Genomic DNA, 71168 nt, shown 5'->3' with positions numbered 1-71168 from the left:
AATATTTGTGATATTAGGGTTTTTTAAATCCGAAATTAGGTTTGTGAAATTAGTAAATTACATTGATATGGTTTTGTAATTTTTCTACTTGAATAATATCTGTGTAGTGTGGCCTGAAATTAATGTTTATCAATTGGGGTTGATAAACAAATGTTTATCAATTAAGTTAAAACAGATTTTTTTTAATAAAAGTATAAAATAGATTTTTTTAAATCAGTTTTTTTTTTTATAAACAAATTTTTAATAACAAAATATGAAACTTACATTTTAAAAAAATCAAAAAATCGGACCGGACCGGACTGGAAACAGGTAAAACCGGAAGTACCGATTTAGGAGGGTAGCCGGTGCGTAATCGGTTTTGGAAAATACAAAACCGGTACATACCGGTTTGGTCTTAGATTTTGTCCAAAACCGGACCGGACCGGACCGGTTACACCCCTAACCTTAAGGTTTGTTAATACTTCTTGAGAAATTTTATTTGAAGTCTCCATTTGGAGATTGCATGTGTAAACTCTTCATTAAATAATAAAAAAAAATACAATTTTGAGAAAGATATTATTATAATTTTAAAAAATTTTAAAAATAAAATCGACTACACTTATACATAATCTCCAAATAGAGACAGTACGTAGTATTACTCATATTTCTCAGTTGGAATACTCCATTATTCTTTCCAAAAAAGATGGCAGAAAAATACTAAACAATTCTTACCCAAAAAGTGAAAGAATGAGATGGTCATGAGCAATATCCCTTTTAGAATGGCTTTTACAAGTAACTTCCCTTCCATACTCAAGTGACGTAGTTTCTCTTGATTAGAATGGTGCCATCTTGGTTCTAATTAATATGGAATTCATGTTTTTCATTTTCATGCCAAATTTGGCTGCATGCAGCATATGTTCTCTGGGAGCAACCCATGCATGGAAATAACAGATCATGTAACAAGTGAGAATAATTATGAAAATAGAGCAGCAGGACAGAAATTGGCCCAAAGAAGTGTAGCAAAGGCCTAGATCATACACAATTTTTAACTTATGATTTTGATAATAACAAAGTTTGAGAAATTTTAATAAATGCTTCTACGTACTCTTTTTATAATTTTAATATTTTAATAAAGAACAAGTTCATTTATTATAGAAGATCTTTTAAACATGGTGTTTCATTAAGAAGAAAACTTTTATAGAGAAGGTTATTAGCACTACGGTTTCCTCCAATTGCATAAAAATGACATCGTTCTTAACTCTGGGGGAGCGGGATATTACAGTTGGTATTAAAGTCCAAGTTGAAAGATTTTGTAGATTTTTCAAAATGAAAAAATAGAAAATATTTTACAAAGAAATAAACTTTTTCCATGGAAAAAAACTTTTTGTTGGAAAACATAAAAGGAAGAAAAAAAAGAATTTTTAAGTGAAGGTCAATAGTAGCATTTTGTTTCCCTTGATTTCATAAAAATGACATTGTTCTTAACCGCCCTAAGAGAGCGGGGTGTTACGGATCAAGAAGATGACAAAGCAAGAGGTTTTTTTTTTTTTAAAGAACAAAAGGCTTTTATAGAAAACATGAGAATTAGCTCTAATTGTCATCAAACTCTATATTTATAAAGCCTAGAATATATATAAATTATGGAAACTACAGCAAATAATTAATTAGCTACAACGGCTACATAATTTATAAAAACTAAGACTCTATATATAGGAGAATAAACTAAGCTGTCCAACGGTTATAATTCTTCAAAGCATGCATGTGCTGTCATTTTGGTGAGGATTTCATGATTATTATATGCCTTGATGCATGTTTACTCGGCTCTTAATTTATACTTACAATTACAGTTTTACTTATAATTTTACGCATCTAAAAATAAGTGTTACATGCACTTACAGTTTTAATTACAAAACTCATTTTATCAATTTTCTTTTGAATTTCAAATTTCATGAATTTTCAGCATATCAATAACTGAAAGCCATCAAACATATGATAGTATGTCTAAATAAATATTGCATTATTTTGTTGGGTTTTCACAGCATAGTGCATGGTTTTTGAAGCAAATGGATAAATATAAAACCACGACAATGTTTATTTTTCTTGTTTGCAGTACTTTCTTCTAAAACATCTACCCTTTATTATATAAGAGCACTTCAGTTATCAAATTGTTCAAGTTCATGGATGAAGACCCATGTGGTTCACTAGCTGCCTTGGCCAACCTTTTCCACTCCATGACTTTCTTCTTCATTTTCTGACCCGTCTCCTTCCATTAACTCTCTCACATTTTCCACCAGTCCCTCTCTCTTGACATCATTATCGATCTTCATGCCAATACCCCATTCATCGCAAGTATACTTGCAGTTTGTATGATGACACCAGAGATTGGCCAACAAAGCATCGGCACTCCTGCACACATACTTTCAAGAATTGAATTCCATCCACAGTGTGTTAAGAACACTCCAATCGAGGGGTGGTTCAGCACTTCCTCTTGGGGGCACCAACTAGCTATTAAACCCCTTCCTTTTGTTTCTACCACGAACTCAGCTGGCAAAATAGCCGACTCACCAGTAACTAAGTCGGGCCTAATAATCCACAAGAACAGATACTTGCTATTTGCAAGTCCCCAAGCAAACTCAAGCATCTGTTGTGGTGTTAGGAAAGCTATGCTTCCAAAATTCACGTACACCACTGAGTTGGCTGCCTTAGAGTTAAGCCAATGGAGGCACTCAGTTTCTTCTTTCCATAAACTATACCCAATTGACTTCAGAGTCATTGGGTGATTGATCGAGTAAGACCAATGGCATATACTCGGGGAAACATGGGGTAGAGAGCATCCAAACTGCTTGCTCTAATGCATCAAATGTGTGAATCACTATTGCTTAAGCTTCAGGAGCTCTCTCTACTGCTTCAAAGGCAATTTTGAAGATAACATCATTTGGATCTGTGGCTTGAACAACGGTTGGGAGATCCCTCATTCGAATTTCTTTCATGCTTGGAATCCAGTCTATAACTGTGTCCAAATAGCCATTTGTTAGATACTCTCATCTGCAAAATCAAAGAATGCATGTTTTTAGTTTTAAAACTTAACAATAATCATAACAACGAAATGGAAGATTCGAGGAGGAACGCCCTTATAATTGGTACACCTTGAAGCGGTGTAAAGCCTTTGTCCCTGAGAGAAGGAAGCTGCATAAGGCCCATTGTGGCGTAAGCAGAAAGTGCGAAGAGCATTACAATAGGGATTCCGACTTCCTTAACAGCAGTGACAGTGAATGGCATGAAACTATTGGAGATAACACATGTTACCTGGGGATTATTATTTGAAGTATTTGCGGTGTTTAGTTTCATGAGCAAGTCGGAAAATGGAGCCAAGAAATTTTTCATAATTGAATCAATGAGAGAAAGGATGTCTTGGTTGGCGTTGAAATTCGATGGAGGGAGGCTGTCTGGAATGGTTTCGAATCGGAAGTCAGGCAAACCATCTAAGGAGTTTGGACCTCCAGATTGCAGAAAACGTTGGTGGTTAAACTCAGTGTTAACAAAGGTTATGTGAAAACCTTTAAGATGGATAAGCTTTGCAAATTTTAGCATCGTCTTTATGTGGCTTTGAACTGGGAATGGAATACAAACTGCATGAGGCTTATGTGCACATACAGTCTTGGAATCCATTTTCCTACTCCTCCTCTCCTTGCATTCATATCCAGTCTTATGGTTTCATATATATGGATCACATTACTAAGTTTTCCGCAAAGATTCTAGATATTTATATAGTAATTGTTAAAATCAAATCTCCCCCCCTCCAGATCGTGCATATAATGAGTGTCCAAGCAGTATCGTCATTACAAATATGGCAAGAGGATCTCATTGATTCAGTAAATAAATCGCATTTATGTTAATACTATCATTTGCTACCTTGTACAGAAGATAATGAGTATCTCTCAAGATTGTCTCTTTTGATTTTTTATTGACTTGAACCACCTATATAATAAAAACACAATATATTGGTTTGGTGTGAAGGTCAAAACCATTTTTCTGAAATTCTGTTCATGTTATCAAAGTAGTATTAAGCTCACACTATATATCATTTTTTTTTAAGAGGAGGACGGTATCTCAAATTTTATTGATATCCCATACTTGTGGTGGAAAAAAACCGTGGTTACAACCCGACGCCTGAGGGATACAGATAAACTAAAAGGCCAAAACCCAGGCATAAAAAAAAAAAACTAAAAGCATCCACCTAAAATACCAATTACCTATAAAGTACAAAGTAGATCACAAAAGCCAATACCAGACCAAAAAACAAACTTGGGCAAACACAAAACCTACAAGAAAAAGCACATTCAAAATGGATAAAAACAAATAAAAGCGAAGCACCATACCTGAGATAGCACTACGAGATCCGCAGATAAGGAATATCAACTCTATCCATACAAAGAAGACCTCTTAACTGGCTAGGTAAATCACTATCACTTGACCAATCCAAATTTGAGCCCCCAGCTCCCTGCTTGGCAAGAAAATCAGCCACAACATTTCCCTCACAAAAAATATGACTCACTTTATACTCCATGCAAGATAAATAGACATGTAATTCATCCAAGAAATCCTCTAAATACCAGATATTACAATTTCCTTTAGTAATCCAATTACCAAGAAGTTGAGAGTCAATCTCAATCTCTATCCAATAAAAACCAAGCTAATGACATCGACGAACCCTTTACCAACTTCTCATTCTAGCAAAATTATTAGAACCCTGCCTCAGAAACATAGAATAAGCTGCATAAGTATTAAGTTTCACCCAACCCTACTGAGGGCGAGACCATCTCACCACACGAACATGTTTAGGTTCTATTGGTAAAATCAGAATATCCAGATGATTTAAAATAGCCACATCTTGGGCAAAAATCCTAGAGACTTTCATAATCAGGTTTTACGAAGCCATAATTTAATAACGTGCCAAACCAAATCAACCGTGGAACCCTTGTCTTCATACCTAGCTTTGCAATGCCTATCCCAGATCTTCCAGGAAATAATAGACAGGAAGAGACCAAAATAATCTGCAACTGGGAAGACTTGCCAGCACAGCAAAACCAAAAATTAATTTGCTCCTTTCAAGTTTGAAACACACCCATATGCACGCCTAATTGAATTGCAGCCAGGCGCCAAATTTGTCCAGCAAAATCACCAGTACAAAGTACATGATTCAGATCCTCAATATGACCACTAAAACAACAATTACATTTAGAAACCATGGGATATCCACCATTTTAATCTTATCATCAACACTCAAATAATTATTAAAAGTCTTCCACATCATAATAGAAGTTTTCTTTGAAAACTTGGTTTGCCAAATCCATTGGGCCCAAGGTAAAGGAGGCGCCCTAACCTGAATACAATCCCAAGCACTTTTAGTAGTAAAATTCCCACCATCTTCCTTCAACCAAATTAAGACATCCTGGCCATCCTTTCTTCTAGTCCAGAACTTATACAATTCAATAGGTTTTTGTTGACCCACAAGCCTCTCCAAAAGAGGGATGTCCCACCCATGTTCAATATGACACTCTTTAATCTTCAATAAGGATTGTTCAATTGCAGGATAATTACCACAAGGAGGACCTCCCTCCTCCCAATTATCGTACCAGAAAGAAATATTTCCATCTCTCACTATCTATTTAGAATTGTTTAAAACCTCTGGGATACTATGGACAATAGATTTTCAAAAACGAGTCCCCTTAGTAGGCACCAAAAGGGATAAATAATTACCTCTAGCATACTTCCTTCTAAAAAAGTCAACTCATAAAGACTGGCCTTTAATGAGGTGCTAAGCCAATTTCAAATGAAGAGCCCTTTGAATGTCCCCAAAATTTCGAATACCCAAACCTCCTTCATCAGTCGGTCTACAAATTTTATTCCAAGAAATCCATTTCCTTTTACCTTTACCGTCAGAATCATCCAAAAAGAACGAATTCAATAGCCTATTTAAGGCCTTGAGTACCGCATTAGGAACATGTAAAACAACAAGAAGATGCACAGCCATACTCGACATGACGGAGAAGAATAGTTCTACCTCCCGCAGAGAGCCATTTCATTTTCTAACCCGCTATTTTCTTTTTAACTTTTTTGAGCAGCTCCCCAAAGTCAGAAGCCTTCAATTTACCAACCACAATAGGCACACCCATATATTTTAAAAGGAAATGATCCTTCAGAGAAACCAATAATGCTAAGGAGAGAAATCTTTTTGGAAGCCGGAATTTTTTTTAGAAAAATAAATGTCATTCTTATCTTTATTGAGGACTTGACCTGTCCAAGCTTCATAAAGGTTCAAAGCCTTCAACAAGCTTCTTATAGACCTCGTACCACCATTAGCAAAAATAACGATATCATTAGCATACATAACGTGGGAAATAAGCAGAATGCCTCTAGCTTGAGTAAACTGACAAATTTTACTATTTTCAAAGGATTGCTTGGGAAGACGAGAAAACACATCTTGCATAATGATAAACAAATAGGGCGAAAGAGGATCACCTTGTCTTAGGCCACTTTCACCTTTAAAGAATCCCAAAGAGGTGCCATTCATCATGATCAAATACTAAGGGGTAGATATACACTCCGTAATCAAATCACAAGCTTGAGGAGAAAAACCAAATGTAGCTAGGACATTTAATACAAAATTCCAATCTACTCTATCATAAGCCTTAGACATGTCAAGCTTAACCAAGATAATACCCCCATTAGAATTTTTGTGAATAGAATGAACCATCTCCAGAGTCAAACTCATATTCTCAAAAATACTATGACCAGGAATAAAAGCCCATTGCTCCTGAGAAATCATCTTAGAAAGTAAATTCTTAATGTGGCCCACAATAATATTGGCACAAATTTTGCAAATCACCAAACAGAGACTAATAGGCCTAAATTTATCAAAGCCAATAGGCTTGTCCATTTTAGAGATTAGAACAATAGAAGAAGCAGTATAAAATCTGGGTAGTGACTTATTATTAAAAAAATTAGAAACAACTTCCAATAAATCTTTTTTGACAATATCCCAACAAACTCTAAAGAAAGCAAAGCCAAAACCATTCGGACCAGGACTACTATCAATGAGAATACTAAAGAGAGCATCCTTAATTTTCTCAAGAGAATAGTCTCTACAAAGTGCCAGATTATCATTAACAGTGATTATAGGAGAAATCAAATCACTTAAATTTGGTAAAATACGACTACCACCCGGACCCAAAAAATTTTGACAATACTCAACAGTAGCCTAATGAATGTCAAAATGGGACTTTAAAATAGTACCATCAGCCAAACACATATTGCTAGCCCTTTTTTGACTCTTCGCATTCAAATAAGCATGAAAAAATTTGAAATTATTATCCCCATCTTTTCAACCAACTTTTCTTGGCCATATGAGAAAGGCAAATATTTTCTCTACCCATCCAAATATCTAATTCCAACTTAGACACCAAAAAATCATTCTCATCCTCATGGTTAAAACTAGCTTGAAGCCGGTTATCCAGATTTTCAATGTGATGCTTTAACTCGTTAATAATAAAATTAGTCTTGCGAAAAACGCACTTATGCTACTCCCTTAACACCACCTTAACCCTTTTCAATTTATGAACTAAGTTAATAAGCCCAAAACCAGTCCCCTCTTGGTTCCACATGCCCTACATAAGACTAATAAAATAATATGATCAGTCCACATATACTGAAACCGAAAGGGACTATGCTCGTACCTAAAAGGGTCTGCACCCATCTGAATCATCAAAGGAGAGTGATCCGAAGTAGTAAGAGCAAAAACCTGGTTAAAAAACATTAGGAAAACAATTAAGAAAATTAGAATCACTAAAGCAACGATCTAACCTTGCCTAGCTGCGAGCCAAATCGCTTTGGTCATTGCACCAAGTCATCCTCGGGCCTTTAGAGCACATGTCGAGCAACCCACAGTTTTGAATGCAAATATTAAAATCTTCCATCCCAGCAAATTGACATGGATGTCCACCTCTTATTTCTGAATCATCTTTGATAATATTAAAATCATCACAAATAATCCACAGGAGATTACCATTACCTGTAGCCTCCAGATTCTCCCAAAGAATTTTCCTTTCTAGCTGGTTACACTTGGCATACATAACTGTAAGCAGAAAAATATGCCAATTTTCCTCAACTTTTACCGTCACAAATTGATTCGAAGCTGCCAAACATCGAACTAAAATTTCCAAATTCCACAACAACCATATTTTTCCATCTTGCGCTTCATTAGTGACAAAAAACTCGTAACTAAACCGGCCTAAAAGAGAAGGAATTTTTTCCTTGAGCAAAAAAGGTTCAGCCAAAGCAACAATATTAGGCCTAAATTTTTTTATAATTTTTCTCAGCCTCAATTTGGAAGTTCCAATACCCCTAATATTTCAAAACATAAAAGGACTAATCATAGATTAAGTTTTGAAGGGTGAATCACCACGCTAGTAGAGCTCCTTTTTCTGAAACTTACCAACTGAATTTTTTGGGCCTTCTGAATTTGTGCAATATTCCTTTCTCATGTCTTCATTAATATCGTCTCTCTCAATTTCATGATCAGATTGAACTTTAATCAAACGAGTCACATCCTCAATTTTAGCAAGGAAAAAGCCAGTACCTGCAGGCCTCATCTCTTGTTGAACCATAGCTAGCCCAATATGCTCCTCACTCTTGCTCATATCAGTTGTAGGCCCGATATCTGGCTACCATTTCTCCCGCTGGCCCATTACATTTGCAGATTTCTTGTCAGGTTGAGCCAAAGTAAAAGGAACTACATGCATTATCTGCTCCTCACACTAATGCAAGAACTGCTCCTCGCTTTGATTAGCTTCACCTGCATTACCCAATCCTTCATTCCCATCATCTGCACCAAGATCCCTTGCATCTAGCAAAGATTGTCCCACCAACACCAACACCAACTGCATCTTCTCTTGAAGATGGCTGCTAAAAGCTTGGAAAGCAACATTGTTAGACGGTAAAGTCATCGGTCCATCCATCTCTACATCTGTCTTGTTACCCGAAACCACTGCTATATTGGACATCTGCACCCGATAGTCATCCTATTCTACTTCAAGTTGCTCGTGCAACCCATTAACCGCAGGGAGCTTCTCAGTTTTTTCAGTTTCCAGTAAAACAATCTCCATCGTTTAGTTCCCCTTCACCTTCTCCATATCGACCACATTCTTTTCTCCCTTTTTAACCCATACCTGACCTCCCTTAGATTTTGTTTTCGGATCAGAGGTGTTACAGCATGTGCCCAGATTGTGTCCCTGAAATTTACATAAAGAGCAATATGCAGGCAAAGTTTCAAAAATTACCTCTTGCCTCCTACTTTGTTGCAATCCTGGACTGCCGATCCAAAAATATGATATAGGTTCTTTTGAAGAGTCAATCTCAAGGCATACTCGTGCCCCATCAATTCTTGTTGCACAAGTTGTTAAATTATCCCGTCAAATGAATTTTCCTATCGGCGTCATTAACATCTTCAAAACCAAAGCATGATAAAAATGAGGTGGAAGTCCCGACAAGAACACCCAAACCGACACACAAGGAGGCTCACAGTCCTCATCAAATTATAGACCCCATGCAAAAGGTCTATAATAAACACCATTCACCTCACACGACTCCCTTGACAAAGCTTTGTTAAAATCATGTTCATTAGACATACGTATAAAAACGTGATGCAGACATTTCGTGGAGGAGACAACAGGCACTCTGGACAGACCCTACCTGCTACGGATGAAGGCTCTAATGGCTTCTAAGGATGGCTGCTGCCAGAGGAACTTTAGCAGAATGCCTTCTCCAAATACTACTTCTGCTACTCCTTTTGTTCTTCCATCCTTTACCCAATTAACTGGGGTCAAAATTGATGCAAACAACTACTTACAATGGCTATCTCAGTTGGTTCTTGTTATGAGAAGTCATGACATGATGAGCATTGTAGATGGTTCTGAACCATGCCCTACTACTTTAGTCCCTAAAGCTCAAAGAGGTTCCTAATTCAGCTTATGCTCTATGGATAAAGAATGATCAATTCCTTCTCGAATGGATCAATATGACCCTATATGAGTCGATGCTTTCCACAGTTTATGGATTGCAAACTTCTCACCAAGTGTGGACTGACCTTGCCAGTCGATTTGCATCACAGTCCAGATCTCTTGTCTCTCACCTAAGAGACAATTGCAGTGCCTTTCTCAAGGTACCAAATCATGTTTTGAATACCTACAAAGTGCTAAAGTCCTAACAAACTAACTTGCTGCAATTGGCAAACCCATTGAGGATAAGGCTTCCATAAGATGGATTACTCTTATCGAGGAAGACATCCTCCACCTTAGCTCGCTGCCATGGTGGCTCGCACCAACCAAGCATTAGAAGAACAACCTTGGTATGCTAATAGTGGTGCCAATGTGAATATCACCAATGACTTGGAGAATTTGACCATTCAACAACTTTTTCAAGGACATGACACAATTACAGTTGGCGATGCAACTGGAATTCACATCCAAAACATTGGTTCTTCCATCATTCACTCATCTAAATCTCACTTTCATATTAAAAATGTGTTGCATTGTCTGCATACCTCAGCCAACTTGCTCTTTATTAGCACATTCTGTTATGATAATAATTGTTATTTTGTCCTAACCTCGTCTCATTTTTTTGTGAATGACAATTATACTTGAGCCATATTTTTGGAAGAAAAAATCAAGAATGGGTTGTACACCTTACGGTTTCAAGGATATTCCTTAAAAAATAAACATGTTTTAACTGCTTTTATTGGATTGAAGACCACTCTTCCTATGTGGCATTTTAGATTAGGGCATTCCTCCTTTGTACTAGTCTCTCGATAATAAATGATTATCATTTACCACTCTCTCCTGCAAATGTTAATGAGCAACCCTTTTGTGATTCATGTAAACTTAGTTTAAAAAAAAAAAAAAAAAACTTACGTGTTTTACCTTTCATAGAATCTCTACTACCTGTTTAGAACTTATCAATACAGATTTATGAATATCTCATATCTCTTCTGTTAGTGGCTGAAAGTACTACATAATATTTGTGGATGACTTTTCAAGACACACTACTTTTATCCCCTTCGTACTAAAGCAAAAACTTGAGCATTTTGTCAAGTTCAAGACTCTTGTAGAAACTCAATTCTCCTGAAAAATAAAAAAGTTGCAAACTGATGAAGGAGAATAGTATTATTCACTTCAATTTCAATTATTCTTGACCCAAAATGTTATTGTCCATTGTAAATCTTGCCTACACACCTCATAACAAAATGGATTGGTTGAAAGAAAACTCTATTATATCCTTGAAACATGCCTCACACTTCTTACTCAGTCAGACCTTTCAAACACCTATTGGGTTGATGCCTTCCTAACCTTTGTTTACATCATCAACAAGCTACCTACTGTTGTCCTTACTCAAAAATCCCCATATGAAAAACTCTTCTAAATGGCGCCCAATTATTCTGTACTTAGGGTCTTCAGTTATAAATGTTTCCCTCTACTTGGACCTTACACAACTCACAAGTTAGAATATTGGTCCAAAATCTATATCTTTCTTAGCAGCAGTTATGCTGGCTATCGTTGTGTTGAGCCATTTTCAAGTAGAGTTCATCTATCTAGTAATGTAATTTTTTATGAAATATCATTTCCAGCAAAGGAACATGCTACATTGCAACTTCCATCCAAGTTTTCCTCTAATTGATATATTTAGAGTTGATTTTGAAAATTCTGGCATCACTACTATGATACCTATCTCTGTTGATACCCATAATTCTCGATCTTGGAGCCTCTCACTGTCTCTTAAACCTTCCCCTCCTAATTTAGCCCCTACAGATGCTAGTTTTGACCCAATGCCCCTTCCTGTCATCAATTATGCTCTCACTTATATGAACCAGTAGTTGAGGTCCCAAGTTCCTATCCAATGCAAATCTAATCACATATTGGTTCACTTCAACCCAAATCATTACTAGATTTCTAGCTTTATTACTCCACCAGATATCCTCTTCTTGCATTACAAGCTCAATCATCAACAATTAACCCACTTGTTTCTCCAACGCCATTGTTGATCCACGCTAGAAAGATGCCAAGTCTCAAGAGTTTGCAACTTTTCTATCCAATGAAACATGGGCTCTTTGTCCAAGACTACTCCAAAGTATTATTCGGAATAAGTGGGTTTACAAGATCAAACATCACTTAGATGGGTCCATAGACAGATTCAAAGCACACTTAGTTGCTAAGGGCTTTGAGCAATAAATTGGCATTGACAACACAGATACGTGTAGTCCAATTGTTAAAGCATCTACCATTTGCATTGTGTTGGCATTAGCAGTACATTTTCATTGGCCCATTAGACAACTTGATGTGTCTAATACTTTCTTATATGGAAGAGGTGTTTGTGGAACAATCAAGGGTTTATCAAGCCTTTTTTGGTTGCAGGTTGAAGTAGGAAACCCAAACTATGTTTGCAAACTTTATAAAGCAATCTATGGTCTAAAACAAGCCCCAAGAGCCTGGTTTCACTGCTTATCTTCCTCATTGCTTGATCTCGGGTTCATGACATCCTTGGTTGACTCATCTTTGTTTATCTTTAAGAGGATATGAAGGTCTTCATGCTCATATATGTGGATGACATAATAGAAACTGGTATTCATAACTTTGTTAGTTCTTTTCTAATTTTTCATTTGCAACAAAAGTTTACCTTCAAGGACTTGGGGTCACTTAGCTACTTCCTTGGAATTCAAGCCACACGATCAGCCACTGACTTCCACCTCTGTCAATCTAAGTACATTCTAGATCTATTGCACCGTGCTCACATGATTGGAGCCAAACCAACAATCTCTCCTTGCTCCTTTACTTCCAAGTTGTCCAAATATGATGAAGTGCTTCCCTTCTGAATATTGTCAAGTAGTTGGTTCTTTGCAATATTACGTTGACAAGACCCGACATTGCCTTTTCAGTCAACCAACTTTGTCAACATTGCACTCTCCCTCAACCACCCATTGGTCAGCTGTCAAGCGTGTTCTAAGGTATCTAAAAAGCTTTAGTGATCTTGGTCTCTTTTACTCTCCTAGTAGTCTTAATCTTTAAGCATTTTGTGACTTCAATTGTTCTGGAAATCTAGATGACCATCATTCTACCTTAGGATTTGGCATTTTTCTTGGCAACTCTTTAGTCTCTTGGAGTGCCAAGAACCAGGCAGTGGTGTCTCGGTCCAGCACAAAAGCTGAGTACCGAGCTATGGCCATCATCATTATTGAGTTTTTTTGGCCTCACATGCTTTTTAAGGATCTTCATATGTTAGATTCTTGGCCCTTGCCTCTAATCCCGTGTTTCATGCTCGTACTAAACACATAGAGGTTGACTATCACTTTATCTACAAAAAAGTATTGGATGTTGACATTCTTCTCAAGTTAATTTCAACTAATAATCAATTGACTAATATTTTCACTAAAGGTCTCTCCTATGCTAGATCCTTTCTTCTCAAGTGCAAGCTCTTGGTTCAATCTCTTCCCACTCGCTTGCAAGAGGATGTCAAAGTATCTAGTGCAGCCACATCAGACCCCTCAATCTCCAGCTCTACAGATCTTGCACATAATGAGTTTCCAAGTAGTATTATTACCAATATGGCAAGAGCATCTTTTCAAGATTATGACAGCAAGCCTCCAAACAGCCAACCTTATAAATATAGAAGCTCACACTTATGTCAAGCCTATGCAACAATCATGGATTTTGAAATATATGCAATATAACAACAATCATGGATTGTTTTCTCTAGGGTTAGGGATATCACATATTTTCATAATTAAGCTAGGCAAGAGATTTCATAATATAATAAATTAAATATTTAATACTTGAAAAATAATTATTAAATAAAAAATGTTTGAAAATATAATCGGAGTCTTCAATGAACTGAATTGGAAAATATTTGTCATAAAAACTAACTAAAAAGCCTGGAACTAAGTCTTATCAGTCTGCTCCAACTATGTTTGTACTCATCATCCTCTTCACTTGTGTAGTTAAAAACATGAAATAAAATTAAAATGATTGGAAGACTCAATAAGAAACTCATCAGAACATAAACATAATAAATGCAAGGCTTTTCATAAAATCTTTCAAGCAGATAATTTAAAATCATGACTATTCATGCATATGTTGTAACACCTCATTCCCTAGTGCTATTGATGTCAAGTATTTTCATAAATAAGCTAGGCAAAATATTTCAGAACTTAATAAATTAAATATTTAATTCTTAAAAATAATTATTAAAAAAACATGTCTTAAAAAATATAATCAAAATCTTCAATTAACTGAATTAGAAAATGTTTATCATAAAAACTAACTAAAAAGCCTAGAACTAAATCTTATGAATTTGCTCCATCTAAGCATGGTCTGTCTACTTGTACTCATCATCATCCTTACCTAGGTGGTTAAAAATATGAAATAAATCTAAAATGAGTCGATGATTCAATAAGAAATCTATCAAAACGTAAACATAATAAATGTAAGGTTTTTCATAAAATTCCTCATGCTGAGAATTTAAAATTATGATCATTCATGCAAATGCTTATGACATGCACGACTTGAAAATATTTCTTGTATCTTAAGTTATTTGATTTATTTAACTGATCTGAGTTATCTGACTGGTCAATACATTTAACCTTGTGTGTAAGGTTGTGCATGTCAAAGGAATTAGCTGGCCATTTAAAGTCAGTGGAGTCTATGCCTTGTACAGCTTTGACAACTATCTTCTATGTTTGTAAATCTTTTATTCTTTCCTTAATTAGAAGATACTAGCTGTAGGCTATCTTTAGACAGATCTGTATATGGTAGTTTAGTTGTTTTTAAGGGATCAGCTTGTGTTCTTCATATAATGGGAATTCTCTATTGAGAGAAAACATAGTTTTGCTCAAAACTCTCTAAGTTTATCATGGCATCAGAGCCACAATTCTAAATTCTCATGTGTCTCTTGTCCATCTCAGCCCTAGTTCAGTCCCTTGTTCTCGGTTATTCTTGATCAAGTTCTCTCAGCCTCATGTCTTCAGGTAAGTCTGATACCTTCTTTGTTCGTTTTAATGGCAAAAACTGCTCAACCTGGGCATTCCACATCAAGATATTTGTCAAAGGCAAGGATCTATAGGGCCATGTTGATGGCAGCAACCTTACTCTTGACAAAAACAAAGACAAGGATCAACACACCAAGTGGGAGGTCAAGGATGCTCAAATCATGGCGTGGATTCTAGGATCTGTCGAATCCAACATCATCTTGAACCTTCGACCCTTCAAGACTGCTGCCGAGATGTGGACTTACCTGAAGAAGCTCTACAGTTAGCACAACACTGCTTGTTGGTTCCAACTTGAACATGATTTGGCCAATCTCCAACAGGGCAATCTCTCTATCTCTGATTTTTACTCTACTTTCACGAATCTTTGGGTTGAATATACTAATATAGTCTATGCTACCTTACCACCCGAAGGTCTTAGTTATGTTCAATATGTCCATGAAACTACTAAGAGGGATTAATTTCTTATAAAATTGATATTTGAATTTTAAGGCACCAGGTCTAATCTTATGAACCGAGAACCTGTCCCATTGGATGCATGCCTCAATGTTTTGTTTCGTGAGGAGCAGTGTCTTCTCACTCAATCCACCATGGAACAACGTAGATCCACCTTTGTTTCTGTGGCTTATGCAACACAAGGCAAGCCAAGAGGCAAGGATATGAGCACTGTTCAGTGCTTTTGTTGCAAAGGATTTAGCCATTTCGCTTCAAACTGTCACAAAAAATTTTACAACTATTGTAAAAAGGATGATCATATTATCAAGGAATGCCCTACCTGACCTCCCAAGAGATCTGAAACAGCATATGCTGCCTCAATTGGCTCTTCTAGTACTGGTAGTTCTGTGGAAACAGCACCTCTGACACAAAGTGCTCCTACTCTTGGTCAACCAGTGACTTTTGAAATGATTCAACAAATGATCATTTTTGCATTCTCCGCTTTAGGACTCTCAGGTAAACCCTTCTCTACATCACCTCCTTGGTACTTTGATTCCGGGGCTTCCCATCATATGACAAACAATGCTCATTTCCTTACCAATATAAACAAATATTCTGGAAATCTCAAGATTCATTCTGCTGATGGCAACCATTTACCTATCACGGCCACCAATGATATTTCTCCTTCTCTAACCGATGTCTTTGTCTCTCTTGGTTTTACCACTAATCTCGTTTATGTCAGTCATTTGGTTGACAATGATTGTAAAGTGGAATTCTCTAAATCTGGTTGTGTTGTACAGGATCAACAATCGGGGAAGATGATAGCAAGGGGGCCTAAAGTAGGATGTCTTTTCCCTTTCCAATTTCCTTTGTATCCATGTTTCTCTTTGCCGTTTGTCACTTGTAATTCTGCTCATGTTGATTACCGAGCTTGGCATAAATGCCTCGGACATCCAAACTCGAATGTACTTCATGATTTGCTAAATTCTGATTTATTTGGGAATAAAGAGCCACCATCTCTTAGTGTTGTTCAATTTGATTGCAATTCTCGTCGACTTGGCAAAAGTAAAACTCTGTCATTTCTCACTCACACACCAAAATTAGTCCAGCCTTTTGATATGATACATAGTGAGGTGTGGGGTATGGCACCGATTACTTCTCATACTAATTACAAGTACTCTATCACTTTTATTGATGACTATAGTCGTTTCAGGTGGATTTATTTTCTGCATTCTAAAGATGAAGTATTTTAAGTTTTCAAGCTCTTTCATGCTCATATTCAAACTCAATTTTCTACCAATATCAAAATCATTCGCTCTAACAATAGGGGTGAGTACATGTCTCTTTTGTTTTAGGAATTTCTGCAAACTAATGGGATAATCTCTTAACGGTCTTGTCCTTCAACCCCCCCAACAAAATGGGGTGGCTGAAAGAAAGTACCATCACCTTCTCGATGTTGTCTACACCATTCTTTTAAAATCATATGAGCGCTCTCGGTTCTGGTGTGAAGCTCTCTCCACTGCTGCCCACCTTATCAATAGATTGTCTTCTCCCTCATTGAACCACGTCTCTCCTTACACTTGGTTATTTGATCACACTCCAAATTATTCTAACCTTCGTACCTTTGGTTGTGTGTACTATGTTCATCTTCCTGCACACGAACGCACAAAACTCACGGCTCGGTCAGTCCAATGTGCCTTTTTAGGATATTATGTACACTAGAAAGGTTTTCTTCGCTATGATCCAAATCTGCGTCGTATTCAGATTTCTAGAAATGTGATCTTTCTAGAGAACCAGTATTTTTTCTCCACTCACCACGATCCCCTTTCTCCTTCACTTGCTATTTTTCCCTTATTTACTAACTCTTCTGCAGATCCCGTACCTTCTTAGCCTCTCCTAGTTTATCAGCAACGCTCCTTCGCCACATCAAATCAAACTTCCGCACCTCCTGAGCCCCCTCAACTCATTCCCCGGTTGTTGATCTTGTTCCAGCAAGTGCACCTGCTCCTCTCAGACACAGTACTCAACTTCGTAGACCCCCAGATAGGTTTGGTTTCACCCCTCCTTTATCCTTAACACCTTGTCTTCTACTCTTATTCCTTCATCTTATAAACAGGCAATGGAGCATGAGTGTTGGCGGAAAGCTATTGAAACAAAACTTCTTGCACTTGAAGAAAACCAGACCTGAGATATTGTTCCATGTCCCCCATCCGTGAAACCCCTTGGCAGTAAGTTAATGTTTTCCATCAAGCTTCGTTCCGATGGATCCATAGAGTGTCACAAGACTCGGTTGGTGGTTCTTGGCAACAAGCATGCTAGATTTAAATGAATGAAACCTTCAAATCGGTAGCCAAGATGCCCACCATGCAAACCATACTAGCTTTTGCTGCATCTCAATCATGACCTTTACATCAAATGGATTGTGGTCTAGGTGATTGAGCTGGGGAGAGTTAGTAGCTTTTTTACGTTGATGGCAGATAATAAAGTTTTTGGGGGAGAGCTTGCAGAGAATAGAGGGTAATAAAGAGGGGAGAGAATGTTCAATGTGTTGAACTCAAAATCAATCACTAACTGTCGTAGGGTGATTTGAGAATTGCTGCAGATTTGGGATTTTTAAAAGATAGAAATTTAGGCTTCATTTGCATTCAAAACCTACTTCAACTCATCTCATCTCATCATTACAACTTTATCAAATTTTCACACAAAATATAATAAACAATTCAACTTTTTCAAATTCTAAAAGAACTTTTTTAAATTTCCACACAAAATATAATAAACAATTCAACTTTTATTCTACTATTCACAAACCATTTCAACCAATCTCAACTCATCTCTAAATTCAAACCACTCCTTAAAGATGGGTGGAGTGTTTGACGTCTTTGATTTGGAGTCAAACAATGGCTGTCGTAAGCCAAAAATTCAATCATGTTACCCTTTTAAGAGAGGGAGGGTGACAGACGTGATGCTGTGATGGAGTTTAAAACATCTTGTAGAAATCTAGAAGTAATTCACTAGCTTTTGTAGGAAGAAGACTCTACCAGTGATGATTTTAAAATGAGGAAACCCTAAACTAGAAATTTAACTATGTTTATCCTTTAATAATAATAATAATAATAATAATGATCTGAACTAAAAATATTTATGATAATATTAAAAATAAATAAATAGACTAAAATTATTTTTATGCCCTAATTTTAAGATCCGTATGTTACATATTAACATTGGTTCTTGATATTAGATTTAACTTTTCTGCACCTACTTTTGATCTAATATTTTTCAACAGGCAGTATGGACAAACTTGTTGAATTTGCAATGATGCTGGTGGTTGAATTGTTTCTGGTGATCATAATCATGTCCATGGCGATGCCAACTGCATGCGGCCATTGCATGCAGACCAAAATTGAAGCTCTATTTTGTCCATGCCCTAAATATCCTGATTGCTGCCTTGTAAAAGCTAAGTATTGATGGCGGCCAGTACAATGCTTTTGCTTTATTCTTCTGCAGTTCTTCATTTGCACATTTACATTTCTTGGTAGTAAACAATAAACATTTCAAGTGGATATATAAGAAAAAAGTGGTTAAACCGTTGTCTAACCAGAAACTAAAGCCTGCATTGCAAGATCGCAAATAAATTTGAGAGATTGGAGAGTCCTACCTCGCGTTGTGCATCACAAAATCTAATCACAATTAAGAAACCCTGTTGTTATATACATTCTGTTTATGACTGAAAGTTAAAGAAGCTACTTGAGTTGGGTGGGATAAAATCCGAGTTGTTTGTCGTAGTTATTGATACCCTTTGACAGAAAAGGAAAATCAAGCAGTTCTCATGCACCCAATAAGCTGGTCACTTCAATATAATATTGATATGGGAAAGCTTAACCCATCAAATAACTACATATAGAAGTAATCCAATTTTGTGAGTATGTGCCGGTTGTTACAAGTTGCAGACCATAGTGAAGACAAGAGTCTTAATTGCTGAGATAGCAATCTTGTTTGCAATCTTTCACCTTTGTTTTCCAAAAAATACGTTTTGGATCATTTTCAGACTATTCGGTATGTCTCCCAATGAATTACTCTTTGGCAAGTCGATTCAAGATCACAAGATTTAACACACGAAACACTCGAAGTTCGGCTTCAACCCAATGAGCATCTTTCTTTCTTTTTTAATTTATATTCCGTCCTTAGTAGCAATTAAACAGGGAAAAAAACTGGGTCTTATGGAGATAACTGCAGAAAATTATGAAGCAGAACTGGAGATGAATGGATTTTTGACATATAGCTATATGAAAATACAAAAATACAAGGTCATCAGCGCCACCGAGCTTACAGTACCTTATTCTGGGCTCGTATAACAAATGAAATCATTACTTGTACAAAGCACTATCACTATATACTTTTTCCATCTGGAGATGTGCAAATCAAACACCCGGAAGCATTTATCACTGGGAGCAAATTATGGAATCCCGTAACATGCTTATGAAATCAATAGGAAGAGTTCATTCCACCAAAGCAAGAAAACATAATGAAAGAATCATGTATCCGAACCTCTAATGTCTTGGCTCAAAGAAATCCCAACTGGATATGACCTGTGTATTCTATTTGTCAATGTCGGACCTTTTTCACCAGAGAAGTTGTCAAGATCAGTTTTCCTCATTGTTATCACTGAATTATCAATCACACCTGAGCCCTTAGCTTCAGCAATGAATTGGAGGCCCTGAATGATATGGTCACACCATGTCATTGGTGAATGAAAACAGGATGCAACTGAAGAAGGAGACTCGAGTTACCTTGGGGGACTTATCCTCAAATGTGATTGTTGAATGATTTGCTACCTTAGCACCAACATCCTGCCAAAGCACAAATACAGAATATAGTAATATTTGAGGAAAAAGATAGTGAGTAATAGAGGTATCCATCTCTCAGCAACAGTGAAGAAGGATCAGTCAATGATACAATTAGAGCCCCATTGAAACTATTATAAAGACTTTTTTTTTACAAATAAGATAACATTTTATTAATAGAAGTAAATAGGCATAGCCCAAGTACACAGAAGGTATACAAACAGCATACACCTAGTTACATAAAAATGAGCTAGAAAGAGATACAAGAAAGTCATTGAAGCAAGCTCCATTCAGAACACAAGAAGATGCCCAGAGAAATAAAGAAAGGAAGAAGAAACTTCTTAGCTCATCCAGAGAACGTTCCTTGTTTCCAAAAGCTGATCCTCACACCGTCACCGACCTCTAATTTAATAAACCGAGTAAAATCCTCCCATCCATTTCAAATATTCTTCCACAGACCAATACCATGCACACTTCTCACTTCATTTCAACACCAACCCCCTCACAAATTCCCATACTTCAACTCAATAATGGTCTTCTATAAAGATTCCCCTTCTTGATGATACCTCCATGACCACTTCCCAAAAAGTGCCTTATTTAAGATTTTCAGATTACGAATTCCCAAAGAGCAAGGACTTCTCCTTCCCAGACAAATGTGGGATCTCATACACCACCTACCCTTATCACTTACCAATTAGTATGGAGTATCACAACTATTACAAATACAAGCCAATAATTGGCTGTTACATGAATAAGCTGACCTCCTGAATTTTGGCATGAAGAGTTCATCTATAATAGGCATAAATCTTAACACACGGATCTGGTATCTGACCTGAAAAAGTTTAGAATTTAGCCCATCTTTGAAGCCTCCAGCCACTTGGCATAGATACCAGAGACCTGAGTTAGTCATGTCCTGGATGTTGAAAAGAAAACAAAGGAAAATATCAATTGCCAAAGAAACGTTAAGCATATACATTTTGCATTCATGTCAGCGTTTCGTATAGAAGTTATTGTATCAGCAATTAAAAAACCCAACATGATTACATTATCAGAGATATAACCTGTTTGTTTTCAAGAAGCTCAACCTTCCCTTCCTGTCAAGTTAATTGACAAACAAAAGATCAACAATCTACTAAGTTTACTGAAATTAGCATGCCAGAGAAAATAACAAATATATATTTTTCTATAGGTAATAAAAAATACATAAATTTTTTGGATAGGTAAAAATACACGGTTTTATAACAAATGCTTATTTTGAAAAAGGAAAAGCAGCTACTTACCAACCCAGATAGCATTTGATAGATTGATGCCACATCAAACCCAATTTGAGAAAGGCTTGATTTCACCTCATTCACCTGCATGCCAAAAAAGCTGCAAATAAATATAAGCATACTTCAAGGCATGCAGTTATCAGAAGTGGTGCCATTAGAACTTTGAGAATATTGATTGCAAACCCGAATCCAGATTGGACAAGAGATGCAGATATCAAAAGTAGCATCGCTTCTGATCTTAACAAGAGAAACACACAAGAAAGACCCACTGAAGAGGGAACGAGTGGAACTAAAATGAATGGTAATTTTGATCCTCTTATGACCACAATGCTTCAAACAAGGGGAACACATTTCTTATATCTTATCTAAACTGAATGCATATCCAACCAAGAAAAGAAAGGAATAGCTTTATACATCATTTGCAATAAGCTTGGTTGTTTCCTTCTGCTCCTCCACCTTCCAGTCCAAGTTCTCCAGCTTCTTGGTTAGATGTCTCTTAGTTGCCTGCACAAATTGAGATTTTATAACACGTGTGAACTTTAAAAGTGGTAAGGAAAGAATTACTATCTGGAAGAACATACTAAACAATGGCCAAGCAATGCTACTTACACCTAGTGCTTCATGGACATGCTCTAATTGTTTGGACACGGTTGAAACAGCATTTGCCATATTGTGCTTAGTTACAAACATTACATCAGAAAGCGACCAACCCTGCACAACAAAAGAAAGAAAATTAGATACCAATCCTAAATCAGCAAGAATAGCTATTGTTAACAGTGCACTACCAAATGCATTGCACTCGTGACAACAAAATTGGTGCGTTTGGATCACAATTAAAAACCTTACCTTCCACCACATGTAACAATATCCCATTGCTCCAAGTGCAGCAGCAGGCACTAAGTAAGAACCATAGTTCCCTGTGTGCCCATCAAAACATGTAGTTAAACTTCCCCATCCAAAAATCACATGTTCTTATTAACACAGCGCATAAAAATTCTTTGAAAATGATGATACACAGGAAACAAGAAAAAAAATGCACTGAGCTAATAGAGAATTATTAATAATTCCTGATGAGCAAAGATGGGAAAGAAGTATAAATCAGCGAGTTCGAAAGTTTTTCTTTTCATTCTCATCAGCAAATACGATCCAAACAAATTAACTACGTGTAAAATGAAATATACCAAAGGAGGGCCCCTTTGAGTAAAAAAAACTGCGGTCATAAGAGGATCAATCATTCCATCCTGCAATTCTTAAATACGCTTTATTTATTATGCCATTCCATCATATAGGCAATAGGGCTCAAGTCTCACAATTTTGGTTGGGTTTGGTTCTGATATCATTTGTAACAACTCAAGGAAGGCCCAGAGCACATCTGAGCCCATGCTCCAAAGGACCAATCAAGATACAGTTGGAGTCCCTTGGAATTATTATTAAGATTTTGAATTTCTCCCTGCTGAGCAACGTGAGATTCTATTCACCATCTTCCTAGACACAATCCTAGATATTATAGAAAGATGGGATACAAAACATAAACAGAATTGCATTCTCAATTCACAAGGATAAAAGATATGATAGGTCTGCGTACCATTCGATGATGAATCCCCATTGAAGATGGTTACAGGACGGGACACCGCTAACTCCCTGATCTCTTGAGCCAATTGTCGAATCTAAAGATAAAGAGAAGACAAGCACACACGCATAACTAACTAAGCACCACCCATTTTAACACTATGGATCACACAACTATTAAAGCATCCCTTAAATATGAAGTGATTCGGTTTAATTCAAATGCATTTCGGGAATTTCTTTTCTTCATTCGTATGTTTTGAGTCACAATTTAACACTTCGCCTCATTCTTTTGATCAAGGAAACATATCATTTCAGTTACACGCACGCAATGAGCATAACCATCAATGAATATATAAACCACCTGTGTTACGCACGCAGAGAGTCTTAAAGCTACAAACTTCAGCACTCCTCCGCAGCGTTCTAACGGACAGAAAGGAAGCGCGATTTGGATAAATGCTTATTAATTAACTGTGAGATACCTGAACTGCAAGGACTGTAGTCTCGTACTTGTTCGGCGAGATCTCAGCTTCATTTACACCCTTCAATAACTCCTGAAGCTGTGCAATCAGATCAGACAGTCGTCCGCCCCTCAAAACAACCGAACCCGTCAAACCTAAAATCGCCAAAATAAATTACAAAAACCAGAAAAACAAAAACATAGTACGAATCAGCTGAAGTTTTAGAAACCAAATTAAAACGAAACTAAAGCGGTGATCATAAATAAAACTTCGAAATATAAATTTAAAAAGAAAAAAGAAAAAAAAAAAAAAAAAAAAAAAAAAGAGAAAAATTGACCTGCTCCGACGAGGATCAGAACCTTTGAGGTTGAAACCCCAGCCTGCAACGCCATGTTCTCTCTTTCCGCAACCGGAGAAGAATCGGGTTTCCAAGTAGCCGAACCTTATTGACTCGGTTCGAGTCCTCGATTGTACGAAAGGGATCCGTCGTCGTTTTATATATACACACGTACGAATGTCAAGTTTGCCAACCAAAGGATATAAGGAAAGAGAAACACTACTCTGCCGCCCCACTCTTAACACTCCATTTGACCGCTTGACAAAAATTTTTTTTTTTACTTAGTGATTAAGGAAGTGATTTTAAGTGTATTGGTATATATTTTTTTATTTTTTAAAAATATTTAAATGTATTAAAAAAATATGAAAAAAAAAAATAGCATACCGTCCAGCGGTAAGAGTGGGATGGCATAGTAGCCCCACTCATAAGGAAAAGAATTAATCTTGGCATTAGCCGCATCAGCCATAACACACCTGATGTGTGGACCGATTTTTCTAATTTTTCGCTTCACGTCTCTCAACCCTCATATTAGAATTCCCCCTCTCAAACCTCCTCATCCCTTCGTCTTCTTCAATCTCGACCCTCGAAGCCAAGCAACCACCGACCTCAGTCCTCCCCACCACAATCTCAACCCTCTCAAGGAGATCAATCCCCAAGCCCTCGGTCCCTAAGTCCACCAACGTGAAGCTTTCAGTCTATGAAGTCGCCCTTAGTCCATCGACGCGAGCTTGCCCTTAGTCTACCGATGCGAAACCCTTAAATCTGCGGGAGGGTAAATAATCTGTAATTCTAGGGTTTGGGTATACATTTATTTTTCTCTATTTACTCCATTCTTTTTTTCTCCCTGTATTTGCTAGAAACTAATGGTGCGGGGTTGTAGATGTTGCTGATGTTGCCTCTCATGGCATACATTTCTCTTTTTTCTCTTTGTGACAACTAATGTTAAATTATTTATCTAGCATATCAATGATAACAGAGGTTCTTCTGTCAGCATTTTCTTTTTAGGAACTGCAAATGCTTCAAATAGAATAAATAGGAAGAATTTATTACCCGCCATCCAGGTTATAAGTTCAAGCTCCTGCATCACATACTAAAATTCTTAGGTAAGGCTTGATATTTGAAGTTTCTTATATTCATATGTAATTCATGATAAACTGTTACTTCATTAATAAAATACAAGCACATATGGCACTTGATATGTGTAATTCTCATATATCATAATGTTTCATTTTTTTTTTTTTTGTCTAATTTCTAACTGTTCTTTCAAAATATGTCTTAAGCCTCTGTTATGGTAGTTCTATGTTTTAATTTTTTTGAGGGTTATTAGTTTGCTCATTCTTGTGGACAAAAACAAAAAAAAAAAAAAATTAGCTCAATCTCATTGATTACTTCTTTGTAGTACTTGATTTGGTTTTAAAAGTAAAACAAATGCATATTTGGCTAATATGTAAACTCAATTTCGCGCGATACTTTGTTTTAGCTTAACCCAAGATTTGAACTCAAAATCCAATCATTTCCCTACACTTGTTGCTTGTCCTTTGGCAATATGTTAGGATCCCTTTAACTATAACTTTTCTGGACTTGAATTTTGATTAGCTATTGCAATTCTACCAACTTTTAGGTCTGACTAGTTTTGGTTTGCATATGTTTCTGAAATAAGTAGCACAGTTCTTGCTAAAATCAGATGCATTTTTTTTTTATTATGCACATACTGTCAACCCATTAATAAAAGTTAGTGATAATAATGTTTAGTTTCTGATTTTGGTAAGATCAAATTTTAAAATAAGCTCTTACATTTTTTTTTTTTTTTTTGTGACACTTTTGTCAAGGTAAAGTCCTTTGGGGGGTTTTGAGAAAGATTTGAAGTTTTGAGTCTCCCTATTTTTTTTTTCCTTGAAAAGAGAACCGAGCTTTCAACCCAATGGTGTTTAAACAATATTTACGAATATCAAAATATAGAAATGATGTTTGATTTTATCTTTGAATTGCTTCTTAGATTATCTTTTTAATCATTAATTGCCTTTGTGATTTTTAATTGTGTATGTTTACATATCTTCACTTGGTTGTCTTGTTCTATGCATCTTGTTCCAGTAGAAGTATAGAAAGTTGACCTTGCTTTTACTTCTTATAGCTGAAAAATGTCGGCAGTTGCTTAGGGAAGAAGCTGCTCTTTGTAGCTTTGCCAGTTAATGACGAGAAGTCATATTTTCTCTATAAATTTGTAACAATCTATTGGAAAAGGGATTAAATTTCAAGATGAATTAGAAATAATATATATATATATATATATATGACTTATAGTCTATACACTAATTACTTTGTTCATCTATCTTATCTATCACAATATAGGTAGTTAAATTTCCAGGCTTATTTCTTGATAGAATATGGTCTTCTAAGAAGAAATGAAAATACATTTGATGATGTGTGAATGGAATATGACAGTAGAATAATAGCCTGCATTGAATTATATATATATATGTGTGTGTGTTACGAAATAGATGTTGATTTTGTTGTTTTTTATTTTGTTTCTATACACACATTCTATGGTTTTTCAGAATCAAGAATGGCGTCATCCCAATCATCATCTTTAGTTAATGATTTTATTATGGAATCACCAACTTATTAGTGTGGTTTGAAAACACCACTAAACACATCCCACACTAATAAAAATCTTAGAAGGAGTTTTTTGCTTGCCCAAAGTATAATACGGTAAAATGACTTTATATTTGTTATATTTGCATATCGATTTGCTGCTTGCGATGTGTACTTTATCATGTTAATTGGAAGTTCGTACTGTGTGCAGGGAAATGCGATATGTGAATTCTTCGTATGGGCGGATATACTTTAGTTGCTAGAGGATAACTTTTTCTTAAGAGACATTAAGGCTTGGAAGATATGGGACGATGTATTACAGCGCGAGTATGACGTTTGAAAAATGGAAGATAAAGTGAGAGAGAAAGTGAAGAATTTGGAAAAGGAAACATGAAAATTATAGTATTTGTATTGAGTTGGGACCTTTGTAATAGTATTTGCTTAGTTCGGATAAATTCCATGTAAAAAGTACTTTGTATGGATTAGATGAGTTTTGAATGGAAACGGGTTGTACACATGGTTTGATGAACAGACAGTATGTAAATTGTATTTTGTGGAAGCAACCTATATAAATTGTATTTTGAGGAAGCAATCTGTGTAATTAAAAGAGTTTGTGCACTTCAATTGACTTTGTAAACTTAGCCACGTCTTGTGTGGTTATGTAGTTTGGAAAACACGTCCAACTTGAGTCAATCATCAAGCAATTCAAGTTGCAGTTTCGAATGTCTAAACTAACAGCAGTTATATTAACAACAAACTAACACTGTAATTATTCTTGATGCTCAAATTATTTTCACTTCTATTAATTACTTTCTGTTTTCAAAGAATGAGAAATGAAAGAGAACATAAAAGCAATGTTCTAGAGGACTACTCTTTCAAGGAAAAATTGTTGTCAAAAAATTTTTTGAAGTAAAATATATACTGTAATAACACTTTAATAATACCAGAAAATAACACTGTAATAACTCTTTCAAGCATAAATATATACTTTAATAACACTGTAATGAAATATAACACTAGAAATATATACTTTAATGAAATATACACTGTAATAACACTTTAATAACACCATCTGATATACATTGTAATAACAATATACAAGAAAACTCTTCCACAAATATTGCTTGTAGAACCCATGATAGAACTTTTTCTAGAGGCCAGGAGGGAGGAATGTGGGCATGCAATTAAACTCCTCTAGCAATCTTTGGGAAACTTCTTCTCGTTCTCTGGCATTGATATCAACCTTCAGAGATCCCACATAATCTCTGCAAAATCAACTTTAAACTCCTACAGCAATGTTTGTTAAGTTGTTGAGCTTGCGTCCATAGCACCAAAATCAACTATAAAACTTCAACCCGTACCAGTCAACTTTAAGAGAGTATAAAAAATAACAAATAATTAGATATCTCGGGTGACTCAAATGGTATAATGATGAAGCACTTTAAAACAACACCTGTTCATGCATCCACTAACTGGTATCTGGATAATGTCACTGAAATATTGATATGGTCTATAACAGCACCTTATTCTCATAATTTAAAATTACTCCAGTTTAACTTAATGGTATAAAATAAAGATAGCATGAGATTTGAAACATACAAAAACTTTGAATGATGAAAATAAATTGAGAATGTCTATGAATGCCAATGATGTCTATAAATGGTGCAAATTAAGTAAAATTTTGAGCATACCAAGAAGATGATCCTCCAAGGAACCAATCCAGTCCCACTGTTTTGAAGGTGTTACACCCCACATGTCTGACTGAAGAATTCCATGTGCAATACAAAGACCACTTAAGCAAATAGTTGGACATTTTATGAAAACCAAGAGTTTTAAACAACATATTGGACATCACTGTTTTGAGGTAGGGTCTCCACCCAAGTTTTTTTTTTTTCATAAAACTAAATCTACATATTGTGGTCTTCATTATAATGACAGAGATTTGTTCATATAATGCAAAATCTTTTAAGACAATCAGTTAAATCATGTTCCTGATCAATGAATCACAATTCAAATGCAGCATTGCAGAACATAGAGCAAGAAACTGTCTAAATGGAAGAAACTCCCTATACAAATACGACTACTAACCAGTGATGAAGCTGCCAAGTGCAAAATACATCCTTTGCCCATTACCCTACACAAGCAAAACCAAAAAATGTAAACATGTGATTCATTGTTAACTTGAAACCCAAAATAAGAAGTGGTTCAACTAAGTAGCAACCCCGCAAGTCATTAAAAATATTTCTTACTAATACTGCCCCTAAACTCTGCAAAAATGAATATGATGTTCCAGCAAGGGCAACCTGTGGACAAAATCATGGGAGCCACACAAGTCAATGTACATCATTAAGTCAAATAATCTAGGCAACTTTCAAGTAATAGCATTAATCTATAGGGAGGAAAAAACTGTAACCTGGAATGCATTACCTAATAAAAGGGGGTAAAAAGATAAACGAGTATAAAATCTACACATATGGCTATTACCTAAGAAAGGTAATGAGAGGAAGTACACATTCCAAATAAAAAGTGAGAATTTCTAAAAAGTCACATACTCTGAAGAATGAAATAAAATATAATTAAAAAATATATAGATATATCTATATATATATCTATAAACACAGTTTTTCTCGTTATTGCCACAACAAATGGGATCGATGCCCAATCTTTCCTTACCCTTTTTCACTCAAATATTCATACAATAAATTTTAAAATGAGAATGGAAAGAAACCAAACCTCTGCATGTTGCCTGTCATCAAAGACACAGTTAACCAACACACACAATCATGCTACCAAAAACCAACTGCAGGAAGACTAGTCGGCTTATGGTACCAAAACACCCCACCTTTCCAAGAGGTACAAAAAATAAGCCATTGCATCTCCACAAAAACCCTTATATTTGGCATATTCACAAAGTACACCAAAATTACACCAAGAGGAACAAAAATGCATTTTGATTACCAGCCCATACCCTCTCAAAAAGGTACAAAAATTACACCGAAAGCATATTGACAAACTACACCCTACCCTCTCCAATAGACACAAAATTTTATCACGTTTTGCATATTCACAAATTACACCCAACCCTCTTCGTGAGGAACAAAAAAGAAATATTTTGCATATTCACAAACTACACCCAACCCTCTCCAAGAGGAATAAAAAAGAAACACTTTGCATATTTTCAAACTACACACAACTCTCTCCGAGAGGAACAAAAATGAAACACATCAATAGACACAAACTACACCATGACCGTTACCAATAAACACAAAAACAACAACTCAATTATGGCGGCACATCTGAAAGAAAACAACTATAATGTAAACAACTTTTAAATTATGCATGCTATCTTTAATCGAAATAAGTATATTCAAAGACACATTTAACCAATAGCTGAAGACCTCCTAATTTCCTGATGGTATCGATTGTGTGACAATGTTGTTTTGTGTCCCAACACCAACCCCATCATCAAATTGGTGGTGTTGAGATCCCGGAGTGTCACTCAATTATGTTTCATCATCTAATATTTTCCTGCAAGCCTAAGTTTAAAAAACAAAAAATAGACATAAATTAGAAAAAGAATACTAATAGTAATTGAAATTTGGAAAGTGTACTACAATTTTCTTTCTTGCCATCTTCTCCACGGGCAGAACATTTCTCTTACTTGGGGGTCTCATTTTCCCTCGGACCATGTGGAAGCTTAATATCTTCTTACCCTTATCTACGACTACGTTCTGTCCAACCTTCGTTGATTCGAATCTCAATCCAAATGTTACATCATCACATTTTGAATCAAAGTCATCAACATAACGCAGGAATGCATTGACACGCTCATCACTTGGGGATATTTTAGTTGCTAATTTCATGCGTCTTTTAACCACCATCTCATACCTCCGTGTATCTCCACTAGCCCGCAAGTCATCATAACTACTTTTGATCAATGTGCATCTCCTATTCTCGTCCTTCCTCTAGCGATCCAAGACATATCTATCTGGTAACACATTAATCCGGGACAATTGAAAAACTTTAAGTGGATGCCAACATAAAATTTCCCTCAACTCAAACAATGTACACGTGCATTTTAACTCTTACTCCTCTTCGTTATAGTAAAGTGTATAGTGGACTATTTTATTGTAATCATCAATAGAGATTTCATTCAAGATATTGAAGGTTGAAATGCACCCTTGCCTGCTTACCAGTGTGCAATTACAACACATTAGGCCCATCAACTCTTTTTGGTACTGTTTAAACTTTGCATTTGTGTATACCTTCTGAAACTACTTCTCAAAGTTGAAAGAGGAAACACAGGGGTTCGTTTGGTTATTAGAGTTGAAATCAGTCGTTGTCTCTACCTCCACATTCTTTCTTAGAGCATTATCAAATTAATCCACGAATTCCTTCAAGGTCTTACTGGAATGGACATACCCTTTGAAAATAGCATTCATACTTTCTGATTGTTGTGTCGTGCTCATACCAGTCAAAAACACATCCTTTAAATAAACTGGAACCCAAAAAGTCCTTTCCTCATATAAGGACTCAAGCCAATTATTGCCTCTAAGATCATATTTATCAAGAAGTTGACCTCACCTCTCCTCAAATTCCGTGCAGATCTGTAAATCATATAATGCAGCTTGAATGGAGGTCTTCAACCATGTGCTGAAATGGGAGTGAGATCCTAACTTCTCTAGAAGTTTGCTCATTATATGTCATAGACAATATCTATGACGGGTTTTCAGAAATACAATTGAAATTGCGTTCTTCATTGCCTGGTCTTGATCGGTTATGATGGCTTTAGGAGTTTGACCATTCATGCAAGCCAACCACATGCAGAACAACTAAACAAAGGAATGCGTGTCCTCGCTTGACAGCAACCCCGCCCCTAGTAGTATGGACTGCCAATGATGGTTAACACCAACAAATGGAGCGAAATGCATCCCATACCGGTTTGTTAGGTACGTTGTATCGAAGGTTACAATGTCTCTGAAATACTCATAGGCCGCTCGACTCCGTGCATCAGCCCAAAACACATTTTGTAACCTTCCCTCATCATCGACGTCCATGGAAGAAACGAAGCCATCATTCTGATCTTTCATTCTTTGGAAATACTCATTAAGGGCTTCACCACCCCCTTTACCCAATCTTAAATGTCTAGCCTTGTCAATAAAATTCCGGCAATCTCTTTCTTGAAAATCTAGATTCTCAAAACCCCTGCGTCAACGACAAGAGAAAAATACCGACTCTATCATCGAGGTCGAGGATCCTTTGACTGTAGTCATCTAGACGCTTGTGAGATTGAAAGAATCTTTTCTACTTGGGGCTGATAGTAATGTGGTTGTGCGCATTTTCAACTGTAGTGATAACCCATTTGTAATTCTTGTTCAACGACGCATTTACCTTCGCTTTACAATCCGTTTTAGTTGTTGAACGTGGCTTCGAGATATTAATGTTCTTAAGTTGGTATTTTTCACCACAAGCACAACCAATAGTCACATACACATGCCTCTCATATCATCTCTCTTAGTCCTCTATGTCCTTACACCAAATCCTTCTTGCTTGACATATTGCTTATAGTAGGCCGTAAGCTCATTGTCACTCTCAAATTCCATACTAGATCTTGGTGCTTCAACTCGTACCTCATTATTCAGGAAAACAGTGGTACCCTCTAAATCTTCATCTATGTCGAATAACATTTCTAAACATAGAAACATAGGATGGATTAGCATCAATTCAATATTAGAGTCATTAAAGTGAAAGCAAAAAAAAGTGTAATACCATTAGCAGCATCAGAAAATGTACTTCCAACATTTTCTTCAAATTCTGAAAATTTAGAAAATTTTTGCCTAAAGTTCTCCGGATTACTCAACGGCGGAGGGTAGGGCATATTTACATCAAAATTATGCTGCAATTATGCAATTAATTAGATTAATGAGCATGTCAAACACACCTTTTTAAAAAATAAAAGACATCAACCTGCACACTCACATGGTAATCGTTTGGATCTCCAAATGTATTTTGAGGCGTCATTAATGACTGTGAAGCCGAAGTCGAAGGCCTTGGTGCCATTCCATCTTCCTCTTCCCCCATCACACTAATTCTATGAATGTCTTCCGAGACTTTAAAGGGAAAGCACATGATGACAAAAGAAGAAAAATGAACATTAAAGTCTCATAATTGATAACAGTAAAAAAAGAAAAAGAAAAAGAAAAAAGAATCTGAAAAGTAAAAAAAACTAAAAAAACATTTAAGCATAAGGGGACAATTTATCATTTCGGCATTCACCAACATTAACATTATTTTTCAGGAAAAGTATATCTGAACATTTGATATGATGTTCTTTAATTCTGATGATAGATCGGTCCACTTTCAGGCCTGATTTGGAAGATTTATTCAACCTAACTGGTGGTGCATTCTTTTAAGTCAATGCTTAATTTATGTTATTTATCTATTGTTGGAAGTAATTGACTATCTATCAATAGAGTTATAGTAGTCTTCTTGTCCCTATCACTATCGTTTTTAATATGTTTTAGGTTGAGGTTGCATATGATATGTTGCTCATGCAAGTCTAACTCAGAGGCGAGCGGGAAAAGTTGTGAATAGTAGCGTTCGTTATACTGATGTTAAACCTTTAAGTGCTCTTGGGATGAGATCAATGCCTCAGTGGTGGCAGGCTCCTGTGAAGAATCCACCCATTTCAGTTGAAACACCATCAAGCATGATTTGGGCATACAAACAGGTGTATATGGGGCTTTAATGGTCTTAACTTTTGTCAATGGAGCTTCAACATCCATTGCAGCCCTATATGCTGGGGCTGATGTTCCTGGACTGATCTTGGCCAGTAGTTTTGGAGTTTCTTTGTATTTCATGAGCAAAAAAAATGTGAAGTTAGGTAAGCAGCTTTCTTATATCTATATGGTTCTACTTGAATAGTTTTATTTGTATACAAAAGTATGTTGTTGTCGAGAAGTTTGAGATGCCTTACAAATTTAAACTCAAGATGTTTAGTAGAGAAAGTGATGGAAACCAGGAAAGAGAAGTTAAAGAAATTCAAACAATTTCACTTATACAAATTAGCTCCATTTTGGGTGGGAGAAAATCCAATACAAGATATAGTTTACTGATCACAAACAAAGCAAACTACACCAATAAACCTGGCTTTTATAGACTCAACCTACTTGGTTCTTAATCCACTCCACTTCCATAGGCAAAACACACACTCTCTTCTCACAATCAAACTCTATACAAGCACCCACATCACACACTCAGACTCACCCATGTTGCTCCCACACTACACGACTCAATTGACTGGCTATGTCTCTCTGCACTAGCCACATCCCTTTGACATGGCTGCATTTTTTTCTCCCTTTTGCTCCACAAACAAAGATCATGGAAGCCTCTCACATATCCATATCTCATCCCATATAGCTCATGTCCCGTATGGTGTATCACAAGAACAATACCTCTATTAATAGAGCATTATTTGTGCTCATAGAAATTATCTCGTAATTATTTGAGAGATGGATGCAGGAAGAGTACAAAAAGTCTATTGATAATGCTAATACCATGCTCAGCCCAAAAACTTAAACCTACACCAAGAATTGAATATCAAACATATCAAACAATCCGAGCAATAGCAAAGGCAAGCAAGAGAAAGGGAAACCCATCTTCTCCATGGCTGTGTCTTCATTTTCAGACACCCAAAATCACGACCCAACCCAAAATGAGAGAGTTAGCAACTATGCGACAGAAGACACCCAAAATCACAAATCATGGTATGCACGAACTACAAACCATAAACTAAAAATCAACAGTAGCACTCCAAACTAAAGCCCAAGCATTTTGGGTTGAAATATGTAAGATAGGGAGGGACTCTAGGGCAAGAAACCACTCACCTGGCTGCCGAGATGTAGATTTGGATCGTTGATGTCGATTTTGAAGCAGGGAAGATGAGAAAGTTAGCAACTGTGCGACATGTATTTTCCAAAATCAATCTCAAATGTCTAAAACATAAATGAAGCAAAGAAAATTAAGGAGAGAGAAACGCACACATGCACTTGGGACGATGACTAAAATATTGGAAAATGATGGACGGCGCAGGTGGTGGGGGTGGGGGAGAGGATGGGCGATGCAGGGGCCCGGGGGGAGGGGGGAGAGGAACAAAAAGAGATGGGCGGGAGACGAGGAGGGAGGAGAGCTGAGCGATGTGGGAAGTGGCATCGCTATGCAGACGGACTTGATGTTGCTTGAAAGAGAGACGGCGTCGCCAGTGACAATGGACAGACAAGGTTCGACATAGGCAGGAAGGAGACTCGATGTGGGGGGCCGCTCAAATTCGAATTGGGAATAATATAAAAATACTATCGAAAACGGTACATTTTACAGAAAGAAAAAAAAACAAAAATAAAAAACGATTGCCAGGTAGGTGTGCAAAATTGCACACCTACGGTTGCTGATGCTTAAAATGACGTGGGCATTATTGACATTTTACAGAAAAGAGTCTTGATTACTCTAGTCATTCAAGTCCACGTGTATTTGAGTAAAAAAAAAAAAAAAAAGAAAAGTCGGCTGTATTTGTCTGGATTTCTCCCGGATGAAAAAGAAGGGTTTAAATCCATCTGAGTACTGCGAATGCGATTATGCGAGCAACCCAATAGCAAAGCTGGATGGCACCCACTATTCTCTTCGTTCTAATGGCTTCTTTCTTCATTCCCACGAATTCCCATCTAGAACTAACGGACCAAGCCTTTACCTCCGTAGCCCTCTCCCAACAAGGTCTTGATTTTGTCAAAAACTTGCTTATCGACGAGGCAATTTCTTCAATAATCCCCCTCCAACTTCCCAAGATTGAGAAATCTGTGAAAATCCCATTTGTGGGTAACGTCCATATGGTCCTGTCGAATACTACAATATACAAAATCGATGTTTCCGAGTCGTATGTGAAGCCTGGAGATACAGGGATTGCGATTATTGTGGCAGGGGCTACTTGTAATTTGAGTATGAATTGGTATTATTCTTACAGTACCTGGCTTGTGCCGGTTGAGATTTCGGATAGAGGGAGTGCTTCTGTTCAGGTATAGCTTAGCTTGTTGGAGTTTGATGCAAACTTTTGCGTCTGGTTTGGGAATTTGGTAGCTTTATTGTGCTACTGTTTAGGAATAACATATTTAGAATTATCTCTTTAATTTGATTTAAAATCTGGGATTTGCAATTGGATTTTGTTTATTTTGGCGTGTTTGAATTGCTATATAATAGCTTTACAGTGTTTTGGACGTATAATTGTCCTGACTTACTGTGTTACCGAGATTGAATTCTTAGCTTTTTAACTTACCCCACAAAAAATTCTAGGCTTTTTGTGGTCTTTGAATTTATTTATTTGGAGGTTTTCTGGAGATATCTTATTTTCTTGTTTTTTTTGTTTCTAGCTGCTTGAATTTCTTTGTTGCAAATTTCTTGTATTTTGATAATACTAAGGCGGAATTTGTTACATAGACTATAGGCTATTAGAGTATGCAATAGGATGTTTCAATTTGGTTAAGATTAGCAATAACCCCGCTTAGAAGAACCAGCATGGGTGATTTCCTGTTATATCGTCTTGGCAACTCACTGGAATGTGAGGATGAGTTCTTGTTGCTCCGATAGTGATTGGCTTTTTCTCTTGTAGTTTTTGCATGAAGGGTATGCCTTCTTCTTTTCTCCTAAAAGCCTGGGTTGTAGGACTTGCCTATGAGCTTTATACTAATTTTTATTCTTGTTGTCCGAATCAAGTTATCCCAGGGAGTTTATCTCTGTTCTTTCTCAATTCAGTCATCTTAGGGAGTCTATTTCTGGGTTTAGGTTCGTAAGGTGCTAATTATTTTGAAAATGACATTTCAAATAATCCCCCTCCTTTGTTAACGTTTGCTTTGGGAAACTAAAAATTATAATTAAAAATGCATAGGCTTCATGTATCTGTTAAATCTTTTCTAGTTTCTCTTGTGTGTTTGTTTGCTCATTTCTCATGTGTACATTAAAAAAGGGAATTTGATGGGTGCTGCTCCTGGGTAAGGTTGAAGGCATGGAAGTGGGGCTTACTCTAGGCTTGGAGAACCAGGAAGGAACACTGAAGCTTTCCCTCATGGAGTGTGGTTGCTATGTGAAAGAGATATCAGTAATATTGGATGGAGGAGCATCATGGCTTTATCAAGGGTATGTAATATTTACACGTAACTTAATTTTATTAAGAGGAACAGGTGCATCACTTTTGTAACTGTTGTTTTGAATTTTTGTTTAGTTGGTGATTTTAGTCATTGTATGCTAGAAACTGGCAGTTATTTATTCCCTTTTTTTTCCTTTCCAATGATGCAGTTTTTATGTTTGCATTCCTCTTTTCTTTTTCCTTTTTAATTATTCTAGCAGTCCCTCTCTATATAAAGAGAAGTATCCAGCTTATGCTACCGTTCGCTCTGTTTGTTTTTTGTTAAAATCACAGACTACCATGCCTATTATAGCCTTGACCAACCTTTTTTTTCTTCCTTCGGTTCTGTCACTGCATTCTTCTTATCTGTGTAACCGTTAGTTCTCATTGATAATGATTGAGGGTCCATTTGGCAACACAATTGTTTTCAAGTATTCTCAGATATTTCCTTCTCAGACATCACTCAAACACAAAACACTTTTTAATTTCAAATCTTCAACTTTTTGTCTAATCATTACCTAATCATCACAACTTTCCCAAACTTCCAAACAAAACACAATTCTACTTTTTCAAATTTCAAAACAAAAATTATATTAAAAAATTATATTAAAAAATTATATTCAAACAATTTTTTAACTTTATAATATTTTTATTCAACTTTTTCTCTCTCGTTTTCCAAAACCCAATAAAATATCTTAAATCAAACCATTTCACTACTATTCATAGATATACATAGATATTCTAAGTATCCAAACAGGCCCTGAATCATCTAAACTACAGTATATCCCAGTCTTAGCTAGTGTTACTTTCAGCTAGTCATTTGTATTGTGTGTTTGCATTTGGTGTCTGCATATAATCTCTTCTTTTATTAACTTCAGTCAACAAGCATGATGGCCGTGAAAATGGTACTCTATAATTTGAAAAGCTGATGGATTGACTTGATAGTTCACATGTCAAAATGTTCAGTGTGATTTAAAGTTGAGAACTTCGCTTCCTTCATGCAAACATCTAGAATGAAGATTAACCTAATTTAACCAATTATGCTCCTTTCTCCCTTGATACTCTGAAAGGCAATAATCTGGTAGGAGCTTCCTTCTTACAACCTTTGTCAAATAGAGAACAGTATTATTCTTTGCTTTTCTGTCTTGTAAGAAAAGTACAGGGTGCAACCCTACCGCGTAAGAAGTGTTCAAGAGTACCCTTTTCCTTTCCCCTTTTTTTTTTTCTTTTCTTTTTTTTTTGGTGTATTTTGAAACGTTTCCTTCTCATATAGGTAGGTAAAACTTGAAGTTCAGGCCGAGTGCTTTGCTATATACAAGCAGTTTTAGAAGGATTAATATTTTTAATTAATTAATTATTTTCTTTCACTGTGATGCGCATCAGCACTGTTATGATGCATATAATGGATACTAGTAGTCTATTCCAATCATCCTTTGGCCACATGAAGCTGAGGTCATTAGTTCTACCCTTACCCTCCTACTTCCCCTGCCATTAGGGCCCCTCAATTCGCGGAGGAAAAAAATTGTACATCCTTTGCATATGCCTTTGCTTTGCATATCTTTTGGACGGAACCAGGATCTGCTCATTTCACTGTTATTTAAGACTTTATTCTTGTCATCTGGCAGTATGGTTGATGCTTTTGAAGGGCAAATAGGATCTGCAGTGGAAAAGGCTATTACTAAGAAACTTGATGAAGGGATTTTGAAGCTTGACTCCTTTCTCCAAACTCTTCCAAAAGAAATCCCAGTGGATGACAATGCTTCTCTGAATATAACTTTCGTAAATGACCCTTTGTTGAGTAATTCTTCCATTGTATTTGAGATCAATGGGTTATTCACAGGAAGAAAAAGAGCTCCAGTCCCCAAGCATCGCCTTGAGAATTCACAGTCTTCGGTTTTCTGCCCCAGTTCATCTCGAATGCTTGCAATTACATTAGATGAGGCTGTCTTTAACTCTGCGTCGACCTTTTACTATAATGTAAGACTTATTTTTCCAAAGATTATGTTTTGCCGGATTCATTATAAATATTCTTGTTTATAGGGCCAAAATGTATTGATGTCTCTAAATCTGAAGTTTATGTTGTTTGTATATTCTTTTGCTAAATTGCATGTTGTTGTTGATTTTGGTTCGATATATATTATCTCATGTTGTTAAATAAATTATTCTTTCCCTGTTCAGGCATCATTTATGCAATGGATTGTGGACAAAGTACCAGATCAGTCTCTTTTGAACACTGGTGGATGGAGATTCATTGTTCCCCAACTGTACAAGAAATACCCAAATGACGATATGAATTTGAATATGTCTTTATCCTCTCCTCCAGTCATAAGGATTGCAAAGAATAATATCGATGCAGTCATTAATCTAGACTTGGTGATTGACGTTTTGGAAGCAGGCAAAGTAATACCAGTTGCATGCATCACGCTGGTAAGCTTATTGATGGGCGAAATGACAATTTTGGTCATCTTTATTCTTCAATCTGTGTTAAGCTCTTATATTATTATTCTTTTTTCTAATCAAACAATATATATATTTTTTAATTCCCTTGCCTAATGCTGATTGACATTTTTAGTGTACAAATGGGTTTTCTTGTCTCTGTCATTCTGTATTTCGTGAATTTAACATAATCATTATTAATGTGAGAATGATCATAGTAAGGGGCTGATTTGGACATGGGTTTGCCATTCGCTTCTGACAAGAATTGCACAGCTTTGCATAACAGATGATACCAACAGTATAAGTAACTCAACATTCACAATACATCTTTTTATATATATATATATATATATATATATATATATATATATATATATATATAAGTAAGAGAACATTCTTAACCAATGTTTTAATACATTATCAGATCTAAGTAGCAATTTCTCCCAATATTCATTGTATCCATCTATCGGAAACAATGTAGAAGCAGTAATTTTATGCATTAAAATTATGGATATGTAGAAGCAGTAATTGCATATATTATGGATATTAGCAATTAAAACTTAGGGGAAAATATGAAAGAAGTTGTCCTATTACTTTTTTTTTTTTTTTTTTTTCCTTTTCTGTTTGGCATAAATTATAGAAACCCCCCCCCCCCCCCCCCCCTGCGCGGTACGGGAAGCTGAATCATGGTTTTGCAGTGTAACTTCCGAGGTCATAAAATTAAAACATAAGAAAGAGTTCCTGCTGATTTCTGTCAAACATTATGGATAGAAGCAATATGGATTTGCAAACATGTGGCTTGCACTCTTCCATGAGATGCTTAGTTTATGCACATTAGATCTAAATGTTACCTTTATGGTATGTGAGCTCTTTTTTTTCCGACTTCCTTTTCTTCATTCTAGTGCATCTTTGTGGTTCCTTTCCAAGTCTGTGCATCGTGAATAGAATTACCCCCCAACCTTTTTTGTCTTTTAAAGATGAATAAGAAGAATGTGACACTCCTTTTCTGTTCTTGTTAGGCCATATGAAAAATGTGATGCTCCTTCTCTCTCTTTTTTAGGCCATATGAAAAGTATGGCGCTTCTTTCTCTTTTAGGCCATAATTTTCATATTGCTTCCTCTTGGTGCAGATAATTCGGGGCTCGGGTTTAGTTAAAATCGCAGGAAATAACCTTGCTGGCAGTGTGAAATTAAATGACTTCACGATGTCATTGAAATGGAGTAATATTGGTAATCTGCGGTTATATCTAATTCAGGTACTCTTACACACAGCAATTTCTCAAAATAACATTTTTATTTTGCTTGTTTATATTAATGTTCACTTATTCAAACAAAATTTCTCAAAATAACATTTCAATATCCTCCTGTTGCAGCCTGTGATGTGGACACTTATTCAAACAGTTTTCTTGCCGTACGCGAACTCACACCTTGCAAAAGGTTTTCCTTTGCCCATCATTCACGGTTTTACCCTTTATGATGCTGACATCATTTGCTCAGATTCAAGAATTATGGTCTGCAGCGATGTATCATACAAAAATCAAACAATTTTATCAGTTTCTAATGCTTTGGGTTTATAAATATACGGTCCACCTGTCTGGAAGTGTTTGTAGGAAAAGGAAGCGGCAATCAATCTCCCTTTTGTAGTTTGTACATCTTGGTCGATCAGGTTGAACCACTCACCATTTGGATGTGTGCATTGTAATAAAACCATTTTTTTTTTTTTTTTTTTGCTGAATATATAATAGAACCATTTGAACAGAAACTTTCAGAGTTTAATGAGAGTGCACAGTTCAGATCCTTTATTTATTTATTTATTTATCCATATATTTTGGTGACTTGCAAATAATATACCGTATTTATCAATAATTTTGGTTAATTTTCATATTTTGAGCATGAATGCTAGAAGCATGTGCCAACTGGATTTAAAATCAGGGCCATACAGTTTTAAAAATCATATGCCGTATGAACTACTAACCTCGTGACATTATAAAAAGTCTCCTGGTTGCAATCCCCAGGAACCAGAAAAAATAAAGCAAAAAGTATATGGAGTCTGGACTACAAATTTCTTAAGATTTTTTTTTTTTTTAATAAAAAAATGGTTAGGATTAGTAGCTCAAAAAATGGGAAAGAAACAGTGTTACGACTACCACCATAGTCCAACTAAACCTGTTTAATGGATTTGTAAAAAAAAAAAAAAAAAAAAAAAAAAAAAAAAAAAAAACCTGTTTTATGGGCCGTGTGACACCTCGCTCCACGGAAAGTCCATTGGTCTCCTGACTCTCCTCTGATATCTCTTCAACGTTTATAGTGGTTGTGTTCCCAGTCGATATTGAAAAACCTCTGCAACCCCCCCTTTTTCCCTCTCTCTGATGCGCTCCTATCGAATTCCAACAACCCAGAAATGCAAACATCTCTGACCATTTCACCCTTTACTGCTCCATTAAATTTTCCACTCCATCAACCCGTTTTACCACCACCGCAACACTGCGGTTTCTCCCTGCCAGCCCATGTCAGTCCTGTGAATTCCGTCAAAGGGTCCGGCTATTTATCAACAATAGGCCAAGCTATAAGAGAGGAAGAGGAGTACCGGAAAGCCAGGGCACAAGTTCTCCGAAAAGGAGTGGACTTGGAAGGATACACAATTGAGGGAGTCTCCGTTGGTGGGAATGAGACTTGTGTTATAGTTCCTGAGTTGAAGTGTGCTTTCGATATCGGCCGTTGCCCCTCGCGCGCCATTCAGCAAAACTTCGTTTTTATCACTCATGCTCATCTTGATCACATTGTGTGCTTCTCTACTTTCGTTTTCTTTCTGTTTTTTGTATACCCAGCATTAGTTTTCATGCCTTGGATGAATACCTATGATTTGTTTTTGCATCATATGTTTGTATTTTGGTGTTAGTAGTAGGAAAAGTCCTTTTTTTTTTTTTTTTTTTTCTGTCTAAGTTTTTGGTGATAAGTGAATGAAATCATTAAGAATATTGGTTTTTAAGCATTAAAGACACTGGTGGAGGTTTTGGTTTATTGTTATAATTAGGTTGCTTTTGTTGGTCTTCCAATTTGAACATGTAATTGATTACTAATCGAAAAAAAAAGAATTTTTTTAAACGTGTACTTGGTGTAAATATAAAAAGCATGTGATGAAGCCATGATTCGTTGTTAGATGGTCAGCATTAGAGTTTTAGACATGGTTGACTTTTCGTGTTTTGGAGCCAAATTTAGGTTGTGGGAGCAGGATTCAGCATAAAGGTTATTAAATAAGAATATCTCTTTTTGTTTCTTGAAATAGAGGCGAGTACTGCTCCCTGTAGAGTCAATCAAAACAATCATGCAGCTTGCTCTAATGACTAATGTTTTAATCATATGCACTTTCTATGCGTTTGTTGGTCTTAATTTCCTTATGGATGGAGTTATTTGCTTTAATTTTGGTGTCGATGACTTTCTAAAAAGATGGTGTTGATGTTTTTATGACTGTATGTTACCAACTCAGGGTGGTCTGCCAATGTATGTAGCCAGTCGTGGTTTGTACAACTTGAAACCTCCAACGGTATTTGTGCCTCCTTGCATCAAAGATGATGTTGAGAAGCTTTTTGAAATTCACAGGAGCATGGGCCAAGTGGAGCTTAACCTTGATTTGGTTGCATTGGACATAGGTATGCAGCTCTAGCCTACTTGCCTGTCTGTGATATGAGTTTGTGTTTCTGTGGTGAAACTGATTTGTTGATTTTTCCTTTAGGTGAAACGTATGAAATGCGCGATAATCTGGTTGTCCGAGCTTTTAGAACTCAACATGTCATACCCAGCCAGGTGATCTTCAGCTAATGATTCCTCACATTATTCTATGTACAATTTCCCAAAAGAAAAACAAAATTATAAGTACTGAGACTTTTAGTTGTAGCTCAGTTTGGTATACACTCAGTTTGGTATACACTTGTTTCCCAAAGAAGACCCAACAATAAATGGTTTGTAAAATCTGTCTCAACTGCATGTTACACTATTAGGAGGCAGACATTGCATGCCCAGATGCTTTTGTCATCATTTGAGTCTGAAGTTATTTTGAGAGCTGCCAAGAAAGTCAAGGGTTGAAATCTGCCATTGTCACTTTAAAAGTAAATGTATCCTTAGAGATGCCTATCTTTGACTCATAAGCAGATTATGCAGCAATGAATGTGACCATTGGGTTCAATTTCTGTGCTAGAGAACCTTGGACTTGGGTCGAGGCCTTGATATAGACGGTTATGATGTAGAATTACTTCATCATATCGTGTTTGCAATATAGGACTGGTCGGAGTCTTTAACATGTTATTACTTGGTTTTGTTCAGGGTTATATCATCTACTCAGTTAGGAAAAAGCTGAAGATGCAGTACAGTAGTATGAAAGGAAGACAAATTGAGAAATTGAAAAAATCTGGTGTTGAGGTTTGTAATTTCTCCATTGTAGTTTTGCTCTTCTCCTGTTGTATGTTGTATGTCTGACTTGAATTCTCCTTTCTTTTTTTTTTCTATTTTTTCAGATTACGGACATTGTATTGTCTCCAGAGGTGGCGTTCACAGGTGATACAACATCAGATTATATGCTTGATCCACGAAATGCTGATGCCTTGAGGGCAAAAGTTCTTATAACTGAGGTATCATGTAGATAAACTCCTTGTGAATTTGCTTGCCACCTTTTTCATAATGGAAGTTTGTGTGATGTGGTGGTCTTCATGTGGAGAGAAAAGGGCCTTTTTATTTTTTCTGTTGGCAGCATGTTTTGAACCTGCGAAAAGTGCTAAAACTTCTAAAGCCAGGTTTATGATAAGCTTTTTGAGGAGATTCCATTGCATGTCAGAATGTGTGACAAGCCATGAGTTTCTCTTTTGACCTTTCTATTTTCAGTAGAATTAGATTTTGCTGACTAAAGTTAGACCACTGTACTTAACTATAATTTTTATTTTTATTTTTTTAAAAAAAAAAAAGAGTGAAGAAGTTAAACCATTTTACTGCTGAAAATTGGAACTCTTTCCATGCTACATGCACAAGTGCTATTTGATGGAGATTTATAACTTTCCTAAAGCCTTGACATGGCTGCCAATCTTGATGCTGACTCCCCCCACTGGTAAAGGCCCTATTCTATTAATCACATACACATGCATAGTCACAAATTACTAAACAGATATAGTGCTTTCTTGTTGTCATTGTTTCAGTAGTTCATATTCAAAGTTGTGGTAGTCTAAGTGACTATTTTCTCAAAGTTGTGGTAGTCTAAGTGACTAATTTCTAGATACTAGATTTTCTTTGTACCAGCCAAATGGATATATGAACATTTTCAAATTAGAGTAGAGTTCAACGTATGTCTCATTGATTTTGTGCCAGACTTGAGTTAATGTTATTGGAAGTAAAATATTCTTGATTTTTTTTTATTGGCACTGGGTGTCCAGGAACAGTGTCCCGACTAATCTCAGGGGTGCACAGGCCCTCGGCAAGGAATTTCCCGCAAGTGCACCTCTGGTAATTCAAGGGAAAAATTCCCCAGTCCGATGGCCCCTAGAGATTGTTTGCACCCAAGGGGATTTGAACGTTAGACCTGGGGGGAGCATGCTCTCAAGCCCAAGGCCTTTACCACTTGAGCCAACCCTTAGGGGTTATATTCTTGATTTTATATCATTCTCTGAGATTTTGGTTCAATATCATTTGATAGATGAAGTGCTTTTGACAGGCAACTTTCCTAGATGAAGGGTTCAGCACTGAGCATGCACGACAACATGGTCATACACATTTATTTGAGGTATGTCGAGCATTTTCATTAGGTGAATGATTGTTACCACGGTATTCCTCTGCCATAAGTGAGACTGATTTTGAATAAATAATGGGGCACCACCCTTTTCTTTTTAAAAGAGAAAAAAAAGGTGTGTCAAGCATAGAAAATTCAGTTTTGACTTCCCTTGGGAAATATAATAAGTTATATATTTGAGTCTGGGAAGGGAAGGAGGTGTTGATTGGTGAGCACAAAGACCAGAAGGGGGAATCTTATTTGTTTTCCAAATTTTACACTTTTGTGAGCATGCATAGTTTGTGTTATCCATTGTATCATATGATAGTTTTCAGCAGCCAGCTAAAACCTCTTGGAATGACCCAAGTGAAAATTGGATGGCTGATATGGCCCAGTGCACAGTTTGACCAGGATTAGCTTCATGGCATTATATCCAAGATATGGATCCAGTCCGCTGATACAAGCCATCCTATTCTTATCCAAATAACCCTCTTTGGATATCTAAATAGGACTAAAAATATTCTCACGTACTCATTTTGTTTACTGAAGTAGGATTCTGTTGAAACTGCAGATCATTGAACATGCTCAATGGATTCGAAATAAAGCAGTTTTATTGACTCATTTCTCTTCACGCTACAATATAGAGGTAATTGTTTATTTGGACCATACTGTCTGTGACTGTTTGATGGTAATGGCAGTGTGTAATGACTATTCGCTTGTAATTCTTGAAGATCCAATAAGATACTTGCAAGGGTTTCCTGCCTATAATAAGAAAGGCATGTTCACAGTATTATGCCAGAATCAATTCCCCATTTCAATCATTTTTAGCTATTTAAAGGGATGGGGTAAAATGGGATGGTCTGAATCATATGATGATCATGGTCTTTTATCAGGTAGTTTTGTGTGATGAATTTAGTATTTCAGTTAAGAGTTTGTTTGGAAAGTCTAAACACCTGGGTCAAGAACCAAAAGAGATTTATTTACCAAATCATCCTCCACTGCTCACAAGAATGTTGCAGACTGGATTTTAAGTTGGATAGATGACTACTTGGAATTCACTTGCATGAGCTGCACATGCTTGATTATTGGAAACACTTCATTATGTAGGCATGACCCCCTGGTCCTTCCCTTCATAAATCATGTAACTGAGGGATTGCAATTACTGTCAATTGCAGGACATTCGTCAAGCTGTGTCAAAGTTGCAGTCGAAGGTGTCAGCAAAAGTAGTTCCTCTTACAGAAGGTTTCAAATCTATGTACTCTTAGTCGGATTCTAGTGTTGAATATATCTATTAGCAAATGGAAACACCTAGAGAGAGAGAGAGAGAGAGAGAGAGATGTAATCAACGAGTAACTTTGATGTTCTTGTTGAGGTGTAATCAATTTGTAATTTATTCTTGTTTGAGTTGAAATTCTTGTTGCAGGCGAGAACCTACTCATAATGTGCCTTGTTAATGTGAACTTTATAATTTATTTGGAACTGAAAGAGTGGTATAGGATGTGATGAGACATAACAAGAATGTTTGCCGTTGGACTATGGACCGTGCCTTGGTAGTCCAGCAAACACTATTAGATCATTCCACTTTGCAGATTATGTATTTATGTTACTGAAGATATTGGTGTGATTTCGGACAGCGCGTTGTAGGGACATCTATTTTCAGTGAATTGCCCCGACCAGACCCATGTGGACGAAGGCATTAAGGCCGAACCACCATGTCCGAAAAATGGCTTCAGCATATTTTACTCTATTATGTCGAGAAGGTTTTTCATGGACAACTTGTAGAGCAGTTAATAAACAATCGTAAATTCCTAACCAAAAAAATAGAATAGGCCTACTCTAGTAACCCGAGAATGGCAATTACCAAATGTCCAGTACTCCGTTACGAATTTTTTGTTCTGACATGTTCTGATATTGTTTGATGTTATGCATTCTTCTTCACCTTTGACTTTATTCACGTCAACAAAAGAAAGAAAATTAGAGTGAGACGGTTGTTCCTGCATACTTTAACGTTGATTCATCCTACTTAATTGGACTTTGACATTATACAAACAATAGAAAGGAGAGGAACCTTCGACTTTATACTCTAATGAGAATGAGAATTTCCTTCTTACATGTTCTTATAGACAATAACCAATCGTTGATACAAATAGTTTAAGATAAATGGGAATAGAAATGGTTTACAGGAAAACCTTGAAGATGAAAAGTCATAATTTTTCTCTCCCATGATGTTTGGTGGTCTGTAATGGCGAGATTACAATTGAGTTTATATATGTTAGGTGCGATTACAATGGGTTTCTTGAAACATGTAGTGATAGAATCGAAAGTTTTTTATTATCGAAGGATGGAACCCATGTTTATTACTGAGAGAAGCTGAAAGGTGATGAAAGAGTTGAGACTAGGGTTGTCCACGGTGTAGTGGTTTGCTAAAGCAATGGAGGACTATATGAAGGGAGAAAAAAATGACTTCTACACCACAATAAGGGAAGGAAATCGTAGCTTCATAACGCAACGGTGCTAAAATGCTCGCGGTCTCTACATGGCACTAGTGGAATACAGTGGTGGTAGCAGTCGTAGTTTTATCTTCATACCTGAAGAGATGAAGGGTAAGGGATGTAGGAGGATGGCGGAAGCACTATGAGAGTTCGCAAATAAAGGGAGAGGCATAAGTCATTATAGAGGAGGGGCACATATAAAGCTGTTAGTGGCATTGCTTCAGCCCAAAAAACGCTCGTATTAGGAGCATCCTGGAGTTGACAATGAAGCCGGTGCAACCCCATGAGAATAGGGTTGGAGACAAAGGTGTCATGGAAGCTCGGAGAGAAGCCTCTGGAAGACAAGTTAAACCTACATGGGACCGGCAGAGCTCCTCTAACTGTAGGTACAGTTAGTGCTTAGTGGAAGGGTGGCAATGGCAGGCCTTCTATCGTGCTGGCAAAAGGGGGCATATGCAGTATGCTGCTGGACGTGAAGGCACAATTGAAGGAACTTCAAGAAAATGTGGATATTTTGATACGGTGTGAAGAGGAAAAAAAAAGGACACGAGCTTGGGCTTGGAGATCAATAGGCTCGGTACAAGCTTGGGCTCAGAGGAAAGTGGACTTAGCATAGTTATAGAAAAGCAGCTCAAAAGGGGACAAGTGGGTCTAGGCTTGAAGGTTGCTAGACCTAGCAGAGTTATAGCAACTAATGTGGAGAGTTATAGCAGCAGAGCAAGTGGGCCGATCCTTTGGGCCCTTTACAAACAGGAGTCTGGCATCCTCGCTAGGAAAGGTGCCAACACTTTCGCGAATGGTCGAGGAACCCTCAACGGTGGCCTAAAGGGTGATGACAATGGTGGGGGAGTCGACGACAACAATCTCTGAAAGGGCTTTGGACATTTCCCTACCATCAAGCATCGGATCTCCGGCGCATCTTAGCTAAAAAATGCTGACGAGAAGCAGGGAAGTGGTTGCCATTGATTCTCTAGTGATATCATTTTCGACAAAGGTTGTACAGTAGATGGATGTGGGTCGAGATCTGTATACAGTGGTTGGAAGTGATGAGGGAGTCGTTGAAGGGTCCTCATGGATGCTTATTCCGATGAAAGGCTTCTCTTTTTTGTTGTAGGAATTTCTTCACGGAGGAGGAGATGGGGATGCCGATGGATTCACAATGGGCTACTAGAGATGGGGAGCCCATACCCCTAAACTGTATGTTACTAGGTCAATCTAGTGTTTCTGATTGGGTTCTACATAATGTGAAGGAAATTCAATATTGTGTGGGGATGGAGTGCGTGGGTTTTGGGGAAAACTTTATGGCTTTGCTTACTGCCATTGAAGTGGGTCATGCTCAGTTCAAGAAATCTGGTTCCAAAAAACAGACGGTGCTAGAGAGACTAACGTGGTCTCTTAAATATGAGGGCAACTCAAGCCGAGAAAGATCCAAAGGGAAAGGGCTAGCACATTCTTTATGAAGCCCATAATTGTTTCTTGGAATGTTGGGCTCAATGATGTCAATAAGCGTCATCGAATAAAAAATTTGCTTCATGAGTGGAAGACAGACATTGTATACTTACAAGAAACCAAGTTGAAATCTATTCCAAGAATAATTGTTCGAAGTATATGGAGTTGTTCATATGTGAATTGGGCTTATCTTACATTTGATTGGGCTTTAGGAGGTGTTCTAGTGATATGGGATAGAAATGTGGTGGAGAAAATGAAGGAATTCATAGGGGTACATAGTGGCATGTTCCTTTAAGAGTGTGGAAGATAACTTCTTGTTGGTTTGTGCTGGTATTTACAAGTCGGATTTGGACAACAATAAAAGACATTTAAGGGAAGAAATAGTTGGAGTACATAACTGGTGGGACATACAACGGTACATATGTGGTGATTTAAATGTTATAAGATTCTCATGTGAACGTTCATGAGAAAGTAGGCTATAACTAGCAATGATAGAATTCTCTAAGTGTATTTTTTACTTGAGTTTGGTGGACATCCCTCTCATGGGTGGAACATTCAAGCAATCCAATAATCAGACGTGGTCTAGATTGGTCAAATTTTTAGTCTCATCAGAGTGGAAAACCCATTATCTAGATGTATATTAAAAAAGGCTGTCTCTCATTTGTTCGGATAATTTTCCTATCTTGTTGGATTATGGTGGTATCCAAGGAGGGCATCAGTACTTTATATTCGAAAATACGAGGTTGAAAATTGAAGGTTTTGTGGGCAAGGTTAGGTAATGGTGGTCTTCATATTAGATTCATGGCACCCCTAGCTTCATCTTCGCAAGAAAGCTGAAAGTTTTAAAAAAAGATTTAAAGTTTTGGAATGCTCAATCATTTGATAACATAGGTGACCGTAAGTAGTCCATGTTGGAGGAGCTACAAGAGTTAGAGAGGATATAGGAGGGCCAGGTTCTTTTCTCAGAAGAGTTATCTCAGAAGTCAAGGTTGGTCTCAGAATTAAAGAGGGTTATCTTATTGGAGGAAATCTCTTGGCACCAAAATTCAAGAGCATTGTGGTTGAAAGAAGGGGATCAAAGTATGAAGTTCTTTCATAGAGTGGCTAACTCTCATAGGAGAACCAACACCATTGAGATGCTGAATATAGATGGTGTGGCTTGTATGGACGCCCCTGTAATTCGAGAACATGTTGCTGATTTTTTTTTTTTTTTTGAACACTTGCTTATTGAGCAATAAGGGTGGCGATCAAAGATTGATGGACTAGGTTTTGAGTGTATTGAGCCATAGGATGTCTCTTGGTTGGAGAGGTCCTTCGAGGAGATAGAGGTTCACGGTGTGGTAAGGAGAATGGTCAAAGACAAAACACTTGATTCAGAAAAATTTTATATGGGATTCTTCCAACCATGTTGGGATGTGGTGAAGGAGGATCTAATGAAGGTATCTCAAGAATTGTTCTTGGTTGAAAAATTTGAGAAAAATCTCAATGTCACTTTTATTGCACTGATTCCTAAGAAAATTGGAGAATCAGGGGGAAATGATTATTGGCCCACTAGTCTTGTGAATGGAATGTATAAAATCATTTTCAAAGTGCTTGCAAATCGACTAAGGGAGGTATTAGGGAAGATCATTACAAAACCCCAAAATGCATTTGTAAGGGGTAGGTAAATTCTGGACTCAGTTCTCATCACCAATGAATGCCTAGATAGTAGACTAAAATCTAGCAATATAGGGATCTTATGTAAGTTAGATAGAGAGAAGGCCTATAATCATGTTAATTGGGACTTCCTACTTTACTTGCTTGAGAGGTGTGGATTTGGAGAAAGATAGTACTCATGGATCAGATGGTGCATATCAATGGCGATTTTTTTTTTTAACAGCTCCCAAGGCCTAAGAGAAGGGGATTTTTGTCCCCACTCCTCTTTGTCGTCATTATGGAGGCGCATAGCAGAATGATTTCAGCTTTGGTCAACAATGGCTTTGTGGTTGGATTCTCAGTTGGTGACCCCAATAGGGGTACTCTTAATATTTCTCACTTGTTGTTTGCAGATGAAACACTGATATTTTATGAGACAGAACAAAACTAGATTCAGGCACCAAGGGCACTTCTACTTTATTTTGAAACAGCATCAGGTTTGAAAGTGAACTTTGACAAATCAGAGCTGGTGCCAGTTAGTAATATTCGCAATATCCGACAGTTAGCTAACACTCTTGGATGTAAGGTTTCCTCTCTTCCCATGAATTATCTTGGTATTCCGTTAGGGGCTGCCTCAAGGGCTAAATCAATCTGGGATACAGTGATTGAGAAGATAGAACGTAGATTGACAGGTTGGAAGAGATTGTACTTGTCGAAAGGTGGCAAGGTCGTCTTAATCAATTATACGTTGTCTAATTTACCAATGTACTTCTTATCTCTATTCCCAATTCCAGCAAGTGTGGCGACCAAGATTGAGAAACTTCATTGTGATTTCTTTTAGAGTGGCATGAGGGATGAATTCAAATTCCATCTAGTAAGTTAGGAAAATTTATGCTCCTCAATCTCTTCTGGTGGATTGGGAATTAGAAATCTGAAGATTTTCAATCGAACTTTACTTCGAAAATGGTTGAGGCAATATAATATGGGACCGAAATCCTTATGGAAGTCAGTGATTGATTGCAAATTTGGAGGTTTGTGGGGGTTGGTGCACTAGAGAGGTAAGTGGGGGCTTATGGAATGGGAGTCTGGAAGCATATTAGATAAGGGTGAGGGGTTTTTACTCGTCATACTAGACTCATGTTGGGAGATGGTTCTAGGATAAAATTCTGAAGCGACCTATGGTGTGGAAATAATGCCTAAATGACCCATTCCCTTTAGCTTTCCAGGTTGCATATGAGAAAGAAGTTTCAGTGGCTGACTTTATGATGATATCTAGGAATCAAGTCCAATGGAATATCAACTTCAGTAGGGCGGCCCTAGATTGAGAAGTTGGCAACTTTGAGAACCTTTTTAATCTCTTGTATTCCATGAGACTGAGCACTCAAGGAGTTAACACGTTGTAGTAGATACCCATAGGTAAAGGTACATTCTCAATTCTCTCTTTCTATAAGGCTCTCACACAGTCGCAGAATAATTAGTTTCCATGGAAAATGATTTGGCGAAATATGGCGTCTCCCAAAGTGGCATTTTTTGCTTGGATAACTTCTCTAGATAAGATTTTGATAACAAATAACTTACGAAAATGCAGGGTAATCATAGTAAATTGGTACTGCATGTGTAAGAAAACTGGTGAGACTATGGATAATATTTTACTACACTGTAAGATTGTTAGAGTGTTATGGGATGAATTGTGCTGCAGATTATAGCTAAATTGGGTTATGCCCACCACAATGGTTGCGCTTTAGGCCAGTTGGACAAATCTAGGAAGTATTCCACAAATCACAACCATGTGGAAGATAGTTCCTATCTGTATTCTATGGTGCTTATAGCAGGAGCGAAATGATTGAACATTCGAAGAGAAGGAGCACTCATTAGAGAAGTTTAGATCTCTTTTTATTAGAACTTTAGTTATGGGTCATAGCTATAAATTTTAATGGACTCGGTGTTCATGAATTTCTTGTTTCCATTTCTTCTTCCTATATAGGTGTTACATCTTGTATCATCTTGTATATTTAGGCTATGCTTATTCTTATTAATACAATCGTTTACTTATTAAAAAAAAATCGTCCATGGATCGAACGCAATGCCTGGTATCCAACAGTTAACCTTTTATAAATTTTCATGGAGAAAACTACTACTTTTTTGTGCATAACTTACTATAATTGTGACAACTCGAAGAGCCCAATCCTATTTTTTTTTCCCATTTGATTTTAGAGAAATGATAGTTATAGTCGTAAGTGTATAAATGTCGTGCAATCATTTTAAAAAAAATGAATAAATATGAGATCTACATAAAAAGAAATTATTTTTTTAATGATAAATCTCGTTCTTTTTTAAAATGACTGCATGACGCTTATGCATTTCACTATTGAATATAATATTACTCTTGATTTTATCATGCCCCCTTTGAAACTTCCAAGTTTGCCTATATGCTAACATAAAGAATAATAACCATTGAAACCATTAATTTAGTATCAAATTTTCTAATATAAGAAAATTTTCAATTATTAGAACTGTCACATGCCCTATTGAAAGTCTGTCACTACTCTGGTTGGTATATGACCGCACTAAGATCATAGGATGTGGCACTCAATGATTGGTATATAATGGGTTGCAGACCTAAGTAGTCCTGTCAAGTCTTATGTGAAACAAGGAAGCCTGCGTTGTTCATTACTCGTTAGCACAATGCCCATCAAAGAATCCAAAAACAAAAAAAGCCTTCTTTTAGCTTCTGATAGCCGTTATAGCGGTGTTGAGCTCTGATCTATCCCATGAATGCTACTGCTATATTGAAAAAAGATATCCCATGAATACCGCTGTTGCTCCCGTAGCTAGCTTCTAATAAATTCCCTCTTTCAACCGGAAAAAAAAAAAAAAGATAAATAAATAAATACGTGTTCGATCTCTAAGGTCGCAAGCGGCAAGCTCCACCTCAACCAGGAAAACCTTGTGAGTCTGTGACATCCCTAAAAGGGGGGAAAAAAGAGAGGACAAATCCATGCGCAGAATCTGATAAAAAACGAGAACAAGCACAGGCTTGAAGCTTCTCAGTACCACCCCTCTATCAGAGCGTCTCTCTATTTTCGAACTGAGGCAAGCATCGATACGTGAAATACTCTTCAATTTTTCAAGCTCCTTTTCCGATTCCTTTTTGGTTTTGGCCTTTGTTATTTATCTGGACAGTCGTTGTTTTCTGAATTAGAAGCGTTTTCTTCATCTTGGTCTTTCTTGTTTTGTGCTTTAGAATCCCTCGACCAAATCTTGGGGCTATGAGGAAGAGGGAGAGAGAAAACCCTTGTGGGGTTTGTGGCCACTATCATAAATATGAAGAAGGAGAGGTCTGCGGGGTTTGTGGCCACCGGATTCCGGCTCCATCAGAGAAAACATCGATTCAAGTTAGTGCCTTTCCATCGGAGATCTTGCCCGAGTTCTTATATCTTGGTAGCTATGATAACGCATCGCGTTCGGAGCTTCTCAAGTCTCAGGGAATCTCTCGTGTTCTCAATGTAAGTTCTTTGTTTTCCTAGCATTCTAATGTTTGGTTCGGACTTGTACGATCAAGATTATAATATTTTGGCTGTTCTGCGTGCTGTGTTAATGTTAGTCTATTTAAATGTTCTATGAAATTGATCACTTTGATTGAATTTGTGATTTGGGATTGAATTTGGCTGTGGTTCTCTTCACGGTTACATAGGAAGCTGCTTTGTAAAATAATGGGAAGACTTGTTTGATGGTGGAGGGCTTCTGAATACGTTCTCTCTAATTTGTTTATCGTGTTTTATGATTTGAGTAATGTGGGACTTCAAGAAAGATCATATATTAATTTCATAACTAATGCAACAATTATCTTTGATGGAATGGATTTTTTTTTTTTTGATAAGTATCTTTAATGGTGTTATGAACCCACTAAGTAGAACTCACCCTTGAAAACCGGCTTATAAGAGAATGGTGCCTAGAGGCTTATAAACCACCAACCAATCTCATACTTAGTCGATGTGGGATCGTAACAACCACCATGCTCCACAACTGATGTCCACGGTAGTCCCAGTGCTCACACGGGCTGGCTGTGCGCTAGGTATTTCCTAGCCCCGAACGAACCCTACCATGTCAGCATCACCCCCCTTGCCGCACGATTACAACCGTGCCAACATGGACTGCATATGTGGGGTGGCTCCGATATAAGTTGTTATGAACCCACTAGGTAGAACTCACCCTTGAAAACCAGCTTACATGGGAAGGGTGCCTAGGGGCTTATAAACCACCAACCAATCCCATACTTAGTTGATGTGGGATTTAGCCTTGAGATCGAGTGGGGGAGTGGTATTTGGCACTTTTCAGTGCCCTAAATGATCGTTTAGGGGGATAGGTCCAATGATTATGCTGGTGCTGTTGGAGAGTGTTACATGATCACATAAATTTAATGAGGATAAATGAAAGTTTATGAGAGAGCTATAAAGTATCCATGCTTTGTTATATCAAAAGTTTGGGGTCTAAGAAATAATATTGCCATTATGTGGATAAATATGGGATTATATTTAATGAATGACCTATAAAGAAGTAAATAACATCATGAGTTGAGGTCAAGACGGGAGAAACAGTTTAGGAGCTACAGGTACAATGTGAAGGCTAATGACGCTAAATGAGTTTATCCCAAAATACGTTTGATTTATGAATTAAATGTAAATTGGCTCATATAGAACTAAATGAAAAATGGTGATTTTCAAAATCAATAGTTATTTCATATTAGAAAAAAGCAATATAACTATGCATATCATAATACATTTGTAGGGAAGGTTGAATTTCAGGAAAAAAAAAAAAAAAAAAAAAAGACAAGAAAATATATATATATATTTTTTATAAGTAAGAAAAGAAAATAAATTATTGGTTGGAGATAGACAAAATGACTTCAAAACAGAAGTTCATCTCCTGTATTAATTTGTTCCCATAAAAAAAGTGATCTTATATTATACTTTACTTTCTTTTATGTATATATGCAGACGGTACCTGCTTGTCAAAACCTCTACAAGAATTCATTCACCTATCACTGCCTCCAAGATGAGAAAACTTTGCCTTTTGATGATGCAAATCAATTTTTAGGTGTGTTATGCTTTCTAGTTCATAGGGAATTTATATTTGTTGTTCACTTGCTGCTTTTTAGATACTTGTGCTTATTGTGCTGCTCAGTGGAGTATTTTTATTGGTAGTTGTCTTATAAAAATACTCTCTTTCTTTCTCCTCCTCCTCTCTCTCTCTCTCTCTCTCTCTCTCTCTCTCTCTCTCTCTCTCTCTCTCTCTCTCTCTCTCTCACTCTCTTGTAGTTATTGATAAGTAACGATAAATGGTGAGGTGTAGCTGAATTTAAGGGGCCTTGCTTCTTCTTCTTCTCCTTTATGCTACAAATAGCAGTAGGGCCTTGCTTTGCTCAGTTTGGCCTAGTAAGTGCCTTAATGTTGTATACACGAGAATATGCTTTATAAATACATTGGCAACTTGCATCTGCTTCTAGGGTCTTTACTTGTTTCCTTTATATATGATTAGGAGTGTAAATGCTCCCTTTATTTGTTTTCTGCTATGCATCTCCACAATTTAGGTTAACTTTTGGGTAAAACAATTGCTGATCTCTTTTGCAATATTGAGAAAGATCCTCTTTGTACTTGGGAGCCAGATGCCAAGGGAGTTGAAGAAGCCATCATAATCCTGGTCGCCACATTAGTTGCGTTCTTTATTTGATTCACTTTTTATTCAGGAATCTATATGTATTTTGGGGGTTAAGTACACTTTTTGCCGAGTTCTCTTCTCACTATCAAGTTGATAATCTCATCCTGGTGAATTATTTCCTCCATAGGTGCTATTTTGTACATAGGGGCTTCACTCGATGTGGAACACTGGGACTAAGAGTGACTAATGGAGAGTCTGAGTGATTAGGGAGGAAAGCCCTTCAATACTGTTATCCCTTAGATTGACAAAAGGAGATTACTGTTCTGCAATGTACTCAATAAATTCAAACCTTCAGTGTAAACAATTCATTGACTATTATGATTAACTTATGCAGTTTGTGACAGAATAAGCTTCAATACCAATTTACTAAGGTTAATTGTTGGATCTTTCAATTGTACTGCAAATATTCTCTTTCAGTTGGCAGTCTGAGTTTATGCATGCTAGATTTTGCAGAGCAATGTGAAAGGGATAAAGCTCGTGTTCTGGTGCACTGCATGTCCGGAAAAAATAGGTAGATTATTACTGCAAAACAATTTGGGCCTGTCTCTGTCTCTCTCACCCATTTCCTCCTGCACATGCAAAGGTCAAAGACTAACATGCACAAGACGCATATAGCCACACTTGCTGCACACCCACTCACAAATGCATCGAGAATGCTACAACATAGCCTCCATACAAGATGATTTTGATTTCATGAAATTCTTGCTCTGAAACAGTTGTTCTTTTCTCCCGGACAGGTCACCGGCTATTGTAATAGCTTACTTGATGAAGTCCAAAGGATGGAGACTTGCCCAAAGTTACCAGTGGGTGAAAGAGCGGAGACCATCTGTTGAACTATCTGAAGGTAAGAACATTTCTGTTACCACTTTGTCAGAATAATCAGTAAATTGCTTAGCTAAATTTAGGTAGTCTGAAGATAATATGTTGGAGGAGTATCAGATTGGACTATTGCATCATTAATCCCTAGATTATGAGTATAGAGGTTGTTTGAAGTAAACAAATGCTGATGCCGGTCAACCTATGAAAGCTGATTGGGACATATGGTGGTTTGGGATATTGCAACATGGATGGGTTGTAACTCATTTTTTTCTCCACCTTGTCTTAAGCTTCTTGTTCTTTTCCTTTCTTGGATGGGTTTGGGTAAGCATGCAAATTTAGTTCATATTAAAGCTTCAACTTCTCAAAGGTGTCATTATGCAAGGCAGCACTTGGGTTGGCAACTGTCCTTTTCCGGTGCTGTGATGAAGTGCTCTTGAAAGTTCTTTGTCGGTAAAGGGCTTGTCTAGCAAAGATATAAAGCATACATTTAGTTGGAATTAACCATGGCCAGAGAATTAATGAGCTGTCCATCTCTAACTTCCATTTCTTTGTTTCTTAACATAGCTGTCTACCAGCAACTTCAAGAGTATGAGCAGAAGCTCTTTGGATCATTTGGTACAGGCAACCTTGTCCCACCAGTCTTTGAACCTGCAGGAGTGCCTTTGTTTAACTTCGGCTTCCCAAAGATTAATGATCCAGTTCCCATTCCCGCTTTCAGCAATGTTGGTGCTACCTCTATTTTCGCCCGTCCTCCTTTAGACATTCCTCCACATGAATTTACTTTTGGAGCAGGCCTGATTCAGAAGAATAATGATAGTACACTGAACCCAAATGGGAGTGATATTCAAATGGAAGGTTCTTGATTTTCCTTTGTTTATATCCTCTGCGAGATCAACCCTTGGTCAGAAGTTAAATCAGTCCTGACATATGAGTTTCTTTTTAACACATATGGATGTAAAGTGAGTAGAATACTCGGGGCATTTTGGTTTGTAAGATTTGACATGTTCGTAAGTTCTGTGTGCCTTGTCTTCTCCTGTCTAATGTTCAAAGTTGCAACAATCTTGTCTCTTTCCTAATATCATACAAGTGATTCAATAGAACACACGTCTTCTCTGATTCCATATTCCTTTCTCTATTAAAGTTCTTTCCTCCTCGTTTCTTCTAGTTTTGTTTTCCTTCCTTTCCTGTTATACTCCTCTATGCTCAATGTCCATTATACATTAAGATTAGGCTGGTGATCAGATGGAGAAAGGCAGGGAGGTAGGGAGACTTCGTTTCCTTTTCATTTCATGTGTAGGGTATTTTTTAATGATTTTGCAAAAATGTCTGGATCTTGAATATGAACACTCTTATAAAGCCCCTACATATATTTCCATTAAATTATTTTTCGAACTTCTATTTCATCATTGGGATTGGAACTTCTTTACTCCTCACCACCCTCCTCAACATTGAAGGTGCAGAAGGTAAAAGCACATAAGAAGTGAATTGTTAGAAGGTCAACATGGCATGCCAAAGTTCGTCAAAGTTTACCATATAAAGTGTTGTGATTAAATTGCGTGACATTTTTTGTCTTGCTGATCCTTGCGTTATCATATGATAGTAGCACCAAATGAGTTGCTAAAACTTTTTATAAACTAATAAGAAAATATGATTTATGAGCAACAATCAACATACAACAAACTTTTCAATCCTTCATCCATTTAATTTTATAAACAACCATCTTTCTGTTCAATGTCGGGCTTCCATAGTTTGACAGTATTGCAAACATAAACGGGCTGTTAACAGCATTTGGACTCCTAAACAACCATTTTATCTGCGACTCAACGTTTTATCAACAAACTATGATACCAAACGTACAATCCTGAATTTTTATGAAGTATAACTGCACAATTTACATATGGCACCTTCACTGTTTTGATATATGTTCTCAAGGTACTAAGCACTTCCATCACTAGTAAGCCGTTTCCAGGGAAGACTTTGCAAGCCACAGTAAGCCGGGATCATTCCGCTTCAAAACTAGGTAAGTCTCTGTTTTACCAATCTCGTCCAACACAACATCTTCATTGAAACCAATCAAAGAAAGAATGTCCATCGCAGCTGTAATCACAACAAGCACGAACAGATAATTTCAATTTAGTAAATTGAAAATCTCATTATTAAGAGTTGGAAACAACTCCTTGGGGTAAATATTAATGTTCACCCTTTGCTTTTAATTAGGGAGACTTTATTCTATCCAACCCCTTGGGGTAGCATTTTGAGGGTGGGGGCTTTGCTAAGCTGTCAGTATGCTCTATTTGCCTAATTCACATAAATCTACTTCATGTCATATTTAATTAACCAAGAATCCATCCAGGTTTGACTTGGCTGATATGTCACATCCCGTAAGAGATCGTGGATCCAATGTTTTTTCTTTTTTTTTTTTTAATAAGTATTTTCAAAAAACAGGAACTTCTATCAATCCACAGCTCACTGGGTATGAACAAACCACATTTACAAAAAGTATGCAAACTATATTAGCTATAAGGAACTATACAAACCTCCATCTATACAAAAACCAATTTATTTACATCTCATATAAGGCAGTTTAGTTTTCTCCATTACGAAGCATCCTTCTAACTTCCTTATGTACATTCTAAACATCCAAAAGCTTCTGAGAACCTGGTAATCAGCAATCTGATTTACCCTTTTTTTTTTTTTAATATCCTTGAACCACCCTAGATTGAAAACTTGCATGTATTATCCAAGATCTCAATTAGTGACCAATGAGCACGGCCCCTCCCACACAACCAATCAACCACCAAGTTAGAATCACATTCACTTTCAACTATGCAAACTTGTCATTTCCAACACAGTTTTAACCCCTCCATAATGTCTCGGGATTCAGCATCGTTGTTAGTGCCTATACCTTAACAATAAGATAATGCATCCAAAAAAAACAACTTACAGAGTCCCTCAATTGAGTGCACATGTCAACCCAAGCTTGAGCATTATATAGCACTCATGTATTTCAACTAACCAGCACTCACGCATGTTTTGTTTGTATTCGACAATATAGTGAAATTCCAAAGCTTATGTTGGTATCTAGCTCGATTTTGTTTTCAGTTTGCTCTTCACATATATCTGGCATCTACCAACAATTTGTAACACAAGACTGACCCTAATGACTTAACAACCATCATTACACTAACAATTTCTTGGTAAAGTTGGAAAACTTGGAATTCAGTATGAGAAAAGATGCAAACCTTGATAATTTGCGACGTTCTTTTGGATTATGGGATTTGCCTGCAAATGCATCACACATTAGTTATCACTAAAGTATTTGATGAGGCAACTGTAGGATGCAAAGTTTCATTGAGAGAGAGAGAGAGAGAGAGAGAGAGACTGTACCTTGCGCAGTCTTCTATATTTCATCTCACCAGGGTGTTCAATCACATTCCTGAGAGCACATGACATAATTGTAGCGTTTGTCAGTAACTACTAGATAGGAAAACTTATGACCCACTGGCAACAAAAAGGAAGAAAACAAAGCATCAGTGATTTGGCAAGTGTACCTAATTATCTTAGACAAAGTTTGTAGGACTGCAGTAGCTTCCAAGGGAGTAACTTCGACTTGCAGCATCTCAATGGCCTTCTGCAGCCTACTACAAAGGAACGTTACAGGATCTTGGATTCTTTGTAGTTCTTGATCATCTGGATCTGGCTCATAAGTTTGCATTCTTGAAACTCCAAATGCGTGCCCCAAATTATCATCAGGATCAGGCTCAGTCTGAACAGCTCCATTTGCTTGAGAATCATCAGGATCAGGTTCATCAATGTCCTTCCTTGTTTGAATTCCAGTGTCCAGAATCTCCATCCCTTGATGCTTATCAGGATCAGGCTCTTCATGCAACTTTGTGGCTCCCAACTTTCTATTAGTTTCTGAAGGCAGCAAGGGTTCTATTGGCACATAGTTACTGAAACCTTGTCCAAATACGGTTCTGTTTCCAGTAAATTCTGGATAAAATTCAGATTCCATTGTTTCACCAAACTGCGAATCACAAGAATTGGGTTCGAGCTTGTTTTGGTCACCAGAAAGATCGTCGGGATCAGGCTCAGAAACAGGTTTTATCTGTGCTTCATTGGGACTTTGGATATTTGTATTGAGGTTTTCATTTTCCATGGAATCCATGGAAGCAGGTTGTCCATGCGTATTTAACCCAGAGTCATCAGGGTCTGGTTCTTCACTTGCTACAGATCCTCCCCAGCTGTTCACAGAAGCATTTGATAAACGGCGGTAGGCAGCAGCAACTGAAGATGCACGTGCATTTGCAAGCTGATCCAAAGTACTTCCTCCAAGCTTCTGAGGAGTATTACTACTGTCACCAATGTAGTCGTCGTCCTCATAATGTCCTGAATATTGGACACCATTCAATGTACGACTCCTTGATCTTGTCCAATCTAAACTAGCAGCTTCTTGGTTCAACTAAACAGAGGCATATCAAATCAAGATAGGTCAACTTTAATTGAAGCAGAGTAATGAGCTTAAATCAATTCTGACACTTATAACATGAAAAAATAAGAAGGTATAGGCATTCTGACCTGTTTATCCAAAGCATAAAAGTTTTCATCATGTTCCGAGTGTACCATGTGAGCCTGACGGGAAGAAAAACAATATGAGCTCCCTCAATACTATCAAGTTCAACTCAATCCAAATCAATCTCAATTTCAGCTAATAACCAAAGTATTTTAAAATGCAAAACCACAAGAACCTTTTGTCTATACATAGAAAGAATCATAGACTCACATCTACACAGGCAAAAGCACTTCACACACACTAAAAGTTGGTGAGATGTATCTTACAAGTTCATGCAAGAGAGTTTTCTTGATGCTTTCATACTTCCTGAAACCCTTAAGGTCATCAGTTCTAAGACGCAAGGATATCTCCTCTCCATGATTCTGCAAAAGTAAGAGTCAGCAGGGGAAAGTAAATATAACAGTCCAACAAATGTTTGTGCATAGAGAGGCTAATACCTTATTGAAACCAAGCAAGCATTTGGGACTTATGCCAACATAACCAATGGGGGCCAACTCAGTCATAATACCTACACGCCAATGATGCTATAAAGACCAATCAAATTATAAATTATCAGAGACGATACCGCACATAAGAGAGAGTTAGTTGAAAGAAGTGGAGTGTGAAAAATTATTTAGTGGTACCTTGTTCATAATAGCAACAATCCCAGGATCAGCCGCAAGCATATGCATTCTCTTCAGTGCCTCTGAGGCTGGAGGATTCATCTATAAACAAGTAACAACCAAGTTAACCAAAAATCAGTCCAAGAAATTGGAAGTTTTAGTATTTATTGAGGGGCATAAATCCAAGCAAAATAAAGCATAAAACATTCAGTTCAAAACATATACACAAAATAAAAAGGGCATTCATTCGGTATATCTGTTGAGATCTGGATCCACACTTCAACAACCAACCTATGTATGGCCATGATAAAATTGCTTAATGCACTCCAAAACAGTTCAATTTAAGATCATCGTATGATGGAGAAAATGAGTTGCAAACAGATCACTCTATATAAACATTTCCATTTCTGAGTCTATCGTGAACAAACTGTTCAACAAACATATCATGACCTTCACAAGCAATGAAACTCACGTAAATTGCAGAAATTTTCAATGTTTGATTGGTATAGATTATATGTGAACCAGCAAGGTTTAAGTATCCTGCTAAATAACAAGTTCTGAAGTAATTCAGGGGTGTTTACTCAAAAGTAGGCGTACAGGCGTGGACACACACACACACACACACACACACACACATGTGCACACCCATGCAACAGCAGGTTGCATCCATCATGGCCATTATATGACAATTCTTTTCCTTTTGATAGGTAGTATACGACAATTCTATCTCTTATAAGACTGATTTTAAAACTCTCTTTAGGAAAATTTCACGGATTTTAATAGAAAAACCTAGAAATTAACTGACTCAATGATCTGGAATTAACATAACATGAAACGAAATATCATATTACTATAATCTTTAATATCAATTAAGAACTCTAATTTTTTAAGTCTCCTAGAACCCACAGATTTTGAGATTTAGACTTGAGGTTTGAATAGAAGAGTTTGGTGTTTAAATCTTATATTTACACAATTATGATGACTTCCTCATGGTTATCCCTCACACCCAGAATTTGAAATGACTCCAAATATAGTTAAAAATATAGTACAGCCAAAATAGCTAAAAAGATGAGGAGAAAAAAACTTTTTTTTTTAGAAAAAAGATAAATGACTCTTTAAATCCCCTTTCTTTCCTTTTTGCCCCACTTTTCACTTTGAAAACAGATCTTTCTTCCTACACAGAAGCTAGTCTATTTGTACTACATATTATACATGGTAAAAAGTAATTAGAAAGTCAAATACCTCAACTCCTGGGATCTCAAGTGTGCGGAAATCACAAAATATATAATGTCCTTGTGGAGGTTTTGGGGAAGCATGAGGCCTGTCTGACATTCGCTGCCTCAGTCTCTTTTCCTCTTCTTCAAATCCAGCTACCCTTAAATTTGCTTTTGCATTTTGTAGAATTTCATCAACCTCACTTCCGGGCACACCCATCATTCTGATAGACTTGCCCTGAAATAGAAGAAAAAGGAAATTAGTCTTAAAAGACATGATAATTCAGCATATGGAACTAATAGATGAATATGAAAAACATGGCTGATAATTTCTTAGGATGTGTCAAAGTTCTGTGACCTCTAATTATGGAGGTTCAATTTAAAGCTTTTTAAATTCATGCATGGTTGTTGTCTACAGCTCCTAAAGTTTTTTTTTTTTTTTAAATAAATAATAGATTCAGAATACATCATACTTCTACAAACCATATAAATATTTTTGCCTTACACAATGAATTGAATGAAAATATAATCAAAGCTATAATATTCTGTAATTAAAGAGCATGCACATCTAAACTGGATCCAAGCACAGAGAGAATCCTCTCCATGTTAGTCAGCACACTCTTTTAGATCAGACTATAAGTAAATGTGTAATTAGGAGTTAGGAATCTCTAGCATGCACTGAAGTGTTTTCGAACATTGAAGCTATCATGGATTTGCCAAGTAGCTCATGTCAAAAGCACTAAAAATAATTACTCGATAGACAATGTTGAGATTAACTTTTCACATCATAAAGATGGTGCCATAGGGGCGGCCGCTGGCAATTAACAATACTTACTAGACAAGTAATGGCATACCAGGGAATTTTAGCTTAACAATGGTTAGAATGTATGAACCAAAATGTCGAATAAAAAAGCAAGTGATGGTACCTTTGTTATGGAAATTTCTTCCAAACTTAAAAACGCCTGCTCATTGGAGAAAGGAGACAGCAGCTTCGATGTTTTGCTGGAAGATTGTGGAACAATGAGCCGCATGGTATCTGCTTTGACATCTGTTAATCCTTGCAGTTTGAGCCCAAGCTCCTTGAGTGTAGCACCTGAACCCATTTCTATGGTAAACTTCTTCCCCCTCCATACCACTGATATATTTTGGACATGCTCGGGATTTTCCATTTTGTGCTGCAAGGAAAAACTGTAAGAGATTTCTTTAACATTCACAAGTAAAACCGATGGATATAAACTTGCTCCAAGAAAAATCTCTACAAATTCTGGAAATATTTTACGTACAATTACGTACAATGAGCAACCAATACGCCTAAATCATCTTTTAAGAAAATGCAATATTGTCTGAAACCACAAAGAATGCAGCTATACTGATACTTCAGGTTAACAGCTTAGTGTGAGGCCGTACAGTATGATGGGTACAAAACAAAAAGGTATATGGATTGAACCGGTTGTACAGATAATAGAAACTATGCCTTCCCCACTTCGCCACATGTTTATAAATTTTCGAAGAATTAAGAATACAGATAAAGTGATGAAAAACTAATTCTACCATCGTATTCTCTTACCACAACAAATAGAATGGGAAGAGAGGAAGTCATGTGTAAAGGATAATCAAGTTCTTGAGCTTCACAGAATACGACATGTTTCAACTTCCACAGAATGCTTCAGCAGACATAAAATTCAATCACTCCAAGTAATTCGATTTGGGACATGAACTTACAGAATTCAGATATCGACTAATTAAGCAAAACAACTCATAAACAAAAAGAACATTTAAAAAAATCTCGAAACAAGAGGTCCATTTGGGAAACAAAGTAGATACAGTAAAAGCTTCTGTTCCCTACTTATTGAATATAAGTCACACCGGTCATAACAATAGCCTGAATCCCGAATTCATTCAAATAGTTTCTTCAGATCCACAATCAAGTATTCAAGTTATTCCAAAACAATATAAACCAGGAAAAAAATAACTTTGATGGAAATTGATAGAAAACCAGCTCAAACTGACGAAAAATGAACAAAATTTGCATCCCCATAATTTCATTTATCCCAAAAGTACCAATTATACATCCACACAAACCGTGAACAAACAAAGATTTATTAATGATAGACTAATTCCAACTCGAATAAAGATTTCTAAACTAATTACTTGCACAAAACCACAATCTTGGAAACTAAAGGACGGTAGTAATCCATAATTAAACACCCCCCCGGATATAGAATTTCGAAGACCTCACCTCAGGTGTGGATCGGACGCCCTCTCTTTTGTCCGTGTGAAAAGCGAATATTCTGAGAATCGCTTCTTGTGTAAATGTCAAGCAAAACTTGGACAAGATTGGGCTGGGGAATGCATTTATATAGGAACAGGGAGAGCGGCGTAGGATAAGGGGCGGTGCATGACAACAGGTATGGACGAGCGTCTTGCTAAAATAAACGGCTGTGGATTCCGTGTTACGTATGTGCTGGCGTTTGACTGTTGGGAAAGATCTAGAAGAATAAAGATAAACGGCAGAATTCTTTTCTGTTCTTATTTTTTACAAAGATAAAATAAATTCATTAATATATAAAAGACGCAGCCACGAGTAAAATCCCAAACATAATTGAAAAAGGGTAACGATACGCTTGCAACCGATTTACTATTCATTTATTATTTATATTATATTTAAAATTTTTTATTTTTTATTATTTTATTTTAAATATTTTTTTAACATCCTTAATCATTAAAAAAATTCAAAAATATATATAATTTTATTAATAGTCACTTCCTTAACCATTAAGTAAAATAAAAAATTAATAAAAAAATAGTAGTAAATGGATAAAAAATGGTAGTAATCATATCATTTTCCATTAAAAAATAGATAAGTTTTATGTAAAACTTTTATAAAAAAAAATTAGTCATTAATAAAGAATGAAATTGTATACATTTTTTTTTTATAATAGAATTGTACCTGACTTGTCTATTCAAAACTTTATACAAATTATTATTCTTTGATAAATGACATTAATTAATTGATTTCATCTAAGTGTGGATTAACGGAATCTTCTCTCAACCGCTTTTCTCGCTTTGGAAAACGAATTGAGGAGAAATGGTTTCGTCTTCTTCCTCTATTGAAGAAAGAATGATTTCTTTGCTTGTGAGTGTAAGCATAGTAGTGCGATGGAGGAAATAGAGGAAGTGTGGAGGAGATTAAAGCTGAACGATGAGGAGGATTGTCCGATTGAGATTTGGAAAGAAGTTTGTGGTTCAATGAAACTGAAAGGGGAAAGAAGTCTAGTGGGAAAGGTAATTTCAGAACACAGGATTATGAAGGAAATTGTTCGATCTATTATGGAGAAAGTCTAGAAGGTTGGCAAGCCTCTTGAATTTCAAGAAATTGTAGGTAATTGTTTTGTGATTACCTTTGTCAGTCGGCGAGATAAGTTGAAAGTTCTTGATGGTTGTCCATGGTTGTTTGATAGTTACTTATTTGTGTTGCTTGATTTCGATCATGCTTATCTATGGGTGCAAATGTTAAATTTGTCTTTGAGTTACATGAATAAGCAAATGGGGGAATTAATTGGGAGTTCGATGAGGGAGGTTATGGAGGTTGATGTGCAGGAGGATGGCTCGGCTTGGGGGAGGTGTCTGAGGGTGAAGGTGGAATGTGATCTTAGAAGACCTGTAGCACGAGGTAGGACTATTGTTGTGGATGGAAGGAAAAGTTGGGTGCATTTTCAGTATGAAAAGTTACCTAGGCTATGTTTTAACTGTGGAAGAATTGTCCATGAAAATAATAGTTGTAAGGAGAGTGAGGGGAATGCAGGCCAGTATGGTGTTTGGCTTAGAGCTTTGCCTCAAGCTAGAAAAGGAGCAGATAAGGTTGGAGAGTAGAAAGTGAGAAAAAAAATATATAGGAGAATGGTGATTTTTCATATCCTAATCCTGTTGAAGTAGAACAAGGAGGGGAGGTTCAAAGGGCATAGAGGGTGGAGGAGGTAGTGAAGGAGGGGAAGGGGTGAATAATGCGAGTTTCCATCTGGTTGAAGATCAGGAGCTAATTGTGAAGCCTTAAGAACAGATGTTTCAATCTGTTCCAATCTGTGTGGAGACTAATGGCCAAAAGGTGATGAGTTGAAGCTAGGCTCTAGTATAAGTATGATTGATGTACAGACTATTGTGCAAAAGAGTAATATGCTAATAGAAAGGTTGAGCTCCAATGCTGTAGAACAGGCCCAGGATTGCATAAGGTCATCACAATGGAAGAGAAGGGCTAGAGCAAGGCCTGACTCAGATAAGCCTTCTAGCTCGAATTCTAGTTTGAAAAGAGGTATTAAGTTTATAAGGAAGATAGTGATATGCTAGTGGAAGGGAAGAAGATGAGAGATAGCGATGATTTGGTCTGTGATGACATACTAGGGGTGGTGACTGTTGTGCAACACCACCTGGCATTATGAATCTTCTAGGTTGGGACTGTCGAGTGCTTGAAAACCCTTGGACAGTTTTGGATCTTTACCTTTTGGTGAAGAATAAGAGACCCAAAATTGTGTTTCTCATTGAAACACTAATAAAAGTAGCTGCTATTGAAAAATTAAAAAGGAGATTGGGGATGGAAGGGTGTTTGGCAATTAATCCATTGGGGAGAGGAGGTGGTTTAGCCTTGTTTTGGGAGCTGGAGGATGTTGTTGTAATAGAGAGCTATTCATAGTGGCATATCAGTGCTTTTGTTAAAGGTGGGGGTCAATGAAGCTGGTTTTTTATTGGGTTTTATGGGCACCCTGATTCAAGTAAAAGGTGGTAGTCGTGGGAGCTTTTCAAGTAATTGAATCCACTAGATGGAAGGGCAGGGTGTATAGCTGGGGATTTCAATGAATTGCTATCACAGAATGAGAAAATGGGAGGGAGCTAACAGAAGAGATGAGAAGTTGATATCGGATTTTAGAGAAACTTTGGAAGTTAACAAACTTGTGGATGTGGGAGTTGTTGGAAACCCTTTCACTTGGAGTAATAGACATTCAGACCACACTTTTACAAAAGAAAGATTGGACATATATGTGGTTAACAGTGAATGGATTAATCTGTTTGGAAAGGCTAAAGTGGAAGGTCTTACAGCCAACAATTCAGACCATCATCCAGTCATGCTATCTGTGAGGAAGGACAACATGTTTGTCTCTAGAAGGCATCATTCTTTCAAGTTCGAGGCAAGTTGAATAAGGGAGGATGAGTGTGAAGAGTTAATTAGAACAACTTGGACTGATACTCCTCAGATTCGCATGGAACCTCTTGTGTGTGTTCAGAATATGTTGAGAGTGTGTAGTGGTAAATTGAGCAGCACTTTCGAAGAAGGGATAGGGAGAGATGCCATGATATTGAACAGTTAAACAAGAGAATAAAGGAGTTACAAGATAGAGAGGGGCCTTACAATTCTGTAGAACTTCACATGTTCCAACGTGTTTGTTATTGGAGAAGGAGGATATAAGGTGGAGACAAAGAGCAAAAAGGAACTGGTATTCCTTAAGAGATAAAAACACAAAATTTTTTCATGCTTGTGTTAAACAGAGAAAAAAAAAGAACCAAATCACCTCAGTAATGGATGCTAATTCAAAATTGAAAGAAGGGAATGAGGAGGTTGTGGAAGCTTTTAGACAATACTATACTGAGGTATAGAAAACAGCAGCTCCTTCATGTAATCAGGTGACAGAGGGGGTGCAATCCATTGAGATTCGAGTCATTGATCAGATAAATGATGAATTGGAAAAGCCTTTTACAAGGGATGAAGTTTTGGTAGCTCTTAAGCAGATTGGTCCATTGAAAGCCCCTGGCCCTGATGGGTCTGGGGCATGCTTTTATCAGACCTATTGGCATACAGTAAGGGATAAGGTGTGTGCAGCAATGCTGAGTTTTTTGAATGGGGGTGTTATTGAGCAGTCCATAAATTTTACTTGTGTAGCACTGGTACCAAAAGTTTCAGAGCCTAAGAAAGTTGGTTACTACAAACCAATTAGCTTATGTAATGTCTTGTACAAGCTAATTTCAAAGACCCTTGCAAACAGACTTAAGCTGGTACTGGATAAGATCATTGCTAAAAATTAGAGTGTCTTTATTCCAGAAAGATTGATTTTTGATAATGTGATAGCAGCCTGTAAAGCATTGCACTCGATGAAGACCCGATCCAAGGGGAAAAGGGGAAGTATGGCACTGAAAATGGATACCTCGAAAGCATATGACAAGGTTGAATGGGCCCATTTGAAAGCTGTCATGCAGAGGATGGGATTTGGGGAAAGATGGATTGGGTTGATTATGGACTGTATAACATCAGTCTCTTATGCTGTGTTGGTGAATGGGAGGCCAAGAGATGTTATATATCCCTCAAGATGTATTAGGCAGGGGGACCCAATATCCCCTTACCTTTTCTTTTATGTGCTAAGGGACTTAGCAATCTTATTAATGCAGCTGAAATTAAAGGTGATATAAGAGGGATGGCTGTTGCAAGAGGAGATATAAAGGTCTCTCATCTCCTATTTGTTGATGATTGCATTATCTTTGCAAGAGCTAAGTGGCTAGAATGACTGAAAGTGAAGGAAATCTTAAGGGTATATGAAGCAACTTTTGGTCAGTGCATGAATCTACAAGACACCATTGTGATGTTTAGCTCTCGAGTTAGACAGGAAGAGAAGGAAAGGATTGTGCAAGACCTAGGGGCAAGGGTGTAAAGTAGTAGTGAAAAATACTTGGGATTGCCTACTATGGTTGGAAAAGCCTGTTATGACACTTTTAGGGGAATCAAAGACAGAATTTGGCACAAGATTAATAACTGAAAAAATAAGTTTTTATCCCCTGCTGGCAAATAAGTATTACTCAAAGCAGTTATTCAGTCCATACCCACTTACCACATGAATGTTTTCAGGCTGCCTAAGAGGTTGTGCAAGGAGATATTTGGTATAATGGCTAGATTCTAGTGGGGTTATGAAAATAATGAGAAGAAGATTCAATTGGCCAGTTGGGAGAAGATGGGTTGTGCAAAGATGGTTGGGGGTCTTGGTTTTCAAGAGCTGGAAAGTTTCAATACTGCTCTTTTAGTAAAGCAGTGTTGGGGACTTGTCACTAAACCAGATTCTATTGTTGCTATGGTGTTAAAGGCTAAGTATTACAAAAATTTTGATGTTCCGAGTTCTAAGCTGAGCTATGGTCCTTCCATGATTTTGAGAAGTATTTGGAGATATTTGAAATTGCTTAAGAAATGGCTTGTTTGGAGAGTTGGCAATGGTTTGAGCATAAAAGTGTGGGAGGATAAATGACTGCCTAGTAAACCTTCTCATCGAGTGCAATCTCCTATTAAGCATTTGAATGCTGAAGCAAAGGTGGTGGAGTTATTAGGGAATGGTGGTAGTCGGGATTTTGAGGCAGTAAGGGCTACATTCAATGAAGAGAAAGCTGAAATGATATGCAATATTCCTTTGAGTCACACTGGCTTGGAGGACAAGAGAATTTGGGCCTACTCTAAGAATGAGTGCTTTAGTATAAGGAGTGCCTATCACTTTGATATGAGCAGGAAGCAGGAGTTGAAAAGGGAGTCATCTGATGGGAGGAAGCTTAAAGAAGGGTGGAGAGAGCTGTGGTAGCTAAATACCTCGAGAGTAGTTAAAAACTTCTAATGGAAGGCCCTCAACAGTTGGCTTCCCACCAAGAAGAATCTCTGCAGCAGAAAATGGTGGAAAAGAAAATATGTCCTATTTGCTTAAGGGAAGATGAAACTGTATGTCA

General features: G+C 36.9%; 5 protein-coding genes and 1 pseudogene across 11 annotated transcripts; 3 read left to right on the top strand and 3 right to left on the bottom strand.

Moving 5' to 3' along the window:
- Positions 1–2037: 2037 nt before the first annotated feature.
- Positions 2038–3648, bottom strand: LOC121250456 (annotated as a pseudogene).
- Positions 3649–19753: 16105 nt separating this feature from the next.
- Positions 19754–24132, bottom strand: LOC121250742. Its single transcript, XM_041149940.1, has 11 exons — positions 23979–24132; positions 23663–23796; positions 23200–23281; positions 22461–22531; positions 22224–22325; positions 22029–22118; positions 21624–21698; positions 21405–21437; positions 21176–21256; positions 20290–20349; positions 19754–20216 (listed from the first exon to the last, which is right to left on the bottom strand). Exons 1-11 carry the CDS (start codon positions 24031–24033, stop codon positions 20034–20036), a joined length of 966 nt encoding a protein of 321 aa, XP_041005874.1. The 5' UTR covers positions 24034–24132; the 3' UTR covers positions 19754–20033.
- Positions 24133–35116: 10984 nt separating this feature from the next.
- LOC121250232 (putative BPI/LBP family protein At1g04970) lies at positions 35117–40971 on the top strand. Its single transcript, XM_041149272.1, has 6 exons — positions 35117–35635; positions 36610–36749; positions 38364–38715; positions 38917–39165; positions 40305–40430; positions 40548–40971. Exons 1-6 carry the CDS (start codon positions 35228–35230, stop codon positions 40749–40751), a joined length of 1479 nt encoding a protein of 492 aa, XP_041005206.1. The 5' UTR covers positions 35117–35227; the 3' UTR covers positions 40752–40971.
- Positions 40972–41399: 428 nt separating this feature from the next.
- On the top strand, positions 41400–46398 carry LOC121250233 (tRNase Z TRZ2, chloroplastic). Of its 2 annotated transcripts, XM_041149273.1 has the most exons (8): positions 41400–41956; positions 42662–42824; positions 42908–42978; positions 43495–43590; positions 43686–43799; positions 44870–44938; positions 45495–45569; positions 46099–46398. In XM_041149273.1, exons 1-8 carry the CDS (start codon positions 41576–41578, stop codon positions 46186–46188), a joined length of 1059 nt encoding a protein of 352 aa, XP_041005207.1. In that variant the 5' UTR covers positions 41400–41575; the 3' UTR covers positions 46189–46398. The 2 variants fall into 2 exon arrangements, with proteins under 2 accessions (XP_041005207.1, XP_041005209.1); XM_041149275.1 differs by lacking the exon at positions 45495–45569.
- A 6732-nt stretch (positions 46399–53130) lies between these two features.
- LOC121250234 (protein-tyrosine-phosphatase IBR5-like) lies at positions 53131–58136 on the top strand. Its single transcript, XM_041149276.1, has 6 exons — positions 53131–53592; positions 53744–54005; positions 55497–55596; positions 56671–56728; positions 56955–57061; positions 57601–58136. Exons 2-6 carry the CDS (start codon positions 53769–53771, stop codon positions 57897–57899), a joined length of 801 nt encoding a protein of 266 aa, XP_041005210.1. The 5' UTR covers positions 53131–53592; positions 53744–53768; the 3' UTR covers positions 57900–58136.
- A 571-nt stretch (positions 58137–58707) lies between these two features.
- Positions 58708–65936, bottom strand: LOC121250230. Of its 6 annotated transcripts, none has more exons than XM_041149266.1 (12): positions 65665–65810; positions 64993–65089; positions 64352–64600; positions 63454–63663; positions 62233–62313; positions 62047–62133; positions 61876–61971; positions 61615–61668; positions 60588–61498; positions 60424–60472; positions 60279–60318; positions 58708–59133 (listed from the first exon to the last, which is right to left on the bottom strand). In XM_041149266.1, the coding sequence occupies exons 2-12, from the start codon at positions 65023–65025 to the stop codon at positions 58988–58990; spliced, it is 1956 nt and encodes a 651-aa protein (XP_041005200.1). In that variant the 5' UTR covers positions 65026–65089; positions 65665–65810; the 3' UTR covers positions 58708–58987. The 6 variants fall into 6 exon arrangements, with proteins under 6 accessions (XP_041005200.1, XP_041005205.1, XP_041005204.1 ...); XM_041149271.1 differs by lacking the exon at positions 64993–65089 and adding an exon at positions 65272–65335 and having other exon boundaries at positions 65665–65754; XM_041149270.1 differs by lacking the exon at positions 64993–65089 and adding an exon at positions 65272–65335 and having other exon boundaries at positions 64352–64613; positions 65665–65752.
- Positions 65937–71168: the final 5232 nt, after the last annotated feature.

The sequence above is a fragment of the Juglans microcarpa x Juglans regia genome, chromosome 2D (assembly GCF_004785595.1).
Source record: "Juglans microcarpa x Juglans regia isolate MS1-56 chromosome 2D, Jm3101_v1.0, whole genome shotgun sequence".
Lineage (NCBI taxonomy): Eukaryota > Viridiplantae > Streptophyta > Magnoliopsida > Fagales > Juglandaceae > Juglans > Juglans microcarpa x Juglans regia.
Note: the sequence above shows the minus strand (reverse complement) of the source record. Positions and strands in the feature narration are given on the sequence as shown.

Excerpts from the sequence above, each read along its gene's own strand:
- LOC121250742 (XM_041149940.1), bottom strand. The coding sequence starts at position 24,033 with ATGGCGTTGCAGGCTGGGGTTTCAACCTCAAAGGTTCTGATCCTCGTC. Across the intron at positions 21,438-21,623 it reads ATCAAATGCTATCTGGGTTG|GAAGGGAAGGTTGAGCTTCT; the intron begins GTAAGTAGCTGC and ends TTAACTTGACAG. Across the intron at positions 20,217-20,289 it reads TTGAGGATAAGTCCCCCAAG|GGCCTCCAATTCATTGCTGA; the intron begins GTAACTCGAGTC and ends CATATCATTCAG.
- LOC121250232 (XM_041149272.1), top strand. The coding sequence starts at position 35,228 with ATGGCACCCACTATTCTCTTCGTTCTAATGGCTTCTTTCTTCATTCCC. Across the intron at positions 35,636-36,609 it reads GAGGGAGTGCTTCTGTTCAG|GTTGAAGGCATGGAAGTGGG; the intron begins GTATAGCTTAGC and ends CTCCTGGGTAAG. Across the intron at positions 38,716-38,916 it reads CGTCGACCTTTTACTATAAT|GCATCATTTATGCAATGGAT; the intron begins GTAAGACTTATT and ends TTCCCTGTTCAG.
- LOC121250233 (XM_041149273.1), top strand. The coding sequence starts at position 41,576 with ATGCAAACATCTCTGACCATTTCACCCTTTACTGCTCCATTAAATTTT. Across the intron at positions 44,939-45,494 it reads GTCATACACATTTATTTGAG|ATCATTGAACATGCTCAATG; the intron begins GTATGTCGAGCA and ends TTGAAACTGCAG. Across the intron at positions 45,570-46,098 it reads CTTCACGCTACAATATAGAG|GACATTCGTCAAGCTGTGTC; the intron begins GTAATTGTTTAT and ends TGTCAATTGCAG.
- LOC121250234 (XM_041149276.1), top strand. The coding sequence starts at position 53,769 with ATGAGGAAGAGGGAGAGAGAAAACCCTTGTGGGGTTTGTGGCCACTAT. Across the intron at positions 55,597-56,670 it reads TGATGCAAATCAATTTTTAG|AGCAATGTGAAAGGGATAAA; the intron begins GTGTGTTATGCT and ends TAGATTTTGCAG. Across the intron at positions 57,062-57,600 it reads ATCTGTTGAACTATCTGAAG|CTGTCTACCAGCAACTTCAA; the intron begins GTAAGAACATTT and ends TTCTTAACATAG.
- LOC121250230 (XM_041149266.1), bottom strand. The coding sequence starts at position 65,025 with ATGACTTCCTCTCTTCCCATTCTATTTGTTGTG. Across the intron at positions 64,601-64,992 it reads TTCCCATTCTATTTGTTGTG|CACAAAATGGAAAATCCCGA; the intron begins GTAAGAGAATAC and ends TTTTCCTTGCAG. Across the intron at positions 59,134-60,278 it reads GAACGTCGCAAATTATCAAG|CTGCGATGGACATTCTTTCT; the intron begins GTTTGCATCTTT and ends TTGTGATTACAG.